This window comes from Colius striatus, chromosome 9 (genome assembly GCF_028858725.1).
Source record: "Colius striatus isolate bColStr4 chromosome 9, bColStr4.1.hap1, whole genome shotgun sequence".
In the NCBI taxonomy this organism is placed as follows: Eukaryota; Metazoa; Chordata; class Aves; order Coliiformes; family Coliidae; genus Colius; species Colius striatus.
Genome location: NC_084767.1, coordinates 83682 through 153393, shown reverse-complemented (window position 1 = coordinate 153393; position 69712 = coordinate 83682). Strand labels below are relative to the sequence as shown.

Here is a 69712-nt window from a genome sequence, read left to right as displayed (position 1 = left end):
TTGAGAATTGGAGTATTCTTCTGAATTTATGACAGGTAGCGTTTTGAAACTGAAAGGATTTGACTGATAATTGGAAGACTTGATTGATTTTACAGTGTGCAGAGATTTAGACATACAGAATTTGTGCCTGATAAGTAGACTACTCATCTGAATTTAATGCTGCTATGTATCTGAAAGTTAAAGAGTTTTGGCTGATAATTGAATGGCCTGGTGGAATGTACTTTGTGCACACAGTATAAAAGATAGAGAATTCTTTCCAGAGAATTACAGTATTCTTTTGAATTTATGACAGGTAGCTTTCTGAATCTGAAAGGATTTGACTGATAATTGGAGGACATGGTTGAATTTACAGTGTGTACACAATAAAACATACAGAATTTGTGCCTGACAACTAGAGTACTCCTCTGAATTTAATGCTGGTGTATATCTGAAAGTTAAAGAATTTTTTGATTATTGGAGGTCTTGGTGGAATGTGCTTTGTGCACATAGTATAAAGGTATAGAATTCATTCCAGAGAATTACAGTATTCTTCTGAATTTATGACAGGTAGCTTTCTGAAACGGAAAGGATTTGACTGATAATTAAAAGAATTCATTGATTTTACAGTGTGCACAGATTTAGACATATAGATTTTGTGCCTGGTAACTAGACTACTTTTGTAAATTTAATGCTGGTATATATCTGAAAGTTGCAGAATTTGGCTGATAATTGGAGGGCTTGGTGGAATGTATTTTGTGTACACAGTATAAATATACAGAATTCTTTCCAGAGAATTGGAGTATTCTTCTGAATTTATGACAGGTAGCTTTCTGAAACTGAAAGGATTTGACTGATAATTGGAAGACTTGATTAGTTTTACATTATGCATATATTTAGACATACAGACTTTGTGCCTGATAACTTGATTACTCCTCTGAATTTAATGCTGGTATATATCTGAATGTTACAGAATTTTGCTGATAATTGGACAACTTGGTGGAATGTGCTTTGTGTACACAGTATAAAGGTACAGAATTGTTATCTAAGAATTGGAGTATTCTTCTTAAGTTATTGCAGGCAGCTTTCTGAAACTGAAAGGATTTGACTGATAATTAAAAGACTTGGTTGATTTTATAGTGTGCACAGATTTAGACATACAGATTTTGTGCCTGGTAACTAGACTACTCCTCTGAATTTAATGCTGGTGTATATCTGAAAGTTGCAGGATTTGGGTGATAATTGGAGGGCTTGGTGGAATGTACTTTGTGCACACAGTATAAAAGATAGAGAATTCTTTCCAGAGAATTGGAGTATTCTTCTGAATTTATGACAGGTACCTTTCTGAAACTGAAAGGATTTGACTGATAATTGGAAGACTTGATTGATTTTACAGTGTGCAGAGATTTACACATACAGAATTTGTGCTTGATAACTAGACTACTCCTCTGAATATAATGCTGGTATATATCTGAATGTTACAGAATTTGACTGATAATTGGAGGGCTTGGTGGAATGTATTTTATGCACACAGCACTCGGCGCTGCCACCCAGTGGCGGAAAACGAGATGGCAGGCTTTAATCTGCGTTTCATGTGTTTGTTGTGCCTTTCTCTTCTACCTTTTCCCTAACGATTTTCTAGCGGTTTTCTGCCTTTCTTCTGTATTTCTCCTGCCTTACTTCTTGCTTCCTCCCACGTTTTGGTGCCGTTGCTCAGCCTTTGAACTGCCGTTTTTCCTGTCGTTTCAAAATTCGTTTCCAACGTTTTCTGTCTCTGTTCTGCTATTTTTTTCCGCCGTTCTCCTGCCTCTCTTCTGTCCTCCCTCTGCCTTCTCTCAGCCTTTTCTCTGTGCGTTTTCTGCTTTTTTCCCGCGGTTTTCTATATTTTCCTGCCACTTTTCTGCCTTTCTTCGCCAATTTCTTCTCCCTGATCGCTCCCTCGCTTCCGCCTTTAATCTCCCTTGCTTCTGGGTTTTTTTTCTGCTTTTTTACTGCCGCTTCTTTGGGTTTTTTCTGCTTTTTTTCGAATTTTTTCGGCTTTTTTACCTGCCGGCCAATCGGAATCGCGCGTCGCCCGTTCCCGGTTCACGTGGCCGCCCGCGGCCAATCGGAAAGCGGCGTCGTTTCGTTCGCCATCTTGAGTTTCTCGGCCAATGGGAATCGCGCGTCGGCGTCGCTTAGCAACGCCCGAGCCAATCGGAAGGCCGCGTCCTCTCGCGGCCATCTTGGATTTTTCGGCCAATCGGAATCGCGCGTCGCCCGTTCCTGCTTCACGTGCCCGCCCGCGGCCAATCGGAAAGCGCCGTCGTTTCGCCGCCATTTTGAAGTTCGCGGCCAATCGGAATCGCGGGTCGCCGTTGCCGGGCAACGCCGCCGCCAATCGGAACGTTGCGCTCGCCGCTGCCACCCGGTGGCCAAAAGCCATACCGCAGCTTTTTTGAATCTCTCTAATGGGTGAAAGCATCTGCACGAGGGGAGGAGAGGGGGGATTGGGGGGGCCCACACAACCCAAAGTGCTGCTGAGAGCTCCTGGCAGAGGCAGCTGTGCTCACCCTGCCACGGGCTTCCCACGGGACCAGCTTTTGGGATCGCCCTGTTCCCCAAGACTGTCCTCTAACCCAGAGGAAGGGTACAGTGTGGGGGTTTCGGGGGAGTCGCCCTCTCTGCTTGTGCTCCTTTTGTCTCTGGGAGGACAGTTCTGGTCTCTTTTTCACAGTGGATGCCTGAGGGGGTGAGTCTGGGGGAGCTGGTCAACACCTCACTGCTCCCGGTGGTGCCCGTGAACCGTCTCTGTGGGAGCTGCTGCCTGAAGCTCGAGAAGCAGGTGAAAGCCTCAGGGATAGGGATGAGCAGAAGCGGGGTGGGGTGTCTGAGGAGCTGCTGAAAGATGTCGGAGGTGTTTAAGATGAGGCAATCCTGCTGTGGGGTAAGGCGTGTGTTTCTGATCCGTTTGTCTTTCAGCCCGGGTCTGCAGCCCCGAGCTGTGCCCGGGGGAGCGGGAAGGAGAGGAGGTTGCTGAGATGTTGTGGACTCTTCCTGTTTCAGAGGTGGTCTTTCAGTGTCTCCGTGGGACCTACCATCCCACAGCAGAGATGGGTTTAAAAGGCACGGAAGGACACGGTCTGTCAGCCCAGGCAGCGTCCTGGCTGCTGCAGAGAGGTGGGCTTTGCCCCATCCCTGTGGGGCCACTGACTGCCCTGATGCCGTGCTGGCACGTCTCTGCTCTACCTGCTGTTGGTTTGCTTTGGCCTTTGATTTCCTGAGGTTTTGGGGACCTGTAGCTTTCCTTGGCATAGCTGCGGGGCTGACTGTCCCTCAAGGAACAGAGCAGAGGTTTGGTAAGGTGAGGATCTTTCTCTCGTTATGTTGTTTCTGGTTTGTTTTAAGAGCTAAAAGATGTTGCTGTAGGCTCGGCCGTGGGCTCTGACCTTGTGAGTCCTGTTGAGATAAGGAGACTCATCCTGCTTGGAAAGAGTGTCAGCAGATGCTCGGGACAGTGAGCGTGCGGGAAGCTGAGCTGACGGCTTGTTAGCTGAGGTTTGAGTCAGTCCAGCTCTGGCATTCCCCACACAGCTAGAGAGCTGGTTTCCAAGTTGAAAGTAGAGATCCCGCCAACCCGGGGAAGTTAATTCCGAGAACAGGTAGCTAGTGCCCAGCTGCATGGCCTCCTAAGGTTTGCTTATTGCTTTCCCTCTCCGTACTGGAGGCATCGCAGTTTCCCTGTGGGCTGGTGGTGTGCCCTGGCTGGAGGAGGCAGCGGTGCCAGGTGAGAGCTGCTCTCTCCTTGCATACAGCAGAGCATTTACAGCAGAGAAGACAGTTTGCCTTCTCTGCAGTGGCTCACCTGGGACCTTTTAGGAAAAGTCCGTATTTAAAGCTTGATTACGTTTTCCCGGGCTTCTGCACTTACCCGTTAGATTTCTGGCTTTCCTCTTTCCGTGCTGACAGCCTGAGCTGCCTTTGCCTTGCGGTGCAGCTGCTTGAGATTGACTTTGGGAACTGCTGAGGAGGGGAGAGGTTTCCCATGCAGGGCTTTTGGGTGGGAGGCAGCTGGGACCCTGACCTGGCTGGGTTAAGTGACCATATGTTTTATACCCCGACTCGGCGAGATCTTGAGCTATGTTGGTCTACCACGGTGAAGAGTAAAGAAATCAACTCTTTACCAGATGGTCAGACTTCTCTGCTAATTTGTTACTGTTGGTGTCTGACTCTAGCATCTGTACATAACTGCAACCCAGGCAGTTACCAGCTCGGCACAAAGGGACGCGAGGAGCCACGTGCTCTTACCGGGGATTTTTTTCTCCAAGCTGAAAGAGTAGAGAAGTCTGGCTAACTATAAAGGGGCTGGCTGGGCCCGGTGCTTGTCACAGTATTTTCTGCTCTGCCACGAGCTTCCCGAGGGGATTTGGGCAAGACGGGGAATAAGTATGAGGTGACGATGTCCGCACTAGAGAGATGTTTGCTAGTAACAAAGTGCAGTGCAGCCCAGCTGCCCAGATGTTCTGGCATTGCTACCGTGGTATGTTGTGGTTTTTTGGTTTTTTTTTCCCGGAGCTGTTTCCTAAATAAGGTGTTCTTCCGATTACCTCCTTCGTCATCGTTTTTTTTCCCCTGTAATGCTAGTAGCGTGAGTTATGGAGGTCTTCTCCCACGTATACGTGCACAAGACCTGAAATCTGAGGCTATCTCGGCTGTGGGTGTTTTCTTTGGTAAACATCTCGGTGACTAGAGCGGTCTTGATGGAAAAACTCCCGTGTCCTCCACAGCACAAGGGCATTTTTTGGCAAGATCCGTTGTGGATAGTCCTTCTGTGTCAAGCGAGGGAGTGGATTTTATGAGGCTATAGAAGGACTAGCACGTTCGAGATGCAGCTATAGGACCTTTAGAGATCATCTAGAGCAACCTACCTGCAGAAGCAGGTCCGGCTAGATCAGGTCACGTAAGAACACGTCCAGGCGGGTCTTGAAGACCTCGAAGGAAGGAGCCTCCACACCCTCCCTGGTACTTGTCTGTCTACAGTTTGGAATTGCCAGCATTTCACTCATGAAACCTTAGTACAGGTGAGTGACAGTGAGGAATAACTGCTCAGGTTTTTACCAGTTTTAGGTATAATCATCCTTGCCTCCGTGGTAGGTAAAACAGTGCTTTAAAATAAGTTAGAGAAACTGTCCCTCCGTGTCAGAGCTGCCTTTTCAACGTGTTTTCCCGCTCTCGATTTCAGGCCTTTGCTTCTCTGCCTGCCGTTCTGCGTCTCCCCGGGACCTTGCTCCCGGGCCCGCTCAGGGTGTCCCCGCGTTGCCGCAAGAAGAGCGGCTCGGTGCTGCCCCCTGGCGGAAACGGGCCGCGGTGCGCTCGGCGCTGCCACCCGGTGGCGACGGGCGGTATTGCAGCCGGGACCGGTGCGGCGCTGCCTCCCGGTGGCGGACAACGAGATCGCAGCCCGGGACGCTCGGCGCTGCCACCCAGTGGCGGACAACGAGATCGCAGCCCGGGAGCCGCGCGGCGCTGCCACCCAGTGGCGGAAAACGAGATCGCAGCCCGGGACGCTCGGCGCTGCCACCCAGTGGCGGAAAACGAGATTGCAGCCCGGGACGCTCGGCGCTGCCACCCAGTGGCGGAAAACGAGATCGCAGCCCGGGACGCTCGGCGCTGCCTCCCAGTGGCGGAAAACGAGATCGCAGCCCGGGAGCCGCGCGGCGCTGCCACCCAGTGGCGGAAAACGAGATGGCAGGCTTTAATCTGCGTTTCATGTGTTTGTTGTGCCTTTCTCTTCTACCTTTTCCCTAACGATTTTCTAGCGGTTTTCTGCCTTTCTTCTGTATTTCTCCTGCCTTACTTCTTGCTTCCTGCCACGTTTTAGTGCCGTTGCTCAGCCTTTGAACTGCCGTTTTTCCTGTCATTTCAAAATTCGTTTCCAACGTTTTCTGTCTCTCTTCTGCTATTTTTTTCCGCCGTTCTCCTGCCTCTCTTCTGTCCTCCCTCTGCCTTCTCTCAGCCTTTTCTCTGTGCGTTTTCTGCTTTTTTCCCGCGGTTTTCTATATTTTCCTGCCACTTTTCTGCCTTTCTTCGCCAATTTCTTCTCCCTGATCGCTCCCTCGCTTCCGCCTTTAATCTCCCTTGCTTCTGGGTTTTTTTTCTGCTTTTTTACTGCCGCTTCTTTGGGTTTTTTCTGCTTTTTTTCGAATTTTTTCGGCTTTTTTACCTGCCGGCCAATCGGAATCGCGCGTCGCCCGTTCCCGGTTCACGTGGCCGCCCGCGGCCAATCGGAAAGCGGCGTCGATTCGTCCGCCATCTTGAATTTCTCGGCTAATGGGAATCGCGCGTCGGCGTCGCTTAGCAACGCCCGAGCCAATCGGAAGGCCGCGTCCTCTCGCGGCCATCTTGACTTTTTCGGCCAATCGGAATCTCCCGTCGGCGTCGCTTAGCAACGCCCGAGCCAATCGGAAGGCCGCGTCCTCTCGCGGCCGTCTTGGATTTTTCGGCCAATCGGAATCGCGCGTCGCCCGTTCCTGCTTCACGTGCCCGCCCTTGGCCAATCGGAAAGCGCCGTCCTTTCGCCGCCATTTTGAATTTCGCGGCCAATCGGAATCTCCCGTCGGCGTCGCTTAGCAACGCCCGAGCCAATCGGAAGAGAAGGCAAGCTGTCTTCTGCTGTAAATGCTCGGTGTTGGTTAAAAATGGTAACTAGACTACTCTGACTTTAATGGTGGTATATATCTGAAAGTTACAGAATTTGGTCGATAATTCGAGTGCTTTATTGAATGTACACAGTATAAAAATACATATTTCTCGTCTAAGACTTGGAATATTCTTCTGAATGTATGAAAGGTAACTTTCTGAAACTAAAAGGATTTGACCGATAATTCGAGGACATGTTTGAATTTACTGTGTGTACACAATACAACATACAGAATTTGTGCCTGATAACTAGACTACTCCTTTGAATTTAATGCAGGTATATATCTGAAAGTTATAGAATTTTCTGATACTTGGAGAGCTTGGTGGAATATAATTTGTGCACACAGTATAAACATACGGAATTCTCGTCCAAGGCTTGGAGTATTCTTCTGAATTTATTACAGGTGGCTTTCTTAACGTGATAGGATTTGACTGATAATTGGCAGACTTGATTGGTTTTACAGTGTGCACACGATAAAACATATGGAATTTGTACGTGATAACTAGACTACTTTTGTGAATTTAATGCTGGTATGTATCTGAAAGTTGCAGGATTTGGGTGATAATTGGAGGGCTTGGTGGAATGTACTTTGTGCACACAGTATAAAAGATAGAGAATTCTTTCCAGATAATTGGAGTATTCTTCTGAATTTATGACAGGTACCTTTCTGAAACTGAAAGGATTGACTGATAATTGGAAGACTTGATCGATTTTACAGTGTACACAAATTTACACATACAGAATTTGTGCTTGATAACTAGACTACTCCTCTGAATTTAATGCTGGTATATATCTGAAAGTTAAAGAATTTTGGCTGATAACTTGAGGACTTGGTGGAATGTATTTTGTGCACACAGTATAAAAGATACAGAATTGTTTTCAGAGAATTGGAGTATTCTTCTGAATTTATTATAGGTAGCTTTCTGAAACTGAAAGGATTTGACTGATAATTGGAAGCTTTGGTTCATTTTATAGTGTGCTGAGATTTACACATAAAGAATTTTTGCCTGATAACTAGACTACTCTTCTGAATTTAATGCTTGTGTACATCTTAAATTTACAGAATTTGGCTGATAATTCGAGGTCTTGGTGGAAAATAGTTTGTGTACACAGTATAAATATATAGAATTCTTTCTAGAGAATTGGAGTATTCTTCTGAATTTATGACAGGTAGGTTTCTGAAAGTGAAATGATTTGACTGATAATTGGAAGCCTTGATTGATTTTACAGTTTGCACAGATTGAGACGTACAGAATTTGTGCCTGATAACTAGACTACTCACGTGAATTTTTTGCTGGTATATATCTGAAAGTAAAAGAATTTGGCTTATAATTGGAGGGCTTGGTCGAATGTACTTTGTGCACAGAGTACAAAGATACAGAATTATCATTTGAGAATTGGAGTATTCTTCTGAATTTATTACAGGTAGTGTTTTGAAACTGAAAGGATTTGACTGATAATGGAAGACTTGATTGATTTTACAGTGTGCAGAGATTTAGACATACAGAATTTGTGCCTGATAAGTAGACTACTCATCTGAATTTAATGCTGGTATATATCTGAAGGTTACAGAATTTGGCTGATTATTGGAGGGCTTGGTGGAATGTACTTTGTGCACGGAGTATAAAGATACAGAATTGTTTCCAGAGAATTGCGGTATTCTTCTGAATTTATGACAGGTAGCGTTTTGAAACTGAAAGGATTTGACTGATAATGGAAGACTTGATTGATTTTACAGTGTGCAGAGATTTAGACATACAGAATTTGTGCCTGATAAGTAGACCACTCATCTGAGTTTAATGCTTGTATGTATCTGAAAGTTAAAGAATTTTGGCTGATAATTGGATGGCCTGGTGGAATGTACTTTGTGCACACAGTATAAAAGATAGAGAATTCTTTCCAGAGAATTACAGTATTCTTTTGAATTTATTACAGGTAGCTTTCTGAATCTGAAAGGATTTGACCGATAATTGGAGGACATGGTTGAATTTACAGTGTGTACACAATAAAACATACAGAATTTGTGCCTGACAACTAGAGTACTCCTCTGAATTTAATGCTGGTATATATCTGAAAGTTGCAGAATTTGGCTGATAATTGGAGGGCTTGGTGGAATGTACTTTGTGCACACAGTATAAATATACAGAATTCTTTCCAGAGAATTGGAGTATTCTTCTGAATTTATGACAGGTAGCTTTCTGAAACTGAAAGGATTTGACTGATAATTGGAAGACTTGATTGGTTTTACATTATGCATATATTTAGACATACAGACTTTGTGCCTGATAACTTGATTACTCCTCTGAATTTAATGCTGGTATATATCTGAATGTTACAGAATTTTGCTGATAATTGGAGAACTTGGTGGAATGTGCTTTGTGTACACAGTATAAAAGTACAGAATTGTTATCTAAGAATTGGAGTATTCTTCTTAAGTTATTGCAGGCAGGCAGCTTTCTGAAACTGAAAGGATTTGACTGATAATTAAAAGACTTGATTGATTTTATAGTGTGCACAGATTTAGACATACAGATTTTGTGCCTGGTAACTAGACTACTCCTCTGAATTTAATGCTGGTATATATCTGAAAGTTGCAGGATTTGGGTGATAATTGGAGGGCTTGGTGGAATGTACTTTGTGCACACAGTATAAAAGACAGAGAATTCTTTCCAGAGAATGGGAGAATCGGGGGATCCCCAAGGCACAGGGGGTCCCCGAGGTGGATGTCACAGGGTGAGGGGGGTCCCAGGGTGGGGGGACCCCCAGCACTACCTCCCAGCTCTGCTCACTGCCAGGCGTGGGGGGGAGGAGGCACAGGGGGAGAGTGGGGGGTGACACCGGTGTGTGGGGGGGTCCCCACTTCCTCTGTTCCCATTTAACCCTTTCCCCCCCTCAGCTTTTGTATTTCCCCTCTCTCTTTTTCCCCTTTTTCCCCCTTTTTTTCCGTTTCAGCCTTTTATTTATTATGAAGCCAACTCCGAGCATCTCCCCGAGCCCCCCCCCCCCCGCGGCTGTGGGACCCTCCCCGCGCGTGGGCCGGGGGCGTGGGGGGACGGGTCCAGATTGGGGGGAGGGGTCCAGAGGCACCACTCCCCGCCCCTCCCCCCACGGCGTGTGAATAAAAAGCGTCTGGCCGGTGCTGCTCGTTCCCTCTGGAGCCCATCAGTGGGGGGCTGCGGGGGGCTATATGGGCTATGGGGGGCTGTAGGGGCTATGCTGAGGCTATGGGGGGCTATCAAGATACTATGGGGGCTATGAGGAGGCTATGGGGGGCTATGAGGGCTATAGGGGCTCTGAGGAGGCTATGGGGGGCTATGAAGGAGCTATAGAGACTATGAGAAGGCTATGGGAGGCTATGAGGGCGATATGAGGAGGCTATGGGGGGCTATATAGTCTATAAGGAGGCTATGGGGGGCTATAGGGGCTATGAAGGGGCTATATGGGCTATGGGGGGCTATAGGGGCTATGTAGGGGCTATATGGGCTATGGGGGGCTATATGGGCTATAACGGGGCTATGGGGGGCTATATCGGCTATGAGGATGCTATGGGGGCTATGGGAGCTATGAGGGGTTTATAGGGACTATAGGGGCTATGAAGAGACTATGGGGGGCTATGAGGGGGCTATAGGGGGCTATGAAGGGGCTATAGGGGCTCTGAGGAGGCTATGGGGGGCTATGAAGGGGGTATGGGGGCTCTGAGGAGGCTATGGGGGACTATGAGGGGGCTATAGGGGGCTATGAAGGGCCTATGGGGACTATGAGAAGGCTATGGGGGGCTATGAGGAGGCTATGGGGGGCTAGACGGGGCTATAGGGGCTATGAGAAGGCTATGGGGGGATAAATATGGTGTCTATAGGCTTCGGGGATGCCTATAGGGATATATGTGGGTGCCTACAGACTTATGGGGGTGTCTGTATGGTCATGTGTGTGTCTATAGGGATACGTGTGTGTGTGTCAGTAGGGTTATGGGGGTGTCTATAGGGATATATGTGGGTGCCTATATGGTTATGGGGGATGCCTATAGGGATCTATGGGGGTGTCTATAGGGTTAAGGGGGTGTCTGTAAGGTTATGGGAGTGTCTCTAGGGGTACGTATGAGTGTCAGTAGGGTTATGGGGGTGTCTGTAGGGATACATGTGGGTGTCTATAGGGTTAAGGGGGTGTCTGTATGAGTGTCAGTAGGGTTATGGGGGTGTCTGTAGGGATATATGTGGGTGTCTATAGGGTTAAGGGGGTGTCTGTATGAGTGTCAGTAGGGTTATGGGATGTCTCTAGGGATATATGTGGGTGTCTATAGGGTTAAGGGCGTGTCTGTAAGGATCCGAGAGGATCCCCAATGGATCCTGGGCAGAACCCCCCCAAAAAAGACCTCAACGGACCCAGGACAGAGGCTGGATGGATGCTGGATGGATCCCAACTGGATCCCAGCACAGAACCCAAACAGATCCTGGACAGTCTCCCCCAAAAAGACCTAAATGGACCCAGAGCAGAGGCTGGATGGATCCCAAATGGATCCCAGGCAACCTCCCCCTCCCCAAAAGGCTCTGAATAAACCCAGGATACAGCCTGGATGGATCCCAGCCCAGAGACAAAACAGATCCTGGATAAACCTCCCCAAAAAGACCCTAAATGGACCCAGGACACAACCTGGATGGATCCCAGCCCAGAGACAAAACAGATCCCGAACAAAACCCCCCCAAAAAGGCCCTAAATGGACCCAGGGCAGAGCCTGGATGGATCCCAGACAAACCCCCCCCTCCCCAAAAGGCTCTAAATGGACCCAGGACACAACCTGGATGGATCCCAGCCCAGAGACAAAACGGATCCTGGACAAAACCCCCACAGAAAGACTCTAAATGGACCCAGGGCAGAGCCTGGATGACCCCTGGATGGATCCCAGATGGCCCCTGGATGGGTCCCAGCCAGATCCCATTTGGCCCTTGCACCTGCTTTGGGATTTTGAGGCTTTTCCCCTTTTTTTCTGCAGCTTTTCCTCGATGACACCAAAGTGAAGAACTTCATCACTTGCTTCAAAGGTACTGGGATCCCCCCAAAAGCCCCCCAAATCCTCCCCCTCAAAAATGACCCCTCAAAATGCCCCCAAAAACCAAAATCCCCCCAAAATTATCCCCCAGATCCTCTCTGACCCCTTCCAAAGACCCAAATCCCACCCTAAAACCCCCACAAATAAGCCTCCCAAATCCTCCCAAAAAACCAAACCCCAACTCCCCCTGACCTCAAAAGCCCCCAAATCCCAACAATCCCCCTCAAATCCCCCCAGAGCATCCCAAAACCTCCCAAATCCCCCCCAAAAAGCCTCCAAATTCTCTCCAACCCCCCCAAAAATGTCAAAATCCACCCAAACCCCCCAAAATATCCCCCCAAACAATCCCCAAAGTCTCCAAATCCCCTCAAATCACCCCAAAAAACACAAAAGCCCCCCAGAAACCCCCAAATCCTCTCCAGCCCCCCCAAAATAAATCCCCCGAAAATCCTCAAAGCCCCCAAATCCCCCCCAAAAAACCCCAAATCCCCTCCAACTCTCTCCAAAAGCAATCAAAATCCCCCCAACCCCCCCAAATCTCCTCAGAACCCCTCCAAAAAACCAAATCACCCCAAAATCCCTCCTCCCCATCACCATTCAGTAGCGTTTTAGCCTTAATTAGGGTCTTTAATTAGAGACTCATCTTTATTTGGGGTCTCATCTGTATTGGGGGGGCTGTGGAGTGGGGAGAAGATACTCTCATCCCCTTCATTGCCTTTGTAGGTGCCAAAACATCCTCCTCTCAACCTAATTTGCATATTAATCACCGCCTTAATTAACCACTTCCTGCCCTTAATTGCTCCCAGGCACTTGGTAACACTGATCCCTACTCACCCTCCCCCCCCCCCCCCCCCCCCAACCTCCCTCAGCCCCTTCAAATCGCTTTCCCATTAAGGAACACCCCCCTTTCTCCGGTGTTAATTAGGGGAGGGTTAATTAACGAGGGTGTGAGGTTAATTAACGTTGCCTTCCTCACTCACCTGGAGCTGAACCCCGGCAGCCTCTATGGGAGGGTTCATTATGGAGAATTGGGGGTTAGTTAGGAGGGTTGGGGTTAATTAGGAGGGTGGGAGTTAATTAGGAGGTTTAGGGGTTAATTAGTGGGGTTACTTAGGGTCCATCCTGGCAGGTATCACCTTCCTCTTCCTCACTCCCTTAGCAGTGGTTGTTCTGAGCAGCTTTAATCATGAGAGGACTGAGGGTTGGAGGTTAATTAGGAGGGTTGGAGGTTAAATTAGGAGGGTTGGGGTTAATTAAGAGCACTGGGGGTTAATTGTGGGAAGGGGTTATCCCAGCAGACGTTGCCTTTCTCATCTTCTTCTTCCTCACCCTCCCTTAGAATCGCAGTGGTTGTTTTGAGAGGGTTAACCATGGGGGGACTGGGGGTTAGTTAGGGGGGCTGGAGGTTAATTAGGAGGGTTGGAGGTTAATTAGGAGCACACGGAGTTAATTGTGGGAAGGGGTTAATGATGGTTTATCCCAGCAGACGTTGCCTTCCTCCTCCTCTTCTTCCTCACCCTCCCTTCGCAGCCCCGCAGCGGCCGTTCCCAGCGGGCTAACCACGAGCGGCGATGCGGCTTAATTAAAAGGGGGGGCTGTTAATTAAGGAGAGGCGCGGGTTAATGAGGGTCCATCCCGGCAGACGTGACCTTCCTCACGTTCTTCTTCACGCGGCTGGAGCGGAACCGCAGCGGCCGCTACGAGCGCGAATTCCCGTTCGTGTCCCGCTGCGGCGCGGAGCGCAACCTCCTGCGCTGCGAGCACAGACCCATCGTCTTCACCCGCCTCCTGCCCCCGGACGCCTCCTCCTCAGCCTCCTCCTGCTCCCGCCGCGCCGTGCTGTCGTTCTGCGGCGGCGGGGAGCGGCTGGCCGTGCCGTTCCGGCCCGAGGCGCTGGTGATGCTGCCGGAGAACGGGCGCTTGTACCACCCGGCGCCGGGCCGGGCGGGGGGCGCGGGGCCGGTGCGCTCGGCGCTGGCTCTGGAGTGGGGGTCCCGCTTCGAGTACGAGCAGGGGCCGGAGCAGCCCCCGACTCACTTTTGGTGGGAGGGGAAGAGGTATCGGCTCACGGGGGAGCTGGTGCAGCTGCTGCGGGGAGGGGAAGGGGCGGGGGAGGCGGAGAGCGGCGGGGCCGCGGGGCGGGGGTGAGGCTTGGAGGGGGTGGGAAGGGGCATTGCATGGCCCCGGGCGACGAGGAGGAGGAGGCAGAGCTGGTGTTCAGCCACACCGTGTGGCTGATGCTGTGGTGAGGTGCCACAGCACCTGTGCCGGTGCCAGGGATGTGGGTGTTGTGTGTGGGTCCCCCCACTGTGCTATTAAAGGTCTCTGGCAATTGAAATGAGCCTAGAGGTGATGGGTGCCACTGCAGCAGTGTGGGTGCAGCTGTGGAGAGGTTGGTGCTGCTATGGTGAGGTTGGTGCAGCTGTGGTGGGTGACACACGGTGCTACTGCCACAGTGTGGGTGTCCCCACGGGTGCTGCCACGGTGACAGTGTTGCTGCCACACTGTGGGTGCCACTGTGGTGATGTTGGCTGGTGTGTAGAGGGAAGGGAAGTTCTTCAGAGGGATGTGGCCAGGGGCTGAGGTTGCCTGAGGGCAAGGAGCCAGCAGCGTGCCCAAGGGGGCAAGAAGGCCAGTGGCAGCCTGGCTGGGCTGAGCAGTGGGGTGGCAGCAGCCCCAGGGCAGGGATTGTCCCCTGTGCTGGGCCCTGGGGAGGCTGCAGCTCCAGGGCTGTGCTCAGTGCTGGGCCCCTCACTCACTGCCACAGGGACACTGAGGGGCTGCAGGGAGAGAAGATGCACTGGGAAGCTCTGGGCTAAATGAGGGTACCTGAGGCAAAGGTTCAGTCTGCAGAGAACGAGGCTCAGAGGAGACCTGATCACTCTGACTCCCTGGCTGTGGCTGAGAGGGTCGGTCTCTGCTCCCAAGTTAAAAGCTACAGGCCAAGAGGAAAGGGGCTCAGGGTGCCCCAGGGGAGGTTGAGGCTGGAGCTGAGGCAGAACTGTTTCCCTGAGAGGGGTGTCAGCCCCTGTGCCAGGCTGCCCAGGGAGCTGGGGGAGTGCCCAGCCCTGGAGGGGTCCCAGAGCCGTGGGGCTGAGGTGCTTGAGGGCCGTGGCTCAGTGGTGCCTGTGGCACTGTGGGGTCAGGGTTGGACTCCAGCAGCTCAAAGGGCTTTTCCATCTGTAATGATTCTCTGGTCAGTGCCCTGTGTGCCAGAACAGCAGCCAGCTCTCTCCTTGGTCCATTAAAAGCAGAAGAGCTCCATCCCCTCCGCTGAGCTCTGCCACTTCCTCCTGCCAAGCATCCCAGGAGGACTTGGGTTAATCGGGCAAGGTGGGGTTGGCTTTAATGAACTCACCATAACCGAGTGGCACAGCCCAGAGCCCGGCACAGCGCCCCGAGGTGAAGCTTCCCTGGGGGGGGGATGCTACAAGCTGAAGTAGTCGATGGCTCCGTAGCGCTGGAGGCTGGTCGCCCACACGGCGTCTGCTCTACCCGCGCTCGCCAGCAGCCGGCACAGCTCCGCCGGGAAACCCTCCTCCCCCTGCGTGGGGGTGTGGTGGCCGGAGCCCCGCGGCGGCTGCGAGTAGCCCACGAGGCGCAGGTCGGGCAGGGCCGCGCAGCGCCGCCGCGCTCAGGGGGGTGCCGAGGAGACCGAGGCAGCGCAGGCGGCGGCAGCGGCGCAGCGCCGGCAGCAGCAGCTCCAGCTCCGCGTCCCCCAGCTGACACTCCAGCAGCTCCAGCTGCAGCAGCGAGCACGAAGCGGCTTCCAGCAGCGTCCGCAAGGGTTGCAGGAGGCTGGGGACGTGAGGTTGTGGCCGCTCAGGTCCAGCTGGAGCAGGGAGGGCGCGTGGAGGCTCGAGGACAGGAAGATGAGGTCGGAGGGGAGCAGGCAGCAGAAGGCCAGCGCCAGACTCTCCAGGGGAGTCTGCAGCTCGCTGGGAGGACAGGATGGGGTGGCAGAGTGGGGAACCCCCAAAGCACCCCCAAACCACCACGAGGCTCCCCCACCTCCAAATCCCCTGAGGCCCTCCCCAAACCAGCCACAGACCCCTAAAACCCTGAGGCTGCCCAAATTCCACCCCCAGGATCCCCAAAATCCCTCAGCTCCCCAAAGTCTCCCCCAACCCCCGTGAGGTATCCCCAAACCTCCTGAGACCAGCCCCCTGAGCTGAGGCAGAGCTGCTCTGGGACTCCATCTCCTCATAAGTGTAGACAGTTGCACAGTGCCAAACTGGGCAACTCCCCTAAAACCCCCTGAGCCAAGGCAGAGCTGCTGTGGGACTCCATCCTCTCTTAAATCTTTGCCCACAGGGTGTAGACAGTTCCCCAATGCCAAACCCCAACCCCAAAACACCCTGAGGCTGCCCAAAACATCTTCAGGCACCCCAAACCCCTCTTTTATGCCTCCCCTGAGCCGAGGCAGAGCTGCTGTGGGACTCCATCCCCTCTTAAATCTTTGCCCAAGGGGCAAATGCCAAACCTTCCAAACCTTCCCCCCAAAACACCCTGAGCCCCCCCAAAACCCCCTGAGACCAGCCCCCTGAGGTGAGGCACAGCTGCTGTGGGACTCCCATCTCCTCTTAAATCTTTGCCCACGGGGCAAATGCCAAACCTTCCCCCCAAAACCCCCTGAGACCAGCCCCCTGAGCTGAGGCAGAGCTGCTGTGGGACTCCATCCCCTCTTAAATCTTTGCTCACAGGGCAAATGCCAAACCTTCCAAACCCTCTCCCCAAAACCCCCTGAGACCAACCCCTGAGGTAGTGCAGAGCTACTGTTGGACTCCAGCCCCTCTTAAATCTGCCCCCACAGGGTGTGGGTGATACCCCAATGCCACCCCCCCCACACACACACATTCCCTCCCGCTGCAGCGTGTGAAGGTTTTGGAGTCCCTCCCCCAGCGGGCAGCTTACCCCAGGAGCTGCCTGAGTCTCCCAGAAAGCCTGGAGGAGTACAAATCGAGTTCCTTGAGGGCAGGCAGGGCCCGGAGGTGAGCGGCCAAGCAGCGGATGCCGGCGTCCGTGCCCGGGGGCCGTGCGGCGCACGTCCACGTTGCTGTAGGGCAGCTTGAGGCTGCGCAGCGCGGGGAAGCGGCTGAGGTGAGGCAGCACTGCGCACAGCCCCGCCAGCCCCAGGTTGTTGAAGCGTGAAACAACTCTGCGGACGGCGGCAGGCTCCAGGGAGTCCAGCAGGGAGACGACGGTGGAGACGGAGAGCTCCTCGGCGTGGAAGTCGCGGCAGAGCAGGCGCAGGGGGGCGCAGGGCGAGCGGAGGGCGGCGCGCAGCAATAGGCGCGTAGCAATAGGGCACCCCTAAGCCAGCCCCCATCAATAGGGCATCCTATAGCACCCCTAAGCCAGCTCCCATCAATAGGGCATCCTGTAGCACCCCTAACCCAGCCCCCATCAATAGAGCATCCTATAGCACCCCTAACCCAGCCCCCATCAATAGGGCATCCTATAGCACCCCTAACCCAGCCCCCATCAATAGGGCATCCTATAGCACCCCTAAGCCAGCCCCCATCAATAGGGCATCCTATAGCACCCCTAAGCCAGCCCCCATCAATAGGGCATCCTATAGCACCCCTAAGCCAGCCCCCATCAATAGGGCATCCTATAGCACCCCTAAGCCAGCCCCCATCAATAGGGCATCCTATAGCACCCCTAAGCCAGCCCCCATCAATAGGGCATCCTATAGCACCGCTAACCCAGCCCCCATCAATAGGGCATCCTGTAGCACCCCTAAGCCAGCCCCCATCAATAGGGCATCCTATAGCACCCCTAAGCCAGCCCCCATCAATAGGGCATCCTGTAGCACCCCTAAGCCAGCCCCCATCAATAGGGCATCCTATAGCACCCCTAAGCCAGCCCCCATCAATAGGGCATCCTATAGCACCCCTAAGCCAGCCCCCATCAATAGGGCATCCTATAGCACCCCTAAGCCAGCCCCCATCAATAGGGCATCCTATAGCACCCCTAAGCCAGCCCCCATCAATAGGGCATCCTGTAGCACCCCTAACCCAGCCCCCATCAATAGGGCATCCTATAGCACCCCTAACCCAGCCCCCATCAATAGGGCATCCTATAGCACCCCTAACCCAGCCCCCATCAATAGGGCATCCTATAGCACCCCTAACCCAGCCCCCATCAATAGGGCATCCTATAGCACCCCTAAGCCAGCCCCCATCAATAGGGCATCCTATAGCACCCCTAAGCCAGCCCCCATCAATAGGGCATCTTAGAGCACCCCTAACCCAGACCCCATCAATAGGGCATCCTATAGCACCCCTAACCCAGCCCTCTATCTATAGGGCATCCTATAGCACCCCTAACCCAGCCCCCATCAATAGGGCATCCTATAGCACCCCTAACCCAGACCCCATCAATAGGGCATCCTATAGCACCCCTAACCCAGCCCTCTATCTATAGGGCATCCTATAGCACCCCTAAGCCAGCCCCCATCAATTGGGCATCCTGTAGCACCCCTAACCCAGCCCCCATCAATAGGGCATCCTATAGCACCCCTAACCCAGCCCCCATCAATAGGGCATCCTATAGCACCCCTAACCCAGCCCTCTATCTATAGGGCATCCTATAGCACCTCTAATCCAGCCCCCATCAATAGGGCATCCTATAGCACCCCTAACCCAGCCCTCTATCTATAGGGCATCCTATAGCACCCCTAAGCCAGCCCCCATCAATAGGGCATCCTATAGCACCCCTAACCCAGCCCCCATCAATAGGGCATCCTATAGCACCCCTAAGCCAGCCCTCTATCTATAGGGCATCCTATAGCACCCCTAAGCCAGCCCCCATCAATAGGGCATCCTATAGCACCCCTAAGCCAGCCCCCATCAATAGGGCATCCTATAGCACCCCTAACCAAGACCCCATCAATAGGGCATCTTAGAGCACCCCTAACCCAGCTCTTTATCTATAGGGCATCCTATAGCACCTCTAATCCAGCCCCCCATCAATAGGGCACCCCACAGCACCCCTAGATCTGCACCTCATCAATAGGGTACCCCTAACCCAGCCCTCTCTCAATAGGACCTCCCATAGCACTCCTAACCCTATCCCCCATTAATAGGGCACCCTATAGCACTCCTAACCCAGCTCCCCATCAATAGGGAACTCCAGGGCAGGACCCATGACCCACCCCTCTTAATGAGGGGTACCCCCAGCACCCCATAAAGGAAGCCTACAGCAGGATCTCCAACACCCCCCTTCCCTCCCTGGGCCCCCCTGTGCTGCCCTCACACCCCTCGACCCCCCTCAGCTGCCCTCACCCCCCCTCGATCCCCAGGGTCCCCTTCAGCTGCCCTCACCCCCCCCAATCCCCGGGGTCCCCTTCATCTGCCCTCAATCCCCCAGTCCCTGGGGACCCCTTCAGCTGCCCTCACTCCCCCCAATCCCCGAGGCCCCCCTCAGCTGCCCTCACGCCCCCAGTCCCCGGGGACCCCTCAGCTGCCCTCACGCCCCCCAATCCCCGGGATCCCCCTCAGCTGCCCTCACGCCCCCAGTCCCCGGGGACCCCTCAGCTGCCCTCACGCCCCCAATCCCCGGGATCCCCCTCAGCTGCCCTCACGCCCCCCAGTCCCCGGGGACCCCTCAGCTGCCCTCACGCCCCCCCCAATCTCCGGGATCCCCTTCAGCTGCCCTCACGCCCCCCCAATCCCCGGGGACCCCTCAGCTGCCCTCACACTCCCCCAGTCCCCGGGGACCCCTCAGCTGCCCTCACCCCCCACAATCCCCGGGGACCCCTCAGCTGCCCTCACGCCCCCAGTCCCCGGGGACCCCTCAGCTCACCTCCCGCCCGCCGCCCCGCTCCCGCCGGGCCCCTCACGGCCGCGCTTCCAGGCATTGGCACTGCACCCCGGCACCGCCCCTCCGCCAATCAGAGCGAGAGTTTCACCACGGAAGGCGGGCCCGGCGTCGTTACTAGGTGCCGCCTGCCATCCTCGCCCGCCCATTGGCTGCCGCCGTGTCTGTCATCGCTTCCTCCCTTCTTATTGGCTGAAGGGCGGCGGCAGCGGGAAGTTCGATCTGAGCCCCAGACGCTGCGGTCCCTGCGCGGCTCCGGGAGGTCTCGGATCGCCCCGGGCCGGGGAACGGCCCCGCTCCGCACGCCATGGAGCGGCAGCGGGAGGTCAAGGCCCTGCTGAAGAGCTGGGAAGCGGCTTTTCTCCGGGAGCAGCGGAGGAAGCCCGGCCAGGTGCCCGCTGCGGGGGGCGGGGATGGGGAGGGGCGGCGGGGCAAAGTGGGGTTTTAATGGGGTTCTGAGGGGAAAGGTGGAGTTTTGAGAGGAAAAGTGAGGGGTTTTGTGAATTTCTGAGGAGCAAGTGGGAATTGGGAGGAGCTTGGAGGGGAAAAGTGGGGTTTTGGTGGAGTGTTGAGGGGAAAAGTGGGGGTTTGGTGGACTTGTGAGATACAAGTGCGATTTTAGTGGAGCTCTGAGGGGAAAAGTGGGGGTTTTGTGGAGTGTTGAGAAGAAAAGGGGTTTTAGTGGAGTTCTGAGTGAACAAGTGGCGATTTGGAGGATTTTTGAGGGTAAAGGTAAGTTTTTGGTGCGGTTCTGAGGGGAAAAATGGGTTTGGGCAGAGTTTTGAGGGCAACAGTGGGTTTTACTGGAGTTTTGAGGGGAAAAGTGGGGGTTTGGTGGAGTTTTGAGGGGAAAAGTGTTTTTTTTGTGGGGTTCTGAGGGGAATAAAGGTTTTTGTAGAGCTTTAAGGAGAAAAGAGTGGGGTTGGTGGTCTGCTGAGGGGGAACAGTGGAGATTGGTGGGGTTCTGAGGGGAAAAGTGGGGGTTTGGTGGGGTTCTGAGGGGAAAAGTGCGGGCTTGGTGGAGTCTGGAGTGGAAAGGTGGAGGTTCGGTGGGGTTTTGAGGGCGAAAGTGGGTTTTTGATGGGGTTCTGAGGGGAAAAGTGGAGTTTTGGTGGAGTGTTGAGGGGAAAAGTGGGGGTTTGTTGGATTTCTGAGATACAAGTGCGATTTTAGTGGAGCTCTGAGGGGAAAAGTGGGGGTTTTGTGGAGTGTTGAGAAGAAAAGGGGTTTTACTGGAGTTCTGAGTGAACAAGTGGCGATTTGGAGGATTTTTGAGGGTAAAGGTAAGTTTTTGGTGCGGTTCTGAGGGGAAAAATGGGTTTGGGCAGAGTTTTGAGGGCAACAGTGGGTTTTACTGGAGTTTTGAGGGGAAAAGTGGGGGTTTGGTGGAGTTTTGAGGGGAAAAGTGTTTTACTGTGGGGTTCTGAGGGGAATAAAGGTTTTTGTAGAGCTTTAAGGAGAAAAGAGTGGGGTTGGTGGTCTGCTGAGGGGGAACAGTGGAGATTGGTGGGGTTCTGAGGGGAAAAGTGCGGGCTTGGTGGAGTCTGGAGTAGAAAAGTGGAGGTTCGGTGGGGTTTTGAGGGTGAAAGTGGGGTTTTGATGGGGTTCTGAGGGGAAAAGTGGAGTTTTGGTGGAGTGTTGAGGGGAAAAGTGGGGTTTTTTTGTGGAGTGTTGAGAAGAACAGTGGGTTTTACTGGAGTTTGGAATGAAAAAGTGGGGGTTTTGGTGGAGTGTTGAGGGGAAAAGGGGTTTTAGTGGAGTTTGGAGTGAAAAAGTGGCGATTTGGTGGATTTTTGAGGGTAAAAGTAGGTTTTTGGTGTGGTTCTGAGGGGAAAAATGGGTTTTGGTGGAGTTTTAAGGAGAAAAGAGTGGGGTTGGTTGTCTGGTGAGGGGGAACAGTGGAGATTGGTGGGGTTCTGAGGGGAAAAGTGCGGGCTTGGTGGAGTCTGGAGTTGAAAAGTGGAGGTTCGGTGGGGTTTTGAGGGCGAAAGTGGGTTTTTGATGGGGTTCTGAGGGGAAAAGTGGAGTTTTGGTGGAGTTTTGAGAGGAAAAGAGGGGAGTTTGTGAATTTCTGAGGAACAAGTGGGAATTGGGAGGAGCTTGGAGGGGAAAAGTGGGGTTTTGGTGGAGTGTTGAGGGGAAAAGTAGGGGTTTGGTGGATTTCTGAGATACAAGTGCGATTTTAGTGGAGCTCTGAGGGGAAAAGTGGGGTTTTTGTGGAGTGTTGAGAAGAAAAGGGGTTTTAGTGGAGTTCTGAGTGAACAAGTGGCGATTTGGAGGATTTTTGAGGGTAAAAGTAAGTTTTTGATGTGGTTCTGAGGGGAAAAATGGATTTTGGCAGAGTTTTGAGGGCAAAAGTGGAGGGTTTGTGGACTTCTGAGGAACAAGTGGGAATTTGGAGGAGCTTTGAGGGTATAAATGAAGTTTTGGTGGAGTTTTCAGATGAAAAGTGGAGTTTTGGTGGAGTGTTGAGGGAAAAAGTGGGGTTTTGGTAGAGCTTGGAGTGAAAAAGTGGGGGGTTGGTGGGTTTTTGAGGGTAAAAGTGGGGTTTTGGTGGGGTTTTGAGGGGAAAATGGGTTTTTTGTAGAGTTTTAAGGAGAAAAGAGTGGGATTGGTGGTCTGCTGAGGGGGAACAGTGGAGATTGGTGGGGTTCTGAGGGGAAAAGTGCAGGCTTGGTGGAGTCTGGAGTGGAAAAGTGGAGGTTCGGTGGGGTTTTGAGGGCGAAATTGGGTTTTTGATGGGGTTCTGAGGGGAAAAGTGGAGTTTTGGTGGAGTTTTCAGATGAAAAGTGGGGTTTTTTGTGGAGTGTTGAGAAGAACAGTGGGTTTTACTGGAGTTTGGAGTGAAAAAGTGGGGATTTGATGAATTTTTGAGAGTAAAAGTAGGTTTTCGGTGTGGATCTGAGGTGAAAATGAGTTTTTGTGGGGTTTTAAGGGGAAAAGTAAGGTTCTGGTGGAGTGTTGAGGGCAAAAGTGGGGTTTTGGTGAGATTCTGAGAGGAAAGAATTGGGTTTTGATGGTGTTGTGGGGAGAAAGTGGGATTGTGGTGTAGTCTTGAGAGGAAAACTGGGTTTTGGCAGAGTTTTGAGGGCAAAAGTGGGGGATTTGTGGACTTCTGAGGAACAAGTGGGAATTAGGAGGAACTTTGAGGGGGAAAGTGAAGTTTTGGTGGAGTGTTGAGGGAAAAAGTGGGGTTTTGGTGGAGCTTGGAGTTAAAATTGGCTGTTCAATGGGTTTTTGAGGGCGAAAGTGGATTTTTGATGGGATTCTGAGGGGGAAAATGGATTTTTTGGTGGAGTTTTAAGTGGAAAAGTGGAGGTTTGAGAAGAAAAGTGGGGATTTGGTGGACTTAAGAGGAACAAGTGGGATTTTGGAGGAGCTTTGAGGGGAAAAGTGGAGTTTTGGTGGGGTTTTTAGATTAAAAGTGTGGGTTTGGTGTATTTTTAAGGGCAAATGTGGGATTTTGTGGACTTTGGAGTGGTAAGGTGTGGGTTTGGTGGATATTTGGGGCAAAAGCGGGGTGTCTTGTGGTTCTGAGGGAAAAAGAGAGGGTTTGGTGGTCCACTGAAAGGAAAATGAGTTTTTGTGGAGTTTTAAGGGGAAAAGTGGGGTTTTGGTGGGGTTTTAAGATGAAAAATGCAGTTTTGGTGGAGTTTTCAGATGAAAAGTGGAGTTTTGGATGCCCTCACGCCCCCCCAATCTCCGGGGTCCCCTTCAGCTGCCCTCACGCCCCCCCAATCTCCGGGGTCCCCTTCAGCTGCCCACACCCCCCCCAATCCCTGGGGTCCCCTTCAGCTGCCCTCACGCCCCCCCAATCCCCGGGATCCCCCTCAGCTGCCCTCACGCCCCCCAATCCCTGAGGCCCCCCTCAGCTGCCCTCACGCCCCCCAGTCCTCGGGGACCCCTCAGCTCCCCTCACGCCCCCCAATCCCCGGGATCCCCCTCAGCTGCCCTCACGCCCCCCAGTCCCCGGGGACCCCTCAGCTGCCCTCACCCCCCCCTAATCCCCGGAGACCCCTCAGCTGCCCTCACGCCCCCCAATCCCCGGGGACCCCTCAGCTCACCTCCCGCCCGCCGCCCCGCTCCCGCCGGGCCCCTCACGGCCGCGCTTCCAGGCATGCGCACTGCACCCCGGCACCGCCCCTCCGCCAATCAGAGCGAGAGTTTCACCACGGAAGGCGGGCCCGGCGTCGTTACTAGGTGCCGCCTGCCATCCTCGCCCGCCCATTGGCTGCCGCCGTGTCTGTCATCGCTTCCTCCCTTCTTATTGGCTGAAGGGCGGCGGCAGCGGGAAGTTCGATCTGAGCCCCAGACGCTGCGGTCCCTGCGCGGCTCCGGGAGGTGGAGTTTTCAGATGAAAAGTGGAGTTTTGGTGGAGTGTTGAGGGGAAAAGTGTGGTTTTAGTGGACCTTGGAGTGAAAAAGTGGAGATTTGGTGGGTTTTTGAGGGCAAAAGTGCGTTTTTTGTGGGATTCTGAGGAGAAAAAGGTTTTTTTGTAGAGTTTTAAGGAGAAAAGAGGGACGTTGGGGTTCTGCTGAGTTGGAAAAGATGCAGATTGGTGGGGTTCTGAGGCACCAGTGGGATTTTGGGGGAGCTTTGAGGGGAAAAGTGGAGTTTTGTTGGTGTTTTCAGATGACAAGTGTGGTTTTAGTGGAGTTTGGAGTGAAAAAGTGGGGGGTTGGTGGATATTTGAGGGCAAAGGTGGGTTTTTGATGGGGTTCTGAGGGGAAGATGGGTCTTTTGTGGAGTGTTGAGGGGAAAAGTGGTGCTTTGGTGGGGTTCTGACGAAAAAGTTGGGCTTTGGTGTAGTTTTGAGGGGAAAAGTGAGCTTTTTGTGAGTTTTGAAGGGAAATGTTGGGGTTTGGTGGAGTTTTAAGGGGGAAAAAGTGGGATTTTGGTGGAGTTCTGAGGGGAAAATTGGGGAGGTGATTTGAGGGAAAAAAAGTAGTGTTTTTGTGGTGGTGTTTGGACAAAAAGATAGAATATTGGGGTTTTGGTGGTGAAATCTCTACCAGGAGGCTGCAGTGAGCTGGAGGTCGGTCTCTGCTCCCAGCTAGTGAGTGACGGGCCAAGAGGAAAGGGGCTCAGGGTGCCCCAGGGGAGGCTGAGGCTGGAGCTGAGGCAGAACTGTTTCCCTGAGAGGGGTGTCAGCCCCTGTGCCAGGCTGCCCGGGAGCTGGGGGAGTGCCCAGCCCTGGAGGGACCCCAAAGCCCTGGAGCTGAGGTGCTGAGGGCTGTGGGTCAGTGGTGGCCGTGGCAGGGTGAGGGCTCAGGGCTGGGCTCCAGCAGCTCAAAGGGCTTTTCTAACTCAAATGATTCTGTGGTTTGCTCCCTGCAGCTGTGGCATCATCACAGATGCCAGTCCTGGGTCGCTCAGCACCATCTGCTGCCACGGCCTCCGCGGCCGCTACGTCACCGTCACCATCCTGGGCCGGGAGGAGCAGTTCACTCTCTGTGAGGTCGAGGTCTACACTGTCCACCCCGAGCCATGAGGGGCTTTTAAGGGGGACAAGGTGAGGAGTTTCCCCCCTGGCACCAGGACCCTCTGACATCAGATGCCCCTGGAGGCTCCCTGTCGTCAGAACCACCCTAATAAACATCCCCACGGGGCCTCTTTGTGCATCACCATCCCCATCCCATAGGCTCCAGAGGACCATGGCATCACCATCCCCACCCCGTGGGCTCCACAGGACCATGGCATCACCATCCCCACCCCGTGGGCTCCACAGAACCATGGCATCACCATCCCCACCCCGTGGGCTCCACAGGACCATGGCATCACCATCCCCACCCCGTGGGCTCCACAGAACCATGGCATCACCATCCCCATCCCATAGGCTCCAGAGGACCATGGCATCACCATCCCAACCCCACGGGACCTCCAGCCTCTTTCCATCACCACCCTTGAGGCCCATGGGGTTCCACCATCCTCATCCCCACTCTGTGGCTCCCCAGGACCTGTGGTGGCCACCTTGGGGTGGGGGTGGCCGTGGGAGGTCACTCACTCGCCCGTGAAGCCTTTGGAGATGGAGTGGAAGGAGGTGAGTTCCACCGAGTCCAGGTAGGGCGGCCCCATCTCTGTCAGCACCTTCCTGAAGGAGTGGAAGGCCGAACCCTCAGCATACACGTTGTCCTGGTACACCTGGAGGAGGGGGGGAAACTGGTGGGGTTACCTAGATGTTGGGGTCCACCTCACATACCCCCCGAGTCTGAGGGTCCCACTCACCTCATCAGCCATGAGGAAGAGCCTCTCCTCGAAGGCGAATTTGATGACGGCCTCAATGTACTGACGGCTCTGGACCTGCCCTGGGAGGGGGGAGAAGGGGGGAGGTTGGCATAGCGGAGTGGGGGGGTCCAGTCCCACTCCCACCATGGGTTTGGGGGGCCCAGTCCTGCTCCTGATGGGTTTTGGGGGGCTCAATCCCTTTTCCTGATAGGTTTGGGGGCCCAGTCTTGCTCCCTATGGGTTTGGGGTATGGGCTCAGCCCCACTCCTGATGGGTTTTAGGGGACTCAGTCTAGTTTCCCATGGGTATGGGGGGGCTTAGACCCCCTCTCCTGATAGGTTTGGGGGACCCAAACTGCCTCCCTATAGATTTGGGAGGAGAGTCATCCCCACTCCTGATGGGTTTGGGGGGGCTTAGCCCCTGCTCCTGATGGGTTTTGGGGCCTTCACCCCACTCCTGATGGATTTGAGGGGACTCAGTCCCACTTCCTAATGGCTTTTGGAGGGTCTCAACCAGTTCTTGGGTATGTTTTGGAGGTCTTAGTAGGACCAGTAAAGCACTGGGGGTCTCAGAATGGGACTGGGAGGGCACTGGGAGCTCACACCCTGGTACCAGAAGTCCCATCCCAACCTCAGGGTCCCATCCCAGCCCCAGGGTCCTATCCCCAGGGTCCCATCCCAGTCCCATGATCCCATCCCATCCCTGATATCCCACCCCTGGGGTCCCATCCCAACCCTGGGGTCCCATCCAGTCCCATCCAATCCCATCCCATCCCACCCCTGGGGTCCCATCCCATCCCACCCCTGGGGACTCATCCCCATCCCACCCCTGGTGTCCCATCACATCCCATCCCACCCCTAGGGTCCCATCCCATCCCAAACCTTGGGTCCCATCCAGTCCCATCCCATCCCACCCCTGGGGTCCCATCCCATCCCAACCCTGGAGACCCATCCCATCCCTGAAGTCCTATCCCTGGGGTCCCATCCCAACCTAGGGTCCCGTCCCACCCCTGGGGTCCCATCCCATCCCTGGGTTCCCATCCCATCCCACCCCTGGGGTCCCAACCAGTCCCAACCCATCCCACCCCTGGGGCCCCATCCCACCCCTGGGGCCCCATCCCACCCCACCCCTGGGGTCCCATCCCATCCCACCCCTGGGGTCCCATCCCATCCCACCCCTGGGGTCCCATCCCACCCCTGGGGACTCATCCCATCCCTGTGGTCCCATCCCATCCCACCACTGGGGTCGCATGCCATCCCATCCCTCCCCTGGGATCCCATCCAGTCCCATCCCAATCCTGGGGTCCTATCCCACCCCTGAACTCCAATCCTTGGGGTCCCATCCAAACCTCAGGGTCCAATCCCACCCCTGGGGTCCCAGCCCTGTGGTCACATCCCACCCCTGGGGTCCCATCCCAGTCCTATCCCATCCCACCCCTGAGGTCCCAGCCCTGGGGTCCCATCCCAGCCCTGGGGTCCCATCCCAGCCCTGGGGTCCCATCCAGTCCCATCCCATTCCATCCCATCCCACCCCTTGGGTCCCATCCCACCCCTTGGGTCCCATCCCACCCCTGGGGTCCCGTCCCATCCCACCACTGGGGTCCCGTCCCGTCAGGTCCCACCACTGGGGTCCCATCCCATCCCACCCTTGGGGACTCATCCCACCCCTGGGGTCCCATCCCATCCAATCCCACCCCTGGGTTCCCATCCCATCCCAACCCTGGGGTCCAATCCAGTACCATCCCATCCCATTCCATCCGACCCCTGGAGTCCCATCCCACCCCTACGGACCAATCCCAACTCTGGGGTCCCATCCCACCCCACCCCTGGGGTCCCATCCCATCCCTGGGTTCCCATCCCATCCCACCCCTGGGATCCCAACCAGTCCCATCCCATCCCAAACCTGGGGTCCCATCCCAAACCTGGGGTCCCATCCCATCCCACCCCTCGGGCCCCATCCCACCCCTGAGGCCCCATCCCACCCCTGGGGCCCCATCTCACCCCTGGGGACTCATCCCACCCCTGGCGTCCCATCCCATCCTGTCCCATCCCACCCCACCCCTGGGGTCCCATCCCACCCCTGGAGACTCATCCCATCCCTGGATTCCCATCCCATCCCACCCCTGGGGTCCCAACCAGTCCCATCCCATCCCAAACCTGGGGTCCCATCCCATCCCAAACCTGGGATCCCATCCCATCCCACCCCTGGGGCCCCATCCCACCCCTGGGGCCCCATCCCACCCCTGGGGCCCCATCCCACCCCTGAGGCCCCATCCCATCCCTGTGGTCCCATCCCATCCCACCCCTGGGGTCCCAACCAGTCCCATCCCATCCCAAACCTGGGGTCCCATCCCACCCCTGGCGCCCCATCCCACCCCTGGGGTCCCATCCCATCCCACCCCTGGGGTCCCATCCCATCCCACCCCTGGTTTCCCATCCAGTCCCATCCCACCCCTGCGGTCCCATCCCATCCCACCCCTAGGGTCCCATCCCATCCCACCCCTGGGGTCCGATCCCACCCCTGGGGTCCCATCCCATCCCACCCCTGGGGTCCCATCCCAACCCTGGGGTCCCATCCAGTCCCATCCAATCCCATCCCATCCCACCCCTGGGGTCCCATCCCATCCCACCCCTGGGGACTCATCCCATCCCACCCCTGGTGTCCCATCACATCCCATCCCACCCCTAGGGTCCCATCCCCTCCCAACCCTTGGGTCCCATCCAGTCCCATCCCATCCCACCCCTGGGGTCCCATCCCATCCCAACCCTGGAGACCCATCCCATCCCTGAAGTCCTATCCCTGGGGTCCCATCCCAACCTAGGGTCCCGTCCCACCCCTGGGGTCCCATCCCATCCCTGGGTTCCCATCCCATCCCACCCCTGGGGTCCCAACCAGTCCCAACCCATCCCACCCCTGGGGCCCCATCCCACCCCTGGGGCCCCATCCCACCCCTGAGGCCCCATCCCATCCCTAGGGTCCCATCCCATCCCACCCCTGGGGTCCCATCCCACCCCTGGGGTCCCATCCCACCCCTGGGGACTCATCCCATCCCTGTGGTCCCATCCGATCCCACCACTGGGGTCGCATGCCATCCCATCCCACCCCTGGGATCCCATCCAGTCCCATCCCAATCCTGGGGTCCCATCCCACCCCTGAACTCCAATCCTTGGGGTCCCATCCAAACCTCAGGGTCCAATCCCACCCCTGGGGTCCCAGCCCTGTGGTCACATCCCACCCCTGGGGTCCCATCCCAGTCCTATCCCATCCCACCCCTGAGGTCCCAGCCCTGGGGTCCCATCCAGTCCCATCCCATTCCATCCCATCCCACCCCTGGGGTCCCATCCCACCCCTTGGGTCCCATCCCACCCCTGGGGACTCATCCCACCCCTGGGGTCCCATCCCATCCTGTCCCACCCCACCCCTGGGGTCCCATCCCACCCCTGGAGACTCATCCCACCCCTGGGGTCCCAACCAGTCCCATCCCCTCCCAAACCTGGGGTCCCATCTCACCCCTGGCGCCCCATCCCACCCCTGGGGCCCCATCTCATCCCATCCCACCCCTGGGGTCCCATCCCATCCCACCCCTGGGGCCCCATCTCATCCCATCCCACCCCTGGGGTCCCATCCCATCCCACCCCTGGGGTCCCATCACATCCCATCCCACCCCTGGGGTCCCATCCCATCCCACCCTTGGTTTCCCATCCAGTCCCATGCCATCCCACCCCTGGGGTCCCAACCGATCCCACCCCTAGGGTCCCAACCGATCCCACCCCTGGGGTCCGATCCCAACCCTGGGGTCCCAGCCAGTCCCATCCCATCCCACCCCTGGGGTCCCATCCCATCCCACCCCTGAGGTCCCATCCCACCCCTGGGGTCCCATCCCATCCCACCCCTGGGGTCCCATCCCACCCCTGGGGTCCCATCCCACCCCTGGGGTCCCATCCCAACCCTGGGGTCCCATCCAGTCCCATCCAATCCCATCCCATCCCACCCCTGAGGTCCCATCCCATTCCACCCCTGGGGTCCCATCCCACCCCTGGGGACTCATCCCATCCCACCCCTGGTGTCCCATCACATCCCATCCCACCCCTGGGGTCCCATGCCAACCCTGGAGACCCATCCCATCCCTGAAGTCCTATCCCTGGGGTCCCATCCCAACCTAGGGTCCCGTCCCACCCCTGGGGTCGCATCCCACCCCACCCCTGGGTTCCCATCCCATCCCACCCCTGGGTTCCCATCCCATCCCACCCCTGGGGCCCCATCCCACCCCTGGGGCCCCATCCCACCCCTGGGGCCCCATCCCATCCCTAGGGTCCCATCCCATCCAACCCCTGGGGACTCATCCCACCCCTGGGGACTCATCCCAACCCTGGGGTCCCATCCCATCCCACCCCTGGGGACTCATCCCAACCCTGGGGTCCCATCCAGTCCCATGCCATCCCACCCCTGGGGTCCCATCCCATCCCACCCCTGGGGACTCATCCCAGCCCTGGGGTCCCATCACATCCCATCCCACCCCTGGGATCCCATCCCATCCCACCCCTGGGGACTCATCCCAGCCCTGGGGTCCCATCCCATCCCACCCCTGGTTTCCCATCCAGTCCCATCCCACCCCTGGGGTCCCATCCCATCCCACCCCTGGGGACTCATCCCACCCCTGGGGTCCCATCACATCCCATCCCACCCCTAGGGTCCCATCCCCTCCCAACCCTTGGGTCCCATCCAGTCCCATCCCATCCCACCCCTGGGGTCCCATCCCATCCCAACCCTGGAGACCCATCCCATCCCTGAAGTCCTATCCCTGGGGTCCCATCCCAACCTAGGGTCCTGTCCCACCCTTGGGGTCGCATCCCACCCCTGGGGTCCCATCCCAGTCTCATCCCTCCCCTGGATTCCCATCCCAGTCCTATCCTATCCCACTCCTGAGGTCCCACCCCTGGGGTCCCATCCCAACCCTGGGTCCCATCCACTCCCATCCCATCCCACCCCTGGGGTCCCATCCCAACCCTGGGTCCCATCCACTTCCATCCCATCCCAGCCCTGGGGTCCCATCCCAGCCCTGGGGTCGCATCCCATCCCACCCCTGGGGTCCCATCCCATCCCACCCCTGGGGACTCATCCCACCCCTGGGGTCCCATCACATCCCATCCCACCCCTGGGGTCCCATCCCAACCCTGGAGACCCATCCCACCCCTGAAGTCCTATCCCTGGGGTCCCAACCCAACCTAGGGTCCCATCCCACCCCTGGGGTCGCATCCCACCCCTGGGGTCCCATCCCAGTCTCATCCCACCCCTGGATTCCCATCCCAGTCCTATCCCATCCCACTCCTCAGGTCCCACCCCTGGGGTCCCATCCCACCCCTGGGGTCCCATCCCGTCCCACCCCTGGGGTCCCGTCCCACCCCTGAGGTCCCATCCCATCCCACCCCTGGGGTCCCATCCCACCACTGGAGACGCATCCCACATCTGGGGTCCCATCCCAAGCCTGGGGTCCCATCCATTCCCATCCAATCCCATCCCATCCCACCCCTGGGGTCCCATCCCATCCCACCCCTGGGGTCCCATCCCAGCCCTGGGGTCCCATCCAGTCCCATCCAATCCCATCCCATCCTACCCCTGGGGACTCATCCCAACCCTGGGGTCCCATCACATCCCATCCCACCCCTGGGGACTCCTCCCAGCCCTGGGGTCCCATCACATCCCATCCCACCCCTGGGGTCCCATCACATCCCATCCCACCCCTGGGGTCCCATCCCATCCCACCCCTGGGGTCCCATCCCACCCCTGGAGACTCATCCCACCCCTGGGGTCCAAACCAGTCCCATCCCATCCCAAACCTGGGGTCCCATCCCACCCCTGGCGCCCCATCCCACCCCTGGGGTCCCATCCCATCCAATCCCACCCCTGGGGACTCATCCCAACCCTGGGGTCCCATCCAGTCCCATGCCATCCCACCCCTGGGGACCCATCACATCCCATCCCACCCCTGGGGTCCCATCCCATCCCACCCCTGGGGACTCATCCCAGCCCTGGGCTCCCATCACATCCCATCCCACCCCTGGGGTCCCATCCCATCCCACCCCTGGTTTCCCATCCAGTCCCATCCCACCCCTAGGGTCCCAACCGATCCCACCCCTGGGGTCCGATCCCAACCCTGGGGTCCCAGCCAGTCCCATCCCATCCCACCCCTGGGGTCCCATCCCATCCCACCCCTGAGGTCCCATCCCACCCCTGGGGTCCCATCCCACCCCACCCCTGGGGTCCCATCCCATCCCTGGGTTCCCATCCCATCCCAGCCCTGGGGTCCCATCACATCCCATCCCACCCCTAGGGTCCCATCCCATCCCACCCCTGGGGTCCCATCCCATCCCACCCCTGGGGTCCCATCCCACCCCTGTGGTCCCACCCAACCCTGGGGTCCCAGCCAGTCCCATCCCATCCCACCCCTGGGGTCCCATCCCATCCCACCCCTGGGGTCCCATCCCATCCCACCCTTGGGGTCTCATCCCATCCCTGAGGTCCCATCCCACCCGTGGGATCCCATCCCATCCATCCTATCCCACCCTTAGGGTTCCCTCCCATCCCACCCCTGGGGTCCTATTCCATCCCCTCCCATCCGAACCCTGGGGTCCCATCCAGTCCCATCCAATCCCATCCCATCCCACCCCTGGGGTCCCATCCCATCCCAACCCTGGAGACCCATCCCACCCCTGAAGTCCTATCCCTGGGGTCCCATTAAACCTCAGGGTCCTGTCCCACCCCTGGGGTCGCATCCCACCCCTGGGTCCCATCCCAGTCTCATCCCACCTCTGGATTCCCATCCCAGTCCTATCCCATCCCACTCCTGAGGTCCCACCCCTGGGGTCCCATCCCATCCCACCCCTGGGGTCCCATCCCATCTCACCCCTGCGGTCCCATCCCACCCCTGGGGTCCCCTCCCATCCCACCCCTGAGGTCCCATCCCATCCCCTCCCATCCCACCCCTGGGGACTCATCCCACCCCTGGGGTCCCATCCCAGTCTCATCCCACCCCTGGATTCCCATCCCAGTCCTATCCCATCCCACTCCTGAGGTCCCACCCCTGGGGTCCCATCCCACCCCTGGGGTCCCATCCCATCCCACCCCTGGGGTCCCATCCCAACCCTGGAGTCACATCCCACCACTGAAGTCCCATCCCTGGGGTCCCATCCCAAACTTAGGGTCCCATCCCACCCCTGGGGTTCCACCCCTGAGGTCCCATCCCACCCCTGGGGTCCCATCCCGTCCCATCCAGTCCCATCCCATCTCACCCCTGGGGTCCTATCTCATCCCACCCCTGGGGTCTCATCCCACCCCTGGGGTCTCATCCCACCCCTGGGGTCCCATCCCATCCCACCCCTGGGGTCCCATCCCATCCAGTCCCATCCCATCCCACCCCTGGGGTCCCATCCCATCCAGTCCCATCCCATCCCAGCCCTGGGGTCCCATCACATCCCACCCCTCGGGGTCCCATCCCAACCCTGGGGTCCCATCCAGTCCCATCCCATCCCACCCCTGGGGTCCCATCCCATCCCACCCCTGGGTCCCATCCACTCCCATCCCATCCCACCCCTGGGGTCCCATCCCAACCCTGGAGTCCCATCCCACCCCTGAAGTTCCACCCCTGAGGTCCCATCCCACCCCTGGGGTCCCATCCCATCCCACCCCTGGAGTCCCATCCCATCCCAACCCTGGCGTCCCAGCCAGTCCCATGCCATCCCACCCCTGGGGTCCCATCCCATCCCACCCCTGGGGTCCCATCCCACCCCTGGGGTCCCATCCCATCCCACCACTGGGAACTCACCCCACCCCTGGGGTCCCATCCCATCCCATCCCACCCCTGGGGACCCATCCCACCCCTGGGGTCCCATCCCATCCCATCCCACCCCTGGGGTCCCATCCCATCCCAACCCTGGTTTCCCATCCCGTCCCATCCCACTCCTGGGGTCCCAACCCGTCCCATCCAGTCCCATCCCAACCCTGGGGTCCCATCCCACCCCTGGGGTTCCATCCCTAGGGTCCCATCCCATCCCAACCCTGGTGTCCCATCCAGTACCATCCCATGCCATCCCACCCCTGGGGTCCCGTCCCAGCCCTTGGTGCCGCAGGGTACCGGTGGGGCTGCCAGGGTTGATGATGCACAGCACCCGTGGGCAGCAGTGCCGGCGGCCCTCGGCCAGCGCCCGCCGCAGCTCACTCAGCGCCAGTGCCCAGCAGCGTTCGTCGTCCAGGTAGTAGCCGACCTGCACGGCCCCCGGCTCGGCGATGGTGGCCGAGTACAGCGGGTACTGCAGGATGGGCATCAGCACCCGCGTGCGAGAGGGCGCCCAGCCCGTCACCAGCAGCTTCAGGATGGTCTGAGGGCACAGGCATGGCATGATGGAGGGCGACGGGGGGCTGCGGACACAATGGGGGGGGACACGGGGATGGTGAGGGGAGAAGGGGATGGTGAGGGGAGAAGGGGGTGGAGAGGGGCACAGTGTGAGCACAGGGATGGTGATGGTACACGGGGGGGGATGAGGGGACATGCGGCTGGTGAGGGGACACGGGGGTGGTGAGGGGAGAAGGGGAAGGTGAGAGGACATGGGGGTGGTGAGGGGAGAAGGGGCTGGTGAGGGGACACGGGGATTGTGAGGGGACACGGGGCTGGTGAGGGGACAAGGGCGTGGTGAGGGAAGAAAGGGATGATGAGGGGATACCGGGGTGGTGAGGGGACACGGGGATGCTGAGGGGAGAAGGGGATGGTGAGGGGACATGGGCGGGTCAGGGTACAAGGCGTTGTGGAGGGGACATTGGGCAGGTGAGGGGACACGTGGGGTGAGGGGATAAGGGGATGGTGAGGGGAGACAGGGATGGTGAGGGGACATGGGGATGGTGAGGGGAGACGGGCATGGTGAGGGGAGAAGGGGAGGTTGAGGGGAAAAGAAGGTGGTGAGGGGCCACGGGGCTGGTGAGGGGACACTGGGATGGTGAGGGTACAAGGGAGTAGTGAGGGGAGAATGGTATGGTGAATGGACACGGGGATGGTGAGCGGAGAAGGGGATGGTGAGGGGACATGGGACTGGTGAGGGGACACAGCGGGTGGTGAGGGGAGATGGGGATGGTGAGGGGAGATGGGGATGGTGAGGGGAGAAGGGGAGGTTGAGGGGACAAGGGAGTGGTGAGCGGACAAGGGGGTGGTGACGGGGCGTGGGGCAGGTGCGGGGACACGGGGGTGGTGAGGGGAGAATGGTATGGGCATAGGGATGGTGTGGAGCACGATGTGGGCACAGGGATGGTGTGGGACACTGTTTGTACATGGACAATGAGGGGACATTGTGTGGGCATAGGGACAGTGTGGGGGCACAGTGTGGGCACAGGGATGGTGAGGGACATGGTGTCGGCACAGGGATGTTATGGGTCATGGTGTGGGCACATTGATAGTGAGGGGACACAGTGTGGGCATAGGTAAGGTGGGGGGACACGGTGTGGGCACAGGGACAATGAGGGGACACGGTGTGGGTACAGGGATGGTGAGGGGACATGGTGTCCGGGCACAGGGATGGTGGGGGGCCACAGTGTGGGCACATGGATTGGGAGGGGCACAGTGTGGTCATAGGGATGGTGTGGGACATGGTGTGGGTACAGGGATGGTGAGGGCACACTGTGGGCACAGGGACAATGAGGGGACACGGTGTGGGCACAGGGACTGCGTCGGACATGGTGTGGGCATAAGGATGGTGTGGGACAAGGTGTGGGCACAGCGATGGTGTGGGACACGATGTCGGTACAAGGATGGTGTGGGACACGGTGTGGGCACAGTGACAATGAGGGGACACGCTGTGGGCACAGGGATGGTGTGAGACACAGTGTGGGCACAGGGATGGTGAGGGTCACAGTGTGGGCACAGGAACAATGAGGGTCCCATCCCAGTCTCATCCCACCCCTGGAGTCCCATCCCAGTCCTATCCCATCCCATCCCATCCCACCCCTGAGGTCCCACCCCTGGGATCCTATCCCATCCCAACCCTAGGGTCCCATCCAGTCCCATCCCATCCCATTCCATCCCACCCCTGGGGACTCATCCCACCCCTGGGGTCCCATTCCATCCCATCCCAACCATTGGGTCCCATCCCAAATCTGGGGTCCCATCCCACCCCAACCCTGGGGTCGCATCCAATCCCAACCCTGGGGTCCCATCCCACCCCTGGGGTCCCATTCCATCCCACCCCTGAAGACTCATCCCTCCCCTGGGTTCCCATCCCATCCCACCACACCCCTGGGTTCCCATCCCATCCCACCACACCCCTGGGGTCCCATCCCAACCCTGGGGTCCCATCCAATCCCACCCCTGGGGTCCCATCCCATCTCAACCCTGGGGTCTCATCCCACCTCTGAGGTCGCATCCCACCCCTGCGGTCCCCTCCCATCCCACCCCTGGGGACTCATCCCACCCTTGGGGTCACATCCCATCCCACCCCTGGGTTCCCATCCCATCCCAACCCTGGGGTCACATCCCATCCCACCCCTGTGGTCGCATCCCACCCTTGGGGTCCCATCCTAGTCTCAATCCACCCCTGGAGTCCCATCCCAGTCCTATCCCATCCCATTCCATCCCATCCCACCCCTGGGATCCCATCCCATTCCATCCCATCCCACCCCTGGCGTATCATCCCATCCCAACCCTGGGGTCCCATCCAGTCCCATCCCACCCCTGTGGACCCCTCCCACCCCTGTGGACCCCTCCCACCCCTGGGGTCCAATCCCACCCCTGGGGACCCATCCCAACCCTGGGGTCCCATCCAGTCCCATCCCATCCCACCCCTGGGGTCCCATCCCACCCTTGGGGTCCCATCCCATCCCAACCCTGGGGTCCCATCTAGTCCCATCCCAACCCTGGGATCCCATCCCACCCCTGAGGTCGCATCCCACCCCTGGGGTCCCATCCCATCCCACCCCTGGGGACCCATCCAGTTCCCATCCCACTCCTGGGGTCCCATCCCACCCCTGGGGACCCATCCAGTCCCATCCCACCCCTGGGGTCCCATCCCACCCCTAAGTTCCCATCCCTGGGGTCCCATCCCAACCTCCGGGTCCCATCCCACCCCTGGCTCCCACCCCTGGGGTCGCATCCCACCCCTGGGGTCCCATCCCAGTCTCATCCCACCCCTGGAGTCCCAATCCAGGTCCCATCCCATCCCAACCCTAGGGTTCCATCCAGTCCCATCCCATCCTATTCCATCCCACCCCTGGGTACCCATCCCATCCCACCCCTGGATACCCATCCCATCCCACACCTGGGGTCCCATCCCAACCCTGGGGTCCCATCCCATCCCATCCCACCCCTGGGGACCCATCCCAACCCTGGGGTCCAATCCAATCCCATCCCACCCCTGGGGTCCCATTCCATCCCACCCCTGAAGACTCATCCCACCCCTGGGGACTCATCCCACCCCTGGGGAACTATCCAACCCTGGTGTCCCATCCAGTCCCATCCCACCCCAGGGGTCCCATCCAGTCCCATCCCACCCCTGGGGTCTCATCCCACCCCTGAAGTCCCACCCCTGGGGTCCCATTCCAACCTCAGGGTCCCATCCCACCCTTGGGGTCCCACCCCTGGGGTCCCATCCAGTCTCATCCCACCCCTGGAGTCCCATCCCAATCCTATCCCATCCCACCCCTGAGGTCCCACCCCTAAGGTCCCATCCCATCCCAACCCTAGGGTCCCATTCAGTCCCATCCCATCCCATTCCATCCCACCCCTGGGGTCCCATCCCATCCCATCCAACCCCTGGGGACCCATCCCAACCCTGGGGTCCAATCCAGTCCCATCCCATCCCACCCCTGGGGTCCTATCCCACCCCTGGGGTCCCATCCCATCCCACCTTTGGGGACTCATCCCACCCCTAGGGTCCCATCCCATCCCAACCCTGGGGTCCCATCCAGTCCCATCCCAACCCTGGGATCCCATCCCACCCCTGAGGTCGCATCCCGCTCCTGGGGTCCCATCCCATCCCACTCCTGGGGACTCATCCCACCCCTGGGGTCCCATCCCATCCCACCCCTGGGGACTCATCCCATCCCTGGGGTTCCATCCAGTCCCATCCCAAACCTGGAGTCCCATCCCACCCCTGAAATCCCACCCCTGGGGTCCCATTCCAACCTCAGGGTCCCATCCCACCCTTGGGGTCCCACCCCTGGGGTCGCATCCCACCCCTGGGGTCCCATCCCAGTCTCATCCCACCCCTGGAGTCCCATCCCAGTCCTATCCCATTGCACCTCTGAGGTCCCACCCCTAAGGTCCCATCCCATCCCAACCCTAGGGTCCCATCCAGTCCCATCCCATCCCATCCCACCCCTGGGGTCCCATCCCATCCCACCCCTGGGGTCCCATCCCATCACCCCCTGAGGACTCATCCCACCCCTGGGGTCCCGTCCCATCCCACCCCTGGGGTCCCATCCCATTCCACCCCTGGGGACCTATCCAACCCTGAGGTCCCATCCAGTCCCATCCCACCCCTGGGGTCTTATCCCACCCCTGAAGTCCCATCCCTGGGGTCCCATTCCAACCTCAGGGTCCCATCCCACCCTTGGGGTCCCACCCCTGGGGTCGCATCCCACCCTGGGGTCCCATCCCAGTCTCATCCCACCCCTGGAGTCCCATCCCAGTCCTATCCCATCCCACCCCTGAGGTCCCACCCCTAAGATCCCATCCCATCCCAACCCTGGGTTCCCATCCCATCCCAACACTGGAGTCCCATCCCATTCCACCCCTGGGGTCCCAACCCGTCCCATCCAGTCCCATCCCAACCCTGGGGTCCCATCCCAGCCCTGAATTCCCATCCCTGGGGTCCCATCCCAACCTCAGGGTCCCATCCCACCTCTGGAGTCCCACCCCTGGGGTCGCATCCCACCCCTGGGGTCCCATCCCAGTCCTATCCCATCCCACCCCTGAGGTCCCACCCCTGGGGTCCGATCCCAACCCTGGTGTCCCATCCTATCTCACCCCTGGGGACTCATCCCAGCCCTGGGGTCCCATCCCATCCTACCCCTGGGGTCGCATCCCAGTCCTATCCCATCCCACCTCTGAGGTCCCATCCCTGGGGTCCCATCCCATCCCTGGGGTCCCATCCCATCCCACCCCTGGGGTCCCATCCCATCCCAACCCTGGGGTGCCATCCCACCCCTGAAGTCCCATCTCTGGGGTCCCATCCCAACCTCAGGGTCCCATCCCAGTGTCATCCCACCCCTGGAGTCCCATCGTAGTCCTATCCCATCCCACCCCTGAGGTCCCACCCCTGGGGTCCCATCCCACCCCTGGGGTCCCATCCCTCCCCTGTGGTCCCATCCCAACCCTGGGGTCCCTTCCAGTCCCATCCAACCCCTGAGGTCCCATCCCAACCCTGGGGTCCCATCCCATCCCACCACTGGGAACTCACCCCACCCCTGGGGTCCCATCCCATCCCATCCCACCCCTGGGGACCCATCCCATCCCAACCCTGGTTTCCCATCCCGTCCCATCCCACCCTTGGGGTCCCAACCCGTCCCATCCAGTCCCATCCCAACCCTGGGGTCCCATCCCACCCCTGAAGTCCCATCCCTGGGGTCCCATCCCCACCCCTGAAGTCCCAACCCTGGGGTCCCATCCCACCCCTGAAGTCCCACCCCTGGGGTCCCATCCCACCCCTGGGGTTCCATCCCTAGGGTCCCATCCCATCCCAACCCTGGTGTCCCATCCAGTACCATCCCATGCCATCCCACCCCTGGGGTCCCGTCCCAGCCCTGGGGTCCCGTCCCAGCCCTTGGTGCCGCAGGGTACCGGTGGGGCTGCCAGGGTTGATGATGCACAGCACCCGTGGGCAGCAGTGCCGGCGGCCCTCGGCCAGCGCCCGCCGCAGCTCACTCCGCGCCAGTGCCCAGCAGCGTTCGTCGTCCAGGTAGTAGCCGAGCTGCACGACCCCAGCTCGGCGATGGTGGCCGAGTACAGCGGGTACTGCAGGATGGGCATCAGCACCCGCGTGCGAGAGGGCGCCGAGCCCGTCACCAGCAGCTTCAGGATTGTTTGAGGGCACAGGCATGGCATGATGGGGGGCGACGGGGGGCTGCGGACACGATGGGGGGGGACACGGGGATGGTGAGGGGAGAAGGGGATGGTGAGGGAACACGGGGGTTTTGGAGGGGAGAAGGGGGTGGTGAGGGGACACAGGGATGGTGAGGGGAAAACGGGGTTGGTGAGGGTAAAAGGGTTGGTGAGGGGACACAGGGGTGGTGAGGGGAAAATGGGTTAGTGAGCGGACACGGGGGGCGTGAGGGGACACGGGGGGGTGAGGGGACACGGGGATGGTTAAGGGAGTAGGGGATAGTGAGGGGACACAGGGGTGGTGAGGGGAGAAGGGTTGTGAGGGGAGAAGGGGATGGTGAGGGGACATGGGGGGGGTGAGGGGAAAAGGGGCTCGTGAGGGGACACGGGGCAGTTGAGGGGACACGGGAGTGGTGAGGGGAGAAGGGGAAGGTGAGGGGACAAGGGGGTGGTGAGGGGACATTTGGCAGGTGAGGGGACACGGGGGTCGTGAGGGGACACGGGGGGTTGAGGGGACACGGCGGGGGTGAGGGGACATGGGGATGGTGAGGGGACACGGGGATGGTGAGGGGAGAAGGGGGTGGTGAGGGGAGAAGGAGGTTGAGGGGAAAAAGGGGTGGTGAGGGGACACGGCGGGGGTGAGGGGACACTGGGATGGTGAGGGGACAAGGGGGTGGTGAATGGACACGGGGATGGTGAGGGGACAATGGGATAGTGACGGGTACAGTGTGGGCACAGGGATGGTGAGGGGACATGGGACTGGTGAGGGGACACAGCGGGTGGTGAGGGGAGATGGGGATGGTGAGGGGAGAACGGGGTGGTGAGGGGACACGGGGATGGTTAGGGGACAAGGGGATAGTGAGAGGACACAAAGGTGTGGGCACAGGGATTGTGAGGGGCACAGTGTGGGCACAGGGATTTTGAGGGGACATGGTATGGGCACAGGGATGGTGTGGAGCACGGTGTGGGCACAGGGATGGTGTGGGACACTGTACATGGACAATGAGGGGACATTGTGTGGGCATAGGGACGGTGTGGGGACACAGTGTGGGCACAGGGATGGTGAGGGACATGGTGTCGGCACAGGGATCATGAGGGGACATGGTGTGGGCACATGGATGGTGAGGGGACACAGTGTGGGCATAGGTAAGGTGGGGGGACACGGTGTGGGCACAGGGACAATGAGGGGACACGGTGTGGGTACAGGGATGGTGAGGGGACATGGTGTGGGTACAGGGATGGTGAGGGCACACTGGGCACAGGGACAATGAGGGGACACGGTGTGGGCACAGGGACTGCGTCGGACATGGTGTGGGCATAAGGATGGTGTGGGACAAGGTGTGGGCACAGTGATGGTGTGGGACACGATGTGCGCACAAGGATGATGTGGGACACGGTGTGGGCACAGGGATGGTGAGGGGCACAGTGTTGGCACAGGGAAAATAAGGGAAGACAATGTGGGCACAGGGATGGTGAGGGGACATGATGTGGGCACAGGAACAATGAGGGTCCCATCCCAGTCTCATCCCACCCCTGCAGTCCCATCCCAATCCTATGCCATCCCACCCCTGAGGTCCCACCCCTGGGGTGCCATCCCATCCCAACTCTGGGGTCCCATCCAGTCCCATCCCATCCCACCCCTGGGGTCCGATCCCATCCCTAGGGACCCATCCCACCCCTGGGGTCCAATCCAGTCCCATCCCACCCCTGGGGTCCCATCCCATCCCACCCCTGGGGACTCATCCCACCCCTGGGGTCGCATCCAATCCCAACCCTGGGGTCCCATCCCATCCCACCATTGGGGTCCCATAGCACCCCTGAAGTCCCATCCCACCCCTGGGGTCCCATCCCATCCCACCCCTGGGGTCCCATCCCACCCCTGGGGTCCCATCCTATCTCACCCCTGGGGACTCATCCCACCCCTGGGGTCCCATCCCATCCTACCCCTGGGTCCAATCCAGTCCCATCCCATCCCACCCCATCCCACCCCTGGGGTCCCACCCACCCCTTGGGACCCATCCCACCCCTGGGGTCCCATCCCACCCCACCCCTTGGGACCCATCCCAACCCTAGGGTCTCATCCCATCCCAACCCATCCCATCCCACCCCTTGGGTCCCATCCTATCCCAACCCTGAGGTTCCATCCAGTCCCATTCCATCCCACCCCTGGGGTCCCATCCCATCCCACCCCTGGGGTCCCATCCCACCCCTAAGTTCCCATCCCTGGGGTCCAATCCCAACCTCCGGGTCCCATCCCACCCCTGGCTCCCACCCCTGGGGTCGCATCCCACCCCTGGGGTCCCATCCCAGTCTCATCCCACCCCTGGAGTCCCATCGCTGTCCTATCCCATCCCACATCTGAGGTCCCACCCCTGGGGTCCCATCACATCCCAACCCTTGGGTCCAATCAAGTCCCATCCCATCCCATTCGATCCCAACCCTGGGGTCCCATCCCATTCCATCCCATCCCACCCTGGGGTCCCATCCCACCCCTGGGGTCCCATCCAGTCCCATCCCAATCCTGGGGTCCCATCCCATCCCTGAACTCCCATCCTTGGGGTCCCATCCCAACCTCAGGGTCCCATCCCAGTGTCATCCCACCCCTGGAGTCCCATCCCAGTCCTATCCCATCCCACCTCTGAGGTCCCACTCCTGGTGTCCCATCCCAACCCTGGGGTCCCATCCAGTCCTATCCCATCCCATCCCACCCCTGGAGTCCCATCCCATCCCAACCCTGGGGTGCCATCCAGTCCCATCCCAACCCTGGGGTCCCATCCCACCCGTGAAGTCCCATCCCTGGGGTCCCATCCCAACCTCAGGGTCCCATCCCAGTGCTATCCCACCCCTGGAGTCCCATCGTAGTCCTATCCCATCCCACCCCTGAGGTGCCACCCCTGGGGTCCCATCCAGTCCCATCTCATCCAATTCCATCCCATCCCATTCCATCCCATCCCACCCCTGGGGTCCCATCCCATCCCACCCCTGGAGTCCCATCCCATCCCACCCCTGGGGTCCCGTCCCAGCCCTTGGTGCCGCAGGGTACCGGTGGGGTTGCCAGGGTTGATGATGCACAGCACCCGTGGGCAGCAGTGCCGGCGGCCCTCGGCCAGCGCCCGCCGCAGCTCACTCAGCGCCAGTGCCCAGCACCGTTCGTCGTCCAGGTAGTAGCCGAGCTGCACGACCCCAGCTCGGCGATGGTGGCCGAGTACAGCGGGTACTGCAGGATGGGCATCAGCACCCGCGTGCGAGAGGGCGCCCAGCCCGTCACCAGCAGCTTCAGGATTGTTTGAGGGCACAGGCATGGCATGATGGGGGGCGACGGGGGGCTGCGGACACGATGGGGGGGGACACGGGGATGGTGAGGGGAGAAGGGGGTGGTGCGGGGAGAAGGGGATGGTGAGAGGACACAATGGTGAGGGCACAGGGACGGTGAGGGGACACGGTGTGGGCACAGGGATGGTGTGGGGAACAGTGTGGGCATAGGGATGGTGAGGGGAGACGGGGATGGTGATGGGATACGGGGGTGGTGACGGGAGAAGGGGCTGGTGAGGGGACATGGGGATGGTGAGGGGGCACGCGACGGTGAGGGAGAAGGGAACGGTGAGGGGAGAATGGGACGGTGAGGGGACACGGGAGTGGTGAGGGGAGAAGGGGTTTCTGAGGGGATATGGGGGGGGGTGAGGGAACATGGGGATGGTGAGGGGGCACGGCGACGGTGAGGGGACACGGGGGTGGTGGGGGGACAAGAGGGTGGTGAGGGGAGAAGGGGCTGGTGAGGGGACACGGGGGGGTGAGGGGATAAGGGGTTGGTGATAGGAGAAGGGGGTGGTGAGGGGACACCAGGATGGTGAGGGGAGAAGGGGATGGTGATGGGAGAAGGAGTTGCTGAGGGGACACAGGGGGGATGAGGGGACACGGGGAGGGTGAGGGGAGAAGGGGGTGGTGAGGGCAGAAGGGGGTGGTGAGGGGAGAAAGGGGTGGTGACGAGAGAAAGGGATGGTTTGGGGAGAAGGGGATGCTGAGGGGAGAAGGGGATGGTAAGGGGAGAAGGGGAAGGTGAGAAGACACGGGGAGGGTGAGGAGATACGGGGGTTGTGAGGAGAGAAGGGGGTGGTGATGGCAGAAGAGGTTTCTGAGGGGACACGGGGGCGGTGAGGAGACACGGGGGTGGTGAGGGGAGAAGGCGATGGTGAGGGGACACGGGGGTGGTGACGAGAGAAAGGGATGGTTTGGGGAGAAGGGTATGCTGAGGGGAGAAGGGGATGGTAAGGGGAGAAGGGGAAGGTGAGAAGACACGGGGAGGGTGAGGAGATACGGGGGTTGTGAGGAGAGAAGGGGGTGGTGATGGGAGAAGAGGTTTCTGAGGGGACACGGGGGCGGTGAGGGGACACGGGGGTGGTGAGGGGAGAAGAGGTTTCTGAGAGGACACGGGGGGGGGTGAAGGGATACAGGGGCGGTGAGGGGACATGGGGGTGGTGAGGGGAGAAGGAGTTGCTGAGGGGACATGGGGCTGGTGAGGGGACACGGGGGGGTGAGGGGAGAAGGAGTTGCTGAGGGGACATGGGGCTGGTGAGGGGACACGGGGGGGGTGATTGGATAGGGGGGTGGTGAGGGGACACGGGGGTGGTGATGGGACACGGGGACGGTGAGGGGACACGGGGGTGGTGAGGGGAAAAGGTGATGGTGAGGGGACCAGGAGGTGGTGAGGGGACATGGGAGGGGTGAGTGGACACGGGGACGGTGAGGGGAGGAGGGGATGGTGAGGGGAGAAAGGGATGGTAAGGGGACACGGGGGTGGTGAGGGGACACGGGGATGTTGAGGGGAGAATGGGATTGTGAGGGGACACGGGGGTGGTGAGGGTAGAAGGGGATGGTGAGGCGACACCGGTATGGTGAGAGGATAAGGGGATGGTGAGGGGAGAACGGGATGGTTAGGGGACACGGGGGTGGTGAGGGGAGAAGGGGATATTGAGGGGACATGGGGCTGGTGAGGGGATGGGGGGGGGTGAGGGGAGAAGAGGATGGTGAGGGGAGAAGTGGATGGTGAGGGGAGAAGGGGATGGTGTGGGGACACGGGGATGGTGAGAGAAGAAGAAAAATGCTTTTCCCAAGTGCCTTCGGGTGACATGGGACGGTGAGGGTGGGGGGCACCCACAGGGGAGGGGGCACCCCAGGAGCACCCATGGGTGGGGAGGGGGTGGGGTGGGACAGGACACCCATCAGAGTCCAGAGATGTATAAAGAGAGTTATTAATTAGAAGCCCCTAATTATCAACCCAGATGCTGATTTCTCCTCGGGGTTGGGGGGGCCATGGAGGGGAAGGGGGGGGGGGTCCCCAAAGTGGAGGGTCTTCAAGGTGGGTGTCACAAGGAAGGGGGTCCCCAAAGTGGTGGGTGTCCCCAGGGGAGGGGTCCCCAAAGTGGGAGTTCTTAAGGTGGGAGGGGTCCCCAAAGTTGAGGGGGATGTCTCCAAGGTGGAAGGGGGGGGGGGGGTCACTGAATGGGAGGGTGTCCTTAAGGTGAGGGGTCCCCAAAGTGAAGGGAGGCGTCCCCAAAGTGGGAGTCCTTGAGGTGGGGGGGGTCCCCAAGGTGGGTGTCACTAAGGTGGGGGTGTCCCCAAAGTAGGGAGGGAGGGTCCCCAGGGTGAGAGGGGATCCCCAAGATGGGTGTCCCCAGGGGGAGGGGAGGTCCTCAAGGTGGGTCACCGAGGTGGGGGGGTCCCCAAGGCGCAGGGGGTCCCCGAGGTGGATGTCACAGGGTGAGGGGGGTCCCGGGGTGGGGGGACCCCCAGCGCTACCTCCCAGCTCTGCTCACTGCCAGGCGTGGGGAGGAGGGGGCACAGGGGGAGAGTGGGGGGTGACACCGGTGTGTGGGGGGGTCCCCCAGGGCCGGGAGGGGTCCCCACTTCCTCTGTTCCCATTTAACCCTTTCCCCCCCTCAGCTTTTTTATTTCCCCTCTCTCTTTTTCCCCTTTTTCCCCCTTTTTTTCCGTTTCAGCCTTTTATTTATTATGAAGCCGACTCCGAGCATCTCCCCGAGCCCCCCCACCCCCGCGGCTGTGGGACCCTCCCCGCGCGTGGGCCGGGGGCGTGGGGGGGGGGGGGGATCCAGATTGGGGGGAGGGGTCCAGAGGCACCACCCCCCCGCCCCTCCCCCCACGGCGTGTGAATAAAAAGCGTCTGGCTGGTGCTGCTCGTTCCCTCTGGAGCCCGTCAGTGGGGGGCTACGGGGGGCTATATGGGCTATGGGGGGCTATATGGGCTATAAGGGGGCTATGGGGGGCTGTAGGGGCTATGCTGAGGCTATGGGGGGCTACCAAGATACTATGGGGGCTATGAGGAGGCTATGGGGGGCTATATGGGCTATAAGGAGGCTATGGGGGGCTATGAAGGGGTTATAGGGGATATGAAGGGGCTATATGGGCTATGGGGGGCTATATGGGCTATAAGGGGCTATAGGGGCTATGAGGATGCTATGGGGGCTATGGGAGCTATGAGGGGTTTATAGGGGCTATGAAGAGACTATGGGGGGCTATGAGGGGGCTATAGGGGCTATGAGGATGCTATGGGGGCTATAGGGGCTATGGGGGGCTATGAAGGGGCTATAGGGACTATGAGAAGGCTATGGGGGGCTATGAAGGGGGTATGGGGGCTCTGAGGAGGCTATGGGGGACTATGAGGGGGCTATAGGGGGCTATGAAGGGCCTATAGGGACTATGAGAAGGCTATGGGGGGCTATGAGGAGGCTATGGGGGGCTAGACGGGGCTATAGGGGCTATGAGAAGGCTATGGGGGGATATATATGGTGTCTATAGGCTTCGGGGATGCCTATAGGGATATATGTGGGTGCCTACAGAGTTATGGGGGTGTCTGTATGGTCATGTGTGTGTCTATAGGGATACGTGTGTGTGTGTCAGTAGGGTTATGGGGGTGTCTATAGGGATATATGTGGGTGCCTATATGGTTATGGGGGATGCCTATAGGGATCTATGGGGGTGTCTATAGGGTTAAGGGGGTGTCTGTAAGGTTATGGGAGTGTCTCTAGGGGTACGTAGGAGTGTCAGTAGGGTTATGGGGGTGTCTGTAGGGATACATGTGGGTGTCTATAGGGTTAAGGGGGTGTCTGTATGAGTGTCAGTACAGTTATGGGATGTCTCTAGGGATATATGTGGGTGTCTATAGGGTTAAAGGGGTGTCTGTAAGGATCCGAGAGGATCCCCAATGGATCCTGGGCAGAACCCCCCAAAAAAGACCTCAACGGACCCAGGACAGAGGCTGGATGGATGCTGGATGGATCCCAACCGGATCCCAGCACAGAACCCAAACAGATCCTGGACAGTCTCCCCCAAAAAGACCTAAATGGACCCAGAGCAGAGGCTGGATGGATCCCAAATGGATCCCGGGCAACCTCCCCCTCCCCAAAAGGCTCTGAATAGACCCAGAATATAGCCTGGATGGATCCCAGCCCAGAGACAAAACAGATCCTGGATAAACCTCCCCAAAAAGACCCTAAATGGACCCAGGACACAACCTGGATGGATCCCAGCCCAGAGACAAAACAGATCCTGGACAAAACCCCCCCAAAAAGGCCCTAAATGGACCCAGGGCAGAGCCTGGATGGATCCCAGACAAACCCCCCCCTCCCCAAAAGGCTCTAAATGGACCCAGGACACAACCTGGATGGATCCCAGCCCAGAAACAAAACAGATCCTGGATAAACCCCCCCAAAAAGACCCTAAATGGACCCAGGACACAACCTGGATGGATCCCAGCCCAGAGACAAAATAGATCCCGGACAACCCTCCCCCCAAAAGACCCTAAATGGACCCAGGGCAGAGCCTGGATGGATCCCAGACAACCCCACCCCCCTCCCCAAAAGGCTCTAAATGGACCCAGGACACAACCTGGATGGATCCCAGCCCAGAGACAAAACGGATCCTGGACAAAACCCCCACAGAAAGACTCTAAATGGACCCAGGGCAGAGCCTGGATGACCCCTGGATGGATCCCAGCCAGATCCCATTTGGCCCTTGCACCTGCTTTGGGATTTTGAGGCTTTCCCCCTTTTTTTCTGCAGCTTTTCCTCGATGACACCAAAGTGAAGAACTTCATCACTTGCTTCAAAGGTACTGGGATCCCCCCAAAACCCCCCCAAATCCTCCCCCTCAAAAATGACCCCTCAAAATGCCCCCAAAAACCAAAATCCCCCCAAAATTATCCCCCAGATCCTCTCTGACCCCTTCCAAAGACCCAAATCCCACCCTAAAACCCCCACAAATAAGCCTCCCAAATCCTCCCAAAAAACCAAACCCCAACTCCCCCTGACCTCAAAAGCCCCCAAATCCCAACAATCCCCCTCAAATCCCCCCAGAGCATCCCAAAACCTCCCAAATCCCCCCCAAAAAGCCTCCAAATTCTCTCCAACCCCCCCAAAAATGTCAAAATCCACCCAAACCCCCCAAAATATCCCCCCAAACAATCCCCAAAGTCTCCAAATCCCCTCAAATCACCCCAAAAAACACAAAAGCCCCCCAGAAACCCCCAAATCCTCTCCAGCCCCCCCAAAATAAATCCCCCGAAAATCCTCAAAGCCCCCAAATCCCCCCCAAAAAACCCCAAATCCCCTCCAACTCTCTCCAAAAGCAATCAAAATCCCCCCAACCCCCCCAAATCTCCTCAGAACCCCTCCAAAAAACCAAATCACCCCAAAATCCCTCCTCCCCATCACCATTCAGTAGCGTTTTAGCCTTAATTAGGGTCTTTAATTAGAGACTCATCTTTATTTGGGGTCTCATCTGTATTGGGGGGGCTGTGGAGTGGGGAGAAGATACTCTCATCCCCTTCATTGCCTTTGTAGGTGCCAAAACATCCTCCTCTCAACCTAATTTGCATATTAATCACCGCCTTAATTAACCACTTCCTGCCCTTAATTGCTCCCAGGCACTTGGTAACACTGATCCCTACTCACCCCCCCCCCCCCCCCCCCCCCAACCTCCCTCAGCCCCTTCAAATCGCTTTCCCATTAAGGAACACCCCCCTTTCTCCGGTGTTAATTAGGGGAGGGTTAATTAACGAGGGTGTGAGGTTAATTAACGTTGCCTTCCTCACTCACCTGGAGCTGAACCCCGGCAGCCTCTATGGGAGGGTTCATTATGGAGAATTGGGGGTTAGTTAGGAGGGTTGGGGTTAATTAGGAGGGTGGGAGTTAATTAGGAGGTTTAGGGGTTAATTAGTGGGGTTACTTAGGGTCCATCCTGGCAGGTATCACCTTCCTCTTCCTCACTCCCTTAGCAGTGGTTGTTCTGAGCAGCTTTAATCATGAGAGGACTGAGGGTTGGAGGTTAATTAGGAGGGTTGGAGGTTAAATTAGGAGGGTTGGGGTTAATTAAGAGCACTGGGGGTTAATTGTGGGAAGGGGTTATCCCAGCAAATGTTGCCTTTCTCATCTTCTTCTTCCTCACCCTCCCTTAGAATCGCAGTGGTTGTTTTGAGGGGGTTAACCATGGGGGGACTAGGGGTTAGTTAGGGGCGTTGGAGGTTAATTAGGGGGATTGGAGGTTAATTAGGAGCACAGGGAGTTAATTCAGGGAAGGGGTTAATGATGGTTTATCCCAGCAGACGTTGCCTTCCTCCTCCTCATCTTCTTCCTCACCCTCCCTTAGAACCGCAGTTGTTCCAAGGGGGTTAATCATGGGGACACTGGGGGTTAGTTAGGGGGGGCTGGAGGTTAATTAGGAGGGTTAGGTTAATTAGGAGCACACAGAGTTAATTGTGGGAAGGGGTTAATGATGGTTTATCCCAGCAGACGTTGCCTTCCTCCTCCTCTTCTTCCTCACCCTCCCTTCGCAGCCCCGCAGCGGCCGTTCCCAGCGGGCTAACCACGAGCGGCGATGCGGCTTAATTAAAAGGGGGGGCTGTTAATTAAGGAGAGGCGCGGGTTAATGAGGGTCCATCCCGGCAGACGTGACCTTCCTCACGTTCTTCTTCACGCGGCTGGAGCGGAACCGCAGCGGCCGCTACGAGCGCGAATTCCCGTTCGTGTCCCGCTGCGGCGCGGAGCGCAACCTCCTGCGCTGCGAGCACAGACCCATCGTCTTCACCCGCCTCCTGCCCCCGGCCGCCTCCTCCTCAGCCTCCTCCTCCTCCCGCCGCGCCGTGCTGTCGTTCTGCGGCGGCGGGGAGCGGCTGGCCGTGCCGTTCCGGCCCGAGGCGCTGGTGATGCTGCCGGAGAACGGGCGCTTGTACCACCCGGCGCCGGGCCGGGCGGGGGGCGCGGGGCCGGTGCGCTCGGCGCTGGCTCTGGAGTGGGGGTCCCGCTTCGAGTACGAGCAGGGGCCGGAGCAGCCCCCGACTCACTTTTGGTGGGAGGGGAAGAGGTATCGGCTCACGGGGGAGCTGGTGCAGCTGCTGCGGGGAGGGGAAGGGGCGGGGGAGGCGGAGAGCGGCGGGGCCGCGGGGCGGGGGTGAGGCTTGGAGGGGGTGGGAAGGGGCATTGCATGGCCCCGGGCGAGGAGGAGGAGGAGGCAGAGCTGGTGTTCAGCCACACCGTGTGGCTGATGCTGTGGTGAGGTGCCACAGCACCTGTGCCGGTGCCAGGGATGTGGGTGTTGTGTGTGGGTCCCCCACTGTGCTATTAAAGGTCTCTGGCAATTGAAATGAGCCTAGAGGTGATGGGTGCCACTGCAGCAGTGTGGGTGCAGCTGTGGAGAGGTTGGTGCTGCTATGGTGAGGTTGGTGCAGCTGTGGTGGGTGACACACGGTGCTACTGCCACAGTGTGGGTGTCCCCACGGGTGCTGCCACGGTGACAGTGTTGCTGCCACACTGTGGGTGCCACTGTGGTGATGTTGGCTGGTGTGTAGAGGGAAGGGAAGTTCTTCAGAGGGATGTGGCCATGGGCTGAGGTTGCCTGAGGGCAAGGAGCCAGCAGCGTGCCCAAGGGGGCAAGAAGGCCAGTGGCAGCCTGGCTGGGCTGAGCAGTGGGGTGGCAGCAGCCCCAGGGCAGGGATTGTCCCCTGTGCTGGGCCCTGGGGAGGCTGCAGCTCCAGGGCTGTGCTCAGTGCTGGGCCCCTCACTCACTGCCACAGGGACACTGAGGGGCTGCAGGGAGAGAAGATGCACTGGGAAGCTCTGGGCTAAATGAGGGTACCTGAGGCAAAGGTTCAGTCTGCAGAGAACGAGGCTCAGAGGAGACCTGATCACTCTGACTCCCTGGCTGTGGCTGAGAGGGTCGGTCTCTGCTCCCAAGTTAAAAGCTACAGGCCAAGAGGAAAGGGGCTCAGGGTGCCCCAGGGGAGGTTGAGGCTGGAGCTGAGGCAGAACTGTTTCCCTGAGAGGGGTGTCAGCCCCTGTGCCAGGCTGCCCAGGGAGCTGGGGGAGTGCCCAGCCCTGGAGGGGTCCCAGAGCCGTGGGGCTGAGGTGCTTGAGGGCCGTGGCTCAGTGGTGCCTGTGGCACTGTGGGGTCAGGGTTGGACTCCAGCAGCTCAAAGGGCTTTTCCCTCTGTAATGATTCTCTGGTCAGTGCCCTGTGTGCCAGAACAGCAGCCAGCTCTCTCCTTGGTCCATTAAAAGCAGAAGAGCTCCATCCCCTCCGCTGAGCTCTGCCACTTCCTCCTGCCAAGCATCCCAGGAGGACTTGGGTTAATCGGGCAAGGTGGGGTTGGCTTTAATGAACTCACCATAACCGAGTGGCACAGCCCAGAGCCCGGCACAGCGCCCCGAGGTGAAGCTTCCCTGGGGGGGGGATGCTACAAGCTGAAGTAGTCGATGGCTCCGTAGCGCTGGAGGCTGGTCGCCCACACGGCGTCTGCTCTACCCGCGCTCGCCAGCAGCCGGCACAGCTCCGCCGGGAAACCCTCCTCCCCCTGCGTGGGGGTGTGGTGGCCGGAGCCCCGCGGCGGCTGCGAGTAGCCCACGAGGCGCAGGTCGGGCAGGGCCGGGCCAGGCCGCCCAGCGCCGCCGCGCTCAGGGGGGTGCCGAGGAGACCGAGGCAGCGCAGGCAGCGGCAGCGGCGCAGCGCCGGCAGCAGCAGCTCCAGCTCCGCGTCCCCCAGCTGACACTCCAGCAGCTCCAGCTGCAGCAGCGAGCACGAAGCGGCTTCCAGCAGCGTCCGCAAGGGTTGCAGGAGGCTGGGGGACGTGAGGTTGTGGCCGCTCAGGTCCAGCTGGAGCAGGGAGGGCGCGTGGAGGCTCGAGGACAGGAAGATGAGGTCGGAGGGGAGCAGGCAGCAGAAGGCCAGCGCCAGACTCTCCAGGGGAGTCTGCAGCTCGCTGGGAGGACAGGATGGGGTGGCAGAGTGGGGAACCCCCAAAGCACCCCCAAACCACCACGAGGCTCCCCCACCTCCAAATCCCCTGAGGCCCTCCCCAAACCAGCCACAGACCCCTAAAACCCTGAGGCTGCCCAAATTCCACCCCCAGGATCCCCCAAAATCCCTCAGCTCCCTCAAAGTCTCCCCCAACCCCCGTGAGGTATCCCCAAACCTCCTGAGACCAGACCCCTGAGCTGAGGCAGAGCTGCTCTGGGACTCCATCTCCTCATAAGTGTAGACAGTTGCACAGTGCCAAACTGGGCAACTCCCCTAAAACCCCCTGAGCCAAGGCAGAGCTGCTGTGGGACTCCATCCCCTCTTAAATCTTTGCCCACAGGGTGTAGACAGTTCCCCAATGCCAAACCCCAACCCCAAAACACCCTGAGGCTGCCCAAAACATCTTCAGGCACCCCAAACCCCTCTTTTATGCCTCCCCTGAGCCGAGGCAGAGCTGCTGTGGGACTCCATCCCCTCTTAAATCTTTGCCCAAGGGGCAAATGCCAAACCTTCCAAACCTTCCCCCCAAAACACCCTGAGCCCCCCCAAAACCCCCTGAGACCAGCCCCCTGAGGTGAGGCACAGCTGCTGTGGGACTCCCATCTCCTCTTAAATCTTTGCCCACGGGGCAAATGCCAAACCTTCCCCCCAAAACCCCCTGAGACCAGCCCCCTGAGCTGAGGCAGAGCTGCTGTGGGACTCCATCCCCTCTTAAATCTTTGCTCACAGGGCAAATGCCAAACCTTCCAAACCCTCTCCCCAAAACCCCCTGAGACCAACCCCTGAGGTAGTGCAGAGCTACTGTTGGACTCCAGCCCCTCTTAAATCTGCCCCCACAGGGTGTGGGTGATACCCCAATGCCACCCCCCCCACACACACACATTCCCTCCCGCTGCAGCGTGTGAAGGTTTTGGAGTCCCTCCCCCAGCGGGCAGCTTACCCCAGGAGCTGCCTGAGTCTCCCAGAAAGCCTGGAGGAGTACAAATCGAGTTCCTTGAGGGCAGGCAGGGCCCGGAGGTGAGCGGCCAAGCAGCGGATGCCGGCGTCCGTGCCCGGGGGCCGTGCGGCGCACGTCCACGTTGCTGTAGGGCAGCTTGAGGCTGCGCAGCGCGGGGAAGCGGCTGAGGTGAGGCAGCACTGCGCACAGCCCCGCCAGCCCCAGGTTGTTGAAGCATAAAACAACTCTGCGGACGGCAGCAGGCTCCAGGGAGTCCAGCAGGGAGACGACGGTGGAGACGGAGAGCTCCTCGGCGTGGAAGTCGCGGCAGAGCAGGCGCAGGGGGGCGCAGGGCGAGCGGAGGGCGGCGCGCAGCAATAGGCGCGTAGCAATAGGGCACCCCTAAGCCAGCCCCCATCAATAGGGCATCCTATAGCACCCCTAAGCCAGCTCCCATCAATAGGGCATCCTGTAGCACCCCTAAGCCAGCCCCCATCAATAGGGCATCCTATAGCACCCCTAAGCCAGCCCCCATCAATAGGGCATCCTATAGCACCCCTAAGCCAGCCCCCATCAATAGGGCATCCTATAGCACCCCTAACCCAGCCCCCATCAATAGGGCATCCTATAGCACCCCTAACCCAGCCCCCATCAATAGGGCATCCTGTAGCACCCCTAACCCAGACCCCATCAATAGGGCATCTTAGAGCACCCCTAACCCAGACCCCATCAATAGGGCATCCTATAGCACCCCTAACCCAGACCCCATCAATAGGGCATCCTATAGCACCCCTAACCCAGACCCCATCAATAGGGCATCCTATAGCACCCCTAACCCAGACCCCATCAATAGGGCATCCTATAGCACCCCTAAGCCAGCCCCCATCAATAGGGCATCCTATAGCACCCCTAACCCAGCCCCCATCAATAGGGCATCCTATAGCACCCCTAAGCCAGCCCCCATCAATAGGGCATCCTATAGCACCCCTAACCCAGCCCCCATCAATAGGGCATCCTGTAGCACCCCTAACCCAGACCCCATCAATAGGGCATCTTAGAGCACCCCTAACCCAGACCCCATCAATAGGGCATCCTATAGCACCCCTAACCCAGACCCCATCAATAGGGCATCCTATAGCACCCCTAACCCAGCCCTCTATCTATAGGGCATCCTATAGCACCCCTAAGCCAGCCCCCATCAATAGGGCATCCTATAGCACCCCTAACCCAGACCCCATCAATAGGGCATCCTATAGCACCCCTAAGCCAGCCCCCATCAATAGGGCATCCTATAGCACCCCTAACCCAGCCCCCATCAATAGGGCATCCTATAGCACCCCTAAGCCAGCCCCCATCAATAGGGCATCCTATAGCACCCCTAACCCAGCCCCCATCAATAGGGCATCCTGTAGCACCCCTAACCCAGACCCCATCAATAGGGCATCTTAGAGCACCCCTAACCCAGACCCCATCAATAGGGCATCCTATAGCACCCCTAACCCAGACCCCATCAATAGGGCATCCTATAGCACCCCTAACCCAGCCCTCTATCTATAGGGCATCCTATAGCACCCCTAAGCCAGCCCCCATCAATAGGGCATCCTATAGCACCCCTAACCCAGCTCCCATCAATAGGGCATCCTATAGCACCCCTAACCCAGCCCCCATCAATAGGGCATCCTGTAGCACCCCTAACCCAGACCCCATCAATAGGGCATCTTAGAGCACCCCTAACCCAGACCCCATCAATAGGGCATCCTATAGCACCCCTAACCCAGACCCCATCAATAGGGCATCCTATAGCACCCCTAACCCAGACCCCATCAATAGGGCATCCTATAGCACCCCTAACCCAGACCCCATCAATAGGGCATCCTATAGCACCCCTAAGCCAGCCCCCATCAATAGGGCATCCTATAGCACCCCTAACCCAGCCCCCATCAATAGGGCATCCTATAGCACCCCTAAGCCAGCCCCCATCAATAGGGCATCCTATAGCACCCCTAACCCAGCCCCCATCAATAGGGCATCCTGTAGCACCCCTAACCCAGACCCCATCAATAGGGCATCTTAGAGCACCCCTAACCCAGACCCCATCAATAGGGCATCCTATAGCACCCCTAACCCAGACCCCATCAATAGGGCATCCTATAGCACCCCTAACCCAGCCCTCTATCTATAGGGCATCCTATAGCACCCCTAAGCCAGCCCCCATCAATAGGGCATCCTATAGCACCCCTAACCCAGACCCCATCAATAGGGCATCCTATAGTACCCCTAAGCCAGCCCCCATCAATAGGGCATCCTATAGCACCCCTAACCCAGCCCCCATCAATAGGGCATCCTATAGCACCCCTAACCCAGCCCCCATCAATAGGGCATCCTATAGCACCCCTAACCCAGCCCCCATCAATAGGGCATCCTGTAGCACCCCTAACCCAGACCCCATCAATAGGGCATCTTAGAGCACCCCTAACCCAGACCCCATCAATAGGGCATCCTATAGCACCCCTAACCCAGACCCCATCAATAGGGCATCCTATAGCACCCCTAACCCAGCCCTCTATCTATAGGGCATCCTATAGCACCCCTAAGCCAGCCCCCATCAATAGGGCATCCTATAGCACCCCTAACCCAGCTCCCATCAATAGGGCATCCTATAGCACCCCTAAGCCAGCCCCCATCAATAGGGCATCCTGTAGCACCCCTAATCCAGACCCCATCAATAGGGCATCCTATAGCACCCCTAACCCAGCCCCCATCAATAGGGCATCCTGTAGCACCCCTAACCCAGACCCCATCAATAGGGCATCTTAGAGCACCCCTAACCCAGACCCCATCAATAGGGCATCCTATAGCACCCCTAAGCCAGCCCCCATCAATAGGGCATCCTATAGCACCCCTAACCCAGCCCTCTATCTATAGGGCATCCTATAGCACCCCTAAGCCAGCCCCCATCAATAGGGCATCCTATAGCACCCCTAACCCAGCTCCCATCAATAGGGCATCCTATAGCACCCCTAAGCCAGCCCCCATCAATAGGGCATCCTGTAGCACCCCTAATCCAGACCCCATCAATAGGGCATCTTAGAGCACCCCTAACCCAGACCCCATCAATAGGGCATCTTAGAGCACCCCTAAGCCAGCCCCCATCAATAGGGCATCCTATAGCACCCCTAACCCAGACCCCATCAATAGGGCATCCTATAGCACCCCTAAGCCAGCCCCCATCAATAGGGCATCCTATAGCACCCCTAACCCAGACCCCATCAATAGGGCATCTTAGAGCACCCCTAACCCAGACCCCATCAATAGGGCATCTTAGAGCACCCCTAACCCAGCTCTTTATCTATAGGGCATCCTATAGCACCTCTAATCCAGCCCCCCATCAATAGGGCACCCCACAGCACCCCTAGATCTGCACCTCATCAATAGGGTACCCCTAACCCAGCCCTCTCTCAATAGGACCTCCCATAGCACTCCTAAACCTATCCCCCATTAATAGGGCACCCTATAGCACTCCTAACCCAGCTCCCCATCAATAGGGAACTCCAGGGCAGGACCCCTCTTAATGAGGGGTACCCCCAGCACCCCATAAAGGAAGCCTACAGCAGGATCTCCAACACCCCCCTTCCCTCCCTGGGCCCCCCTGTGCTGCCCTCACACCCCTCGACCCCCCTCAGCTGCCCTCACCCCCCCTCGATCCCCAGGGTCCCCTTCAGCTGCCCTCACCCCCCCCAATCCCCGGGGTCCCCTTCATCTGCCCTCAATCCCCCAGTCCCTGGGGACCCCTTCAGCTGCCCTCACGCCCCCCAATCCCCGAGGCCCCCCTCAGCTGCCCTCACGCCCCCCCAATCTCCGGGGTCCCCTTCAGCTGCCCTCAACCCCCTAATCCCCGGGGTCTCCCTCAGCTGCCCTCACGCCCCCCAATCCCCGGGGACCCCTCAGCTGCCCTCACGCCCCCCTATCCCCGGGATCCCCCTCAGCTGCCCTCACGCCCCCAATCCCTGAGGCCCCCCTCAGCTGCCCTCACGCCCCCCAATCCCCGGGATCCCCCTCAGCTGCCCTCACGCCCCCAGTCCCCGGGGACCCCTCAGCTCCCCTCACGCCCCCCCAATCCCCGGGATCCCCCTCAGCTGCCCTCACGCCCCCCCAATCCCCGGGGACCCCTCAGCTGCCCTCACCCCCCACAATCCCCGGGGACCCCTCAGCTGCCCTCACCCCCCACAATCCCCGGGGACCCCTCAGCTCACCTCCCGCCCGCCGCCCCGCTCCCGCCGGGCCCCTCACGGCCGCGCTTCCAGGCATGCGCACTGCACCCCGGCACCGCCCCTCCGCCAATAAGAGCGAGAGTTTCACCACGGAAGGCGGGCCCGGCGTCGTTACTAGGTGCCGCCTGCCATCCTCGCCCGCCCATTGGCTGCCGCCGTGTCTGTCATCGCTTCCTCCCTTCTTATTGGCTGAAGGGCGGCGGCAGCGGGAAGTTCGATCTGAGCCCCAGACGCTGCGGTCCCTGCGCGGCTCCGGGAGGTCTCGGATCCCCCCGGGCCGGGGAACGGCCCCGCTCCGCACGCCATGGAGCGGCAGCGGGAGGTCAAGGCCCTGCTGAAGAGCTGGGAAGCGGCTTTTCTCCGGGAGCAGCGGAGGAAGCCCGGCCAGGTGCCCGCTGCGGGGGGCGGGGATGGGGAGGGGCGGCGGGGCAAAGTGGGGTTTTAATGGGGTTCTGAGGGGAAAGGTGGAGTTTTGAGAGGAAAAGTGAGGGGTTTTGTGAATTTCTGAGGAGCAAGTGGGAATTGGGAGGAGCTTGGAGGGGAAAAGTGGGGTTTTGGTGGAGTGTTGAGGGGAAAAGTGGGGGTTTGGTGGATTTCTGAGATACAAGTGCGATTTTAGTGGAGCTCTGAGGGGAAAAGTGGGGGTTTTGTGGAGTGTTGAGAAGAAAAGGGGTTTTACTGGAGTTCTGAGTGAACAAGTGGCGATTTGGAGGATTTTTGAGTCTAAAGGTAAGTTTTTGGTGCGGTTCTGAGGGGAAAAATGGGTTTGGGCAGAGTTTTGAGGGCAACAGTGGGTTTTACTGGAGTTTTGAGGGGAAAAGTGGGGGTTTGGTGGGGTTTTGAGGGGAAAAGTGTTTTACTGTGGGGTTCTGAGGGGAATAAAGGTTTTTGTAGAGCTTTAAGGAGAAAAGAGTGGGGTTGGTGGTCTGCTGAGGGGGAACAGTGGAGATTGGTGGGGTTCTGAGGGGAAAAGTGCGGGCTTGGTGGAGTCTGGAGTGGAAAGGTGGAGGTTCGGTGGGGTTTTGAGGGTGAAAGTGGGTTTTTGATGGGGTTCTGAGGGGAAAAGTGGAGTTTTGGTGGAGTTTTGAGAGGAAAAGAGGGGAGTTTGTGAATTTCTGAGGAACAAGTGGGAATTGGGAGGAGCTTGGAGGGGAAAAGTGGGGTTTTGGTGGAGTGTTGAGGGGAAAAGTAGGGGTTTGGTGGATTTCTGAGATACAAGTGCGATTTTAGTGGAGCTCTGAGGGGAAAAGTGGGGGTTTTGTGGAGTGTTGAGAAGAAAAGGGGTTTTAGTGGAGTTCTGAGTGAACAAGTGGCGATTTGGAGGATTTTTGAGGGTAAAAGTAAGTTTTTGATGTGGTTCTGAGGGGAAAAATGGATTTTGGCAGAGTTTTGAGGGCAAAAGTGGAGGGTTTGTGGACTTCTGAGGAACAAGTGGGAATTTGGAGGAGCTTTGAGGGTATAAATGAAGTTTTGGTGGAGTTTTCAGATGAAAAGTGGAGTTTTGGTGGAGTGTTGAGGGAAAAAGTGGGGTTTTGGTAGAGCTTGGAGTGAAAAAGTGGGGGGTTGGTGGGTTTTTGAGGGTAAAAGTGGGGTTTTGGTGGGGTTTTGAGGGGAAAATGGGTTTTTTGTAGAGTTTTAAGGAGAAAAGAGTGGGATTGGTGGTCTGCTGAGGGGGAACAGTGGAGATTGGTGGGGTTCTGAGGGGAAAAGTGCAGGCTTGGTGGAGTCTGGAGTGGAAAAGTGGAGGTTCGGTGGGGTTTTGAGGGCGAAATTGGGTTTTTGATGGGGTTCTGAGGGGAAAAGTGGAGTTTTGGTGGAGTTTTCAGATGAAAAGTGGGGTTTTTTGTGGAGTGTTGAGAAGAACAGTGGGTTTTACTGGAGTTTGGAGTGAAAAAGTGGGGATTTGATGAATTTTTGAGAGTAAAAGTAGGTTTTCGGTGTGGATCTGAGGTGAAAATGAGTTTTTGTGGGGTTTTAAGGGGAAAAGTAAGGTTCTGGTGGAGTGTTGAGGGCAAAAGTGGGGTTTTGGTGAGATTCTGAGAGGAAAGAATTGGGTTTTGATGGTGTTGTGGGGAGAAAGTGGGATTGTGGTGTAGTCTTGAGAGGAAAACTGGGTTTTGGCAGAGTTTTGAGGGCAAAAGTGGGGGATTTGTGGACTTCTGAGGAACAAGTGGGAATTAGGAGGAACTTTGAGGGGGAAAGTGAAGTTTTGGTGGAGTGTTGAGGGAAAAAGTGGGGTTTTGGTGGAGCTTGGAGTTAAAATTGGCTGTTCAATGGGTTTTTGAGGGCGAAAGTGGATTTTTGATGGGATTCTGAGGGGGAAAATGGATTTTTTGGTGGAGTTTTAAGTGGAAAAGTGGAGGTTTGAGAAGAAAAGTGGGGATTTGGTGGACTTAAGAGGAACAAGTGGGATTTTGGAGGAGCTTTGAGGGGAAAAGTGGAGTTTTGGTGGGGTTTTTAGATTAAAAGTGTGGGTTTGGTGTATTTTTAAGGGCAAATGTGGGATTTTGTGGACTTTGGAGTGGTAAGGTGTGGGTTTGGTGGATATTTGGGGCAAAAGCGGGGTGTCTTGTGGTTCTGAGGGAAAAAGAGAGGGTTTGGTGGTCCACTGAAAGGAAAATGAGTTTTTGTGGAGTTTTAAGGGGAAAAGTGGGGTTTTGGTGGGGTTTTAAGATGAAAAATGCAGTTTTGGTGGAGTTTTCAGATGAAAAGTGGAGTTTTGGCTGCCCTCACGCCCCCCCAATCTCCGGGGTCCCCTTCAGCTGCCCACACCCCCCCCAATCCCTGGGGTCCCCTTCAGCTGCCCTCACGCCCCCCCAATTCCCGGGATCCCCCTCAGCTACCCACACACTCCCCCAATCCCTGAGGCCCCCCTCAGCTGCCCTCACGCCCCCCAATCCCCGGGGACCCCTCAGCTGCCCTCACGCCCCCAATCCCGGGGGACCCCTCAGCTGCCCTCACGCCCCCCAATCCTCGGGATCCCCCTCAGCTGCCCTCACGCCCCCCAGTCCCCGGGGACCCCTCAGCTGCCCTCACGCCCCCCAGTCCCCGGGGACCCCTCAGCTGCCCTCACGCCCCCAATCCCGGGGGACCCCTCAGCTGCCCTCACGCCCCCCAATCCTCGGGATCCCCCTCAGCTGCCCTCACGCCCCCCAGTCCCCGGGGACCCCTCAGCTGCCCTCACGCCCCCCAGTCCCCGGGGACCCCTCAGCTCACCTCCCGCCCGCCGCCCCGCTCCCGCCGGGCCCCTCACGGCCGCGCTTCCAGGCATGCGCACTGCACCCCGGCACCGCCCCTCCGCCAATCAGAGCGAGAGTTTCACCACGGAAGGCGGGCCCGGCGTCGTTACTAGGTGCCGCCTGCCATCCTCGCCCGCCCATTGGCTGCCGCCGTGTCTGTCATCGCTTCCTCCCTTCTTATTGGCTGAAGGGCGGCGGCAGCGGGAAGTTCGATCTGAGCCCCAGACGCTGCGGTCCCTGCGCGGCTCCGGGAGGTCTCGGATCCCCCCCGGGCCGGGGAACGGCCCCGCTCCGCACGCCATGGAGCGGCAGCGGGAGGTCAAGGCCCTGCTGAAGAGCTGGGAAGCGGCTTTTCTCCGGGAGCAGCGGAGGAAGCCCGGCCAGGTGCCCGCTGCGGGGGGCGGGGATGGGGAGGGGCGGCGGGGCAAAGTGGGGTTTTAATGGGGTTCTGAGGGGAAAGGTGGAGTTTTGAGAGGAAAAGTGAGGGGTTTTGTGAATTTCTGAGGAGCAAGTGGGAATTGGGAGGAGCTTGGAGGGGAAAAGTGGGGGTTTGGTGGAGGTTTGAGGGGAAAAGTGTTTTACTGTGGGGTTCTGAGGGGAATAAAGGTTTTTGTAGAGCTTTAAGGAGAAAAGAGTGGGGTTGGTGGTCTGCTGAGGGGGAACAGTGGAGATTGGTGGGGTTCTGAGGGGAAAAGTGCGGGCTTGGTGGAGTCTGGAGTGGAAAGGTGGAGGTTCGGTGGGGTTTTGAGGGCGAAAGTGGGTTTTTGATGGGGTTCTGAGGGGAAAAGTGGAGTTTTGGTGGAGTGTTGAGGGGAAAAGTGGGGGTTTGTTGGATTTCTGAGATACAAGTGCGATTTTAGTGGAGCTCTGAGGGGAAAAGTGGGGGTTTTGTGGAGTGTTGAGAAGAAAAGGGGTTTTACTGGAGTTCTGAGTGAACAAGTGGCGATTTGGAGGATTTTTGAGGGTAAAGGTAAGTTTTTGGTGCGGTTCTGAGGGGAAAAATGGGTTTGGGCAGAGTTTTGAGGGCAACAGTGGGTTTTACTGGAGTTTTGAGGGGAAAAGTGGGGGTTTGGTGGAGTTTTGAGGGGAAAAGTGTTTTACTGTGGGGTTCTGAGGGGAATAAAGGTTTTTGTAGAGCTTTAAGGAGAAAAGAGTGCGGTTGGTGGTCTGCTGAGGGGGAACAGTGGAGATTGGTGGGGTTCTGAGGGGAAAAGTGGAGTTTTGGTGGAGTGTTGAGGGGAAAAGTGGGTTTTTTTTGTGGAGTGTTGAGAAGAACAGTGGGTTTTACTGGAGTTTGGAATGAAAAAGTGGGGGTTTTGGTGGAGTGTTGAGGGGAAAAGGGGTTTTAGTGGAGTTTGGAGTGAAAAAGTGGCGATTTGGTGGATTTTTGAGGGTAAAAGTAGGTTTTTGGTGTGGTTCTGAGGGGAAAAATGGGTTTTGGTGGAGTTTTAAGGAGAAAAGAGTGGGGTTGGTTGTCTGGTGAGGGGGAACAGTGGAGATTGGTGGGGTTCTGAGGGGAAAAGTGCGGGCTTGGTGGAGTCTGGAGTTGAAAAGTGGAGGTTCGGTGGGGTTTTGAGGGCGAAAGTGGGTTTTTGATGGGGTTCTGAGGGGAAAAGTGGAGTTTTGGTGGAGTTTTGAGAGGAAAAGAGGGGAGTTTGTGAATTTCTGAGGAACAAGTGGGAATTGGGAGGAGCTTGGAGGGGAAAAGTGGGGTTTTGGTGGAGTGTTGAGGGGAAAAGTAGGGGTTTGGTGGATTTCTGAGATACAAGTGCGATTTTAGTGGAGCTCTGAGGGGAAAAGTGGGGTTTTTGTGGAGTGTTGAGAAGAAAAGGGGTTTTAGTGGAGTTCTGAGTGAACAAGTGGCGATTTGGAGGATTTTTGAGGGTAAAAGTAAGTTTTTGATGTGGTTCTGAGGGGAAAAATGGATTTTGGCAGAGTTTTGAGGGCAAAAGTGGAGGGTTTGTGGACTTCTGAGGAACAAGTGGGAATTTGGAGGAGCTTTGAGGGTATAAATGAAGTTTTGGTGGAGTTTTCAGATGAAAAGTGGAGTTTTGGTGGAGTGTTGAGGGAAAAAGTGGGGTTTTGGTAGAGCTTGGAGTGAAAAAGTGGGGGGTTGGTGGGTTTTTGAGGGTAAAAGTGGGGGTTTTGGTGGGGTTTTGAGGGGAAAATGGGATTTTTGTAGAGTTTCAAGGAGAAAAGAGTGGGATTGGTGGTCTGCTGAGGGGGAACAGTGGAGATTGGTGGGGTTCTGAGGGGAAAAGTGCAGGCTTGGTGGAGTCTGGAGTGGAAAAGTGGAGGTTCGGTGGGGTTTTGAGGGCGAAATTGGGTTTTTGATGGGGTTCTGAGGGGAAAAGTGGAGTTTTGGTGGAGTTTTCAGATGAAAAGTGGGGTTTTTTGCGGAGTGTTGAGAAGAACAGTGGGTTTTACTGGAGTTTGGAGTGAAAAAGTGGGGATTTGATGAATTTTTGAGAGTAAAAGTAGGTTTTCGGTGTGGATCTGAGGTGAAAATGAGTTTTTGTGGGGTTTTAAGGGGAAAAGTAAGGTTCTGGTGGAGTGTTGAGGGCAAAAGTGGGGTTTTGGTGAGATTCTGAGAGGAAAGAATTGGGTTTTGATGGTGTTGTGGGGAGAAAGTGGGATTGTGGTGTAGTCTTGAGAGGAAAACTGGGTTTTGGCAGAGTTTTGAGGGCAAAAGTGGGGGATTTGTGGACTTCTGAGGAACAAGTGGGAATTAGGAGGAACTTTGAGGGGGAAAGTGAAGTTTTGGTGGAGTGTTGAGGGAAAAAGTGGGGTTTTGGTGGAGCTTGGAGTTAAAATTGGCTGTTCAATGGGTTTTTGAGGGCGAAAGTGGATTTTTGATGGGATTCTGAGGGGGAAAATGGATTTTTTGGTGGAGTTTTAAGTGGAAAAGTGGAGGTTTGAGAAGAAAAGTTGGGATTTGGTGGACTTAAGAGGAACAAGTGGGATTTTGGAGGAGCTTTGAGGGGAAAAGTGGAGTTTTGGTGGGGTTTTTAGATTAAAAGTGTGGGTTTGGTGTATTTTTAAGGGCAAATGTGGGATTTTGTGGACTTTGGAGTGGTAAGGTGTGGGTTTGGTGGATATTTGGGGCAAAAGCGGGGTGTCTTGTGGTTCTGAGGGAAAAAGAGAGGGTTTGGTGGTCCACTGAAAGGAAAATGAGTTTTTGTGGAGTTTTAAGGGGAAAAGTGGGGTTTTGGTGGGGTTTTAAGATGAAAAATGCAGTTTTGGTGGAGTTTTCAGATGAAAAGTGGAGTTTTGGCTGCCCTCACGCCCCCCCAATCTCCGGGGTCCCCTTCAGCTGCCCTCACGCCCCCCCAATCCCCGGGGACCCCTCAGCTGCCCTCACCCCCCCCAATCCCTGAGGCCCCCCTTCAGCTGCCCTCACGCCCCCCAATCCCCGGGATCCCCCTCAGCTGCCCTCACGCCCCCAGTCCTCGGGGACCCCTCAGCTGCCCTCACGCCCCCCAGTCCCCGGGGACCCCTCAGCTGCCCTCACCCCGCCCTAATCCCCGGAGACCCCTCAGCTGCCCTCACGCCCCCCAGTCCCCGGGGACCCCTCAGCTGCCCTCACGCCCCCCAGTCCCCGGGGACCCCTCAGCTGCCCTCACGCCCCCAGTCCCCGGGGACCCCTCAGCTGCCCTCACGCCCCCAGTCCCCGGGGACCCCTCAGCTCACCTCCCGCCCGCCGCCCCGCTCCCGCCGGGCCCCTCACGGCCGCGCTTCCAGGCATGCGCACTGCACCCCGGCACCGCCCCTCCGCCAATCAGAGCGAGAGTTTCACCACGGAAGGCGGGCCCGGCGTCGTTACTAGGTGCCGCCTGCCATCCTCGCCCGCCCATTGGCTGCCGCCGTGTCTGTCATCGCTTCCTCCCTTCTTATTGGCTGAAGGGCGGCGGCAGCGGGAAGTTCGATCTGAGCCCCAGACGCTGCGGTCCCTGCGCGGCTCCGGGAGGTGGAGTTTTCAGATGAAAAGTGGAGTTTTGGTGGAGTGTTGAGGGGAAAAGTGTGGTTTTAGTGGACCTTGGAGTGAAAAAGTGGAGATTTGGTGGGTTTTTGAGGGCAAAAGTGCGTTTTTTGTGGGATTCTGAGGAGAAAAAGGTTTTTTTGTAGAGTTTTAAGGAGAAAAGAGGGACGTTGGAGTTCTGCTGAGTTGGAAAAGATGCAGATTGGTGGGGTTCTGAGGCACCAGTGGGATTTTGGGGGAGCTTTGAGGGGAAAAGTGGAGTTTTGTTGGTGTTTTCAGATGACAAGTGTGGTTTTAGTGGATTTTGGAGTGAAAAAGTGGGGGGTTGGTGGATATTTGAGGGCAAAGGTGGGTTTTTGATGGGGTTCTGAGGGGAAGATGGGTTTTTGTGGAGTGTTGAGGGGAAAAGTGGTGCTTTGGTGGGGTTCTGACGAAAAAGTTGGGCTTTGGTGTAGTTTTGAGGGGAAAAGTGAGCTTTTTGTGAGTTCTGAAGGGAAATGTTGGGGTTTGGTGGAGTTTTAAGGGGGAAAAAGTGGGATTTTGGTGGAGTTCTGAGGGGAAAATTGGGGAGGTGATTTGAGGGAAAAAAAGTAGTGTTTTTGTGGTGGTGTTTGGACAAAAAGATAGAATATTGGGGTTTTGGTGGTGAAATCTCTACCAGGAGGCTGCAGTGAGCTGGAGGTCGGTCTCTGCTCCCAGCTAGTGAGTGACGGGCCAAGAGGAAAGGGGCTCAGGGTGCCCCAGGGGAGGCTGAGGCTGGAGCTGAGGCAGAACTGTTTCCCTGAGAGGGGTGTCAGCCCCTGTGCCAGGCTGCCCAGGGAGCTGGGGGAGTGCCCAGCCCTGGAGGGACCCCAAAGCCCTGGAGCTGAGGTGCTGAGGGCTGTGGGTCAGTGGTGGCCGTGGCAGGGTGAGGGCTCAGGGCTGGGCTCCAGCAGCTCAAAGGGCTTTTCTAACTCAAATGATTCTGTGGTTTGCTCCCTGCAGCTGTGGCATCATCACAGATGCCAGTCCTGGGTCGCTCAGCACCATCTGCTGCCACAGCCTCCGCGGCCGCTACGTCACCGTCACCATCCTGGGCCGGGAGGAGCAGTTCACTCTCTGTGAGGTCGAGGTCTACACTGTCCACCCCGAGCCATGAGGGGCTTTTAAGGGGGACAAGGTGAGGAGTTTCCCCCCCGGCACCAGGACCCTCTGACATCAGATGCCCCTGGAGGCTCCCTGTCGTCAGAACCACCCTAATAAACATCCCCACGGGGCCTCTTTGTGCATCACCATCCCCATCCCATAGGCTCCAGAGGACCATGGCATCACCATCCCCACCCCGTGGGCTCCACAGGACCATGGCATCACCATCCCCACCCCGTGGGCTCCACAGAACCATGGCATCACCATCCCCACCCCGTGGGCTCCACAGAACCATGGCATCACCATCCCCACCCCGTGGGCTCCACAGAACCATGGCATCACCATCCCCACCCCGTGGGCTCCACAGGACCATGGCATCACCATCCCCATCCCATAGGCTCCAGAGGACCACGGCATCACCATCCCCATCCCATAGGCTCCAGAGGACCATGGCATCACCATCCCAACCCCACGGGACCTCCAGCCTCTTTCCATCACCACCCTTGAGGCCCATGGGGTTCCACCATCCTCATCCCCACTCTGTGGCTCCCCAGGACCTGTGGTGGCCACCTTGGGGTGGGGGTGGCCGTGGGAGGTCACTCACTCGCCCGTGAAGCCTTTGGAGATGGAGTGGAAGGAGGTGAGTTCCACCGAGTCCAGGTAGGGCGGCCCCATCTCTGTCAGCACCTTCCTGAAGGAGTGGAAGGCCGAACCCTCAGCATACACGTTGTCCTGGTACACCTGGAGGAGGGGGGAAACTGGTGGGGTTACCTAGATGTTGGGGTCCACCTCACATACCCCCCGAGTCTGAGGGTCCCACTCACCTCGTCAGCCATGAGGAAGAGCCTCTCCTCGAAGGCGAATTTGATGACGGCCTCAATGCACTGATGGCTCTGGACCTGCCCTGGGAGGGGGGAGAAGGGGGGAGGTTGGCATAGCGGAGTGGGGGGGTCCAGTCCCACTCCCACCATGGGTTTGGGGGGCCCAGTCCTGCTCCTGATGGGTTTTGGGGGGCTCAATCCCTTTTCCTGATAGGTTTGGGGGCCCAGTCTTGCTCCCTATGGGTTTGGGGTATGGGCTCAGCCCCACTCCTGATGGGTTTTAGGGGACTCAGTCTAGTTTCCCATGGGTATGGGGGGGCTTAGACCCCCTCTCCTGATAGGTTTGGGGGACCCAAACTGCCTCCCTATAGATTTGGGAGGAGAGTCATCCCCACTCCTGATGGATTTGGGGGGGCTTAGCCCCTGCTCCTGATGGGTTTTGGGGCCTTCACCCCACTCCTGATGGATTTGAGGGGACTCAGTCCCACTTCCTAATGGCTTTTGGAGGGTCTCAACCCAGTTCTTGGGTATGTTTTGGAGGTCTTAGTAGGACCAGTAAAGCACTGGGGGTCTCAGAATGGGACTGGGAGGGCACTGGGAGCTCACAGCCCTGGTACCAGAAGTCCCATCCCAACCTCAGGGTCCCATCCCAGCCCCAGGGTCCTATCCCCAGGGTCCCATCCCAGTCCCAGGATCCCATCCCATCCCTGATATCCCACCCCTGGGGTCCAATCCCACCCCTGGGGTCCCATCCCAGTCCCATCCCATCCCATCCCTGGGGTCCCATCCTAACCTCAGGGTCCCATCCCACCCCTGAGATCCCATCCCTGGAGTCCCATCCCATCCCTGGGGTCCCATCCCATCCCACCCCTGAAGTCCCATCCCTGGGGTCCCATCCCAACCTCAGGGTCCCATCCCACTCCTGGAGTTCCACCCCTGGGGACGCATCCCACCCCTGGGGTCCCATCCCAGTCTCATCCCACCCTGGAGTCCCATCCCAGTCCTATCCCGTCCCACCCCTGGGGTCCCATCCCACCCCTGGGGTCCCATCCCATCCCATCCCACCCCACCCCTGGGGTCCCATCCCACCCCTGGAGACTCATCCCATCCCTGTGGTCCCATCCCATCCCACCCCTGGGGTCCCAACCAGTCCCATCCCATCCCAAACCTGGGGTCCCATCCCACCCCTGGCGCCCCATCCCACCCCTGCGATCCCATCCCATCCCATCCCACCCCTGGGGACTCATCCCAACCCTGGGGTCCCATCCAGTCCCATGCCATCCCACCCCTGGGGACCCATCACATCCCATCCCACCTCTGGGGTCCGATCCCAACCCTGGGGTCCCAGCAGTCCCATCCCATCCCACCCCTGGGGTCCCATCCCACCCCTAGGGTCCCATCCCATCCCATCCCACCCCTGGGGTCCGATCCCAACCCTGGGGTCCCAGCAGTCCCATCCCATCCCACCCCTGGGGTCCCATCCCACCCCTGGGGTCCCATCCCACCCCTGGGGTCCCATCCAGTCCCATCCAATCCCATCCCATCCCAGCCCTGGGGACTCATCCCATCCCAGCCCTGGGGACTCATCCCATCCCACCCCTGGTGTCCCATCACATCCCATCCCACCCCTAGGGTCCCATCCCCTCCCAACCCTTGGGTCCCATCCAGTCCCATCCCATCCCACCCCTGGGGTCCCATCCCATCCCAACCCTGGAGACCCATCCCATCCCTGAAGTCCTATCCCTGGGGTCCCATCCCAACCTAGGGTCCCGTCCCACCCCTGGGGTCGCATCCTACCCCACCCCTGGGGTCCCATCCCATCCCTGGGTTCCCATCCCATCCCACCCCTGGGGTCCCAACCAGTCCCAACCCATCCCAAACCTGAGGTCCCATCCCATCCCACCCCTGGGGCCCCATCCCACCCCTGAGGCCCCATCCCATCCCTAGGGTCCCATCCCATCCCACCCCTGGGGTCCCATCCCACCCCTGGGGACTCATCCCATCCCTGTGGTCCCATCCCATCCCACCACTGGGGTCGCATGCCATCCCATCCCACCCCTGGGATCCCATCCAGTCCCATCCCAATCCTGGGGTCCCATCCCACCCCTGAACTCCAATCCTTGGGGTCCCATCCAAACCTCAGGGTCCAATCCCACCCCTGGGGTCCCAGCCCTGTGGTCACATCCCACCCCTGGGTTCCCATCCCAGTCCTATCCCATCCCACCCCTGAGGTCCCACCCCTGGGGTCCCATCCCAGCCCTGGTGTCCCATCCAGTCCCATCCCATTCCATCCCATCCCACCCCTTGGGTCCCATCCCACCCCTTGGGTCCCATCCCACCCCTGGGGTCCCGTCCCATCCCAACCCTGGGGTCCCATCCCATCCCACCCTTGGGGACTCATCCCACCCCTGGGGTCCCATCCCATCCAATCCCACCCCTGGGTTCCCATCCTATCCCAACCCTGGGGTCCAATCCAGTACCATCCCATCCCATTCCATCCAACCCCTGGAGTCCCATCCCACCCCTACGGACCAATCCCAACCCTGGGGTCCCATCCCACTCCACCCCTGGGGTCCCATCTCATCCCTGGGTTCCCATCCCATCCCACCCCTGGGGTCCCAAACCTGGGGTCCCATCCCATCCCACCCCTCGGGCCCCATCCCACCCCTGAGGCCCCATCCCATCCCTAGGGTCCCATCCCATCCCTGGGGTCCCATCCCATCCCACCCCTGGGGTCCCATCCCACCCCTGGAGACTCATCCCATCCCTGGGGTCCCATCCCATCCCACCCCTGGGGTCCCAACCAGTCCCATCCCATCCCACCCCTGTGGTCCCATCCCACCCCTGGCGCCCCATCCCACCCCTGGGATCCCATCCAGTCCCATTCCAATCCTGGGGTCCCATCCCACCCCTGAACTTCAATCCTCGGGGTCCCATCCAAACCTCAGGGTCCCATCCCACCCCTGGGGTCCCACCCCTGGGGTCACATTCCATCCCCGGATGGGACGCCAGGGGTCGGATGGGACTCTAGGGGTGAGATGGCACTGGATGGGACCCCAGGGGTGGGATGGGATGGGACCCCAGGGGTGGGATGGGATGGGACCCCATGGGTGGGATGAGTTTCCAGGGGTGGGATGGGATGGGACCCCAGGGGTGGCATGGGATGGGTCCCTAGGGGTGGGATGGGATGGATCCCATCTCATCCCACCCCT

General features: G+C 58.3%; 3 protein-coding genes across 3 annotated transcripts; 2 read left to right on the top strand and 1 right to left on the bottom strand.

Annotated features, from left to right (window-relative positions):
* Window positions 1–2863: 2863 nt before the first annotated feature.
* Window positions 2864–13863, top strand: LOC133626087 (UPF0598 protein C8orf82 homolog). The gene is made up of 3 exons (XM_062002725.1): window positions 2864–2902; window positions 5198–5375; window positions 13327–13863. Exons 1-3 carry the CDS (start codon window positions 2864–2866, stop codon window positions 13845–13847), a joined length of 738 nt encoding a protein of 245 aa, XP_061858709.1. The 3' UTR covers window positions 13848–13863.
* A 21663-nt stretch (window positions 13864–35526) lies between these two features.
* Window positions 35527–50306, top strand: LOC133626086 (UPF0598 protein C8orf82 homolog). Its single transcript, XM_062002718.1, has 3 exons — window positions 35527–35532; window positions 45822–45882; window positions 49785–50306. Exons 1-3 carry the CDS (start codon window positions 35527–35529, stop codon window positions 50288–50290), a joined length of 573 nt encoding a protein of 190 aa, XP_061858702.1. The 3' UTR covers window positions 50291–50306.
* A 1155-nt stretch (window positions 50307–51461) lies between these two features.
* Window positions 51462–69494, bottom strand: LOC133626085 (leucine-rich repeat-containing protein 14-like). The gene is given in 8 exon segments (XM_062002717.1): window positions 51462–51756; window positions 51759–52090; window positions 53069–53184; window positions 53186–53467; window positions 65612–65696; window positions 66284–66420; window positions 66504–66583; window positions 69476–69494. Coding segments are annotated over 8 exon segments (1239 nt in total). The 3' UTR covers window positions 51462–51568.
* Window positions 69495–69712: the final 218 nt, after the last annotated feature.

What these genes read in the sequence shown, in the direction of transcription:
- LOC133626087 (XM_062002725.1), top strand. Translation starts at nt 2,864, where the DNA reads ATGTCGGAGGTGTTTAAGATGAGGCAATCCTGCTGTGGG. An exon ending in TGAGGCAATCCTGCTGTGGG is followed by an intron (nt 2,903 to 5,197) that starts GTAAGGCGTGTG and finishes TCTCGATTTCAG; the next exon opens with GCCTTTGCTTCTCTGCCTGC. An exon ending in CGGTATTGCAGCCGGGACCG is followed by an intron (nt 5,376 to 13,326) that starts GTGCGGCGCTGC and finishes CGGGTTAATGAG; the next exon opens with GGTCCATCCCGGCAGACGTG.
- LOC133626086 (XM_062002718.1), top strand. An exon ending in GCCCCCCCACCCCCGCGGCT is followed by an intron (nt 45,883 to 49,784) that starts GTGGGACCCTCC and finishes CCATCCCGGCAG; the next exon opens with ACGTGACCTTCCTCACGTTC.